At 42.0% G+C, this 72,089-nt stretch overlaps 2 protein-coding genes across 2 annotated transcripts; both read left to right on the forward strand.

Moving 5' to 3' along the window:
- The first annotated feature begins 6,699 nt into the window (after positions 1-6,699).
- On the forward strand, positions 6,700-7,818 carry LOC112638026. Its single transcript, XM_025408860.1, has one exon. It carries the CDS (start codon positions 6,700-6,702, stop codon positions 7,816-7,818), a length of 1,119 nt encoding a protein of 372 aa, XP_025264645.1.
- A 15,001-nt stretch (positions 7,819-22,819) lies between these two features.
- On the forward strand, positions 22,820-25,441 carry LOC112638027. Its single transcript, XM_025408861.1, has one exon. The coding sequence runs from the start codon at positions 22,820-22,822 to the stop codon at positions 25,439-25,441; it is 2,622 nt and encodes an 873-aa protein (XP_025264646.1).
- The last annotated feature ends 46,648 nt before the right edge of the window (positions 25,442-72,089 follow it).

Consider the following 72,089-nt stretch of genomic DNA (forward strand, 5'->3'; position numbering starts at 1 on the left):
GCACTTAAGGTGCAGCGAACTAAAAGTCACTTAAAATAAACGCTGATAACGTACGATAGCTAGGGTTATCTTCCCTAAGCCTCAGAAAATAAAATTAAACATTTTTTTAAGTGTACTTAAGTGAGTACACTTCGCGCACACAAAGTGCAACTGATCAAGAGTAACTAAAAGTTTGCGCTACGCGCGCGAAGCTTTGTGGTTATGCTTCTAGGAGCTTTCCCACTCGAAATAGACACTTTTTGATAAGTGCACTTTTTATGTGCACTTTCTGCACTTTCTGCACTTTTTGTCTAAATCGACTCTAAACATCGCGAAACGCGAAGATCCGGTGAGAATTCGTGTTTCCCGAGCCTCCGGAGCAAAATAAAAATTTCCGACCCTAAATAAAAAATAATCGAAAACTTGCGTGTTACGCATCCAAACTCATCAGGGGTCGGTCCCCGGTGGTCGGATGATTCAAATGATGAATTTACTAAAGTGCACTTTTTCAGGTGCACTTTGTGCACTTTCTTTATGCAATCATTATAATCGCATTCCGCACCTATAACTAGTCGTCGGCGACGCTTACAGACTAATTTCGGCGCAACTAAAACATTTGTCGCATCTTACAATGCGCGACATGTGCATCGCTTGCACTTCACCCAAAATAATGAATCGGAGCGTCTCTTTTCGACCTCCTACACCATCCGGTGTTAACGGAACGAAAAATAATAAGAAAATAAAATACCGGGCTTTGCACCCGACGCGTGCACCTTCTGCACTTTGTGCACGTGGAGCACTAAATAAATCAAAATATTAATAACTTGACTCGGAGCGCATTCTAAATGTGTCCCGAGCACATAGCTTCAAAATAAATCAATTAAGATAATCTATAACAGAGAATCTAAAATTGAGCCTCTTGCACTTGTCGGGTGCACTTTCTGCACTCCGTGCTTATCGGACTTTAGAATGACAGAAATGTCTAAACTTGTCTCCCACGTGTCCGTGACGCTAATAGAGAGCCAAATAAAATAATATAATATAAATAAATAACATAAAACGAATCATATTAAATGATCTCGTTCGAGCGCGGTAATTAATCCTACGCTTATCTTATCGGCTAAACTAATTACTAGTTCATCTATATACATTATCTTAATACTAAGAGTCTGTACATTTTCACAGACAAATAACGATCTGTCTCTCCAGGACGGGCCTGGCTGAGGTTCGACTGGCTTCCTCGCGGCACGACGAAGTCGGTATAACGGCGCCCTCTTCCCGTCCGCATTGATTTGATATGTCACGGCCTCCGTGACCATTCTCACCGGTGATTCCCTCAGGACTGGCGACGGTGAATACTCGATGGCGATGGTCGGCAAACCTGCCGGTCGCAAGATTAGGTTAGGTTAGGTTAGGTTAGGTTAGGTTAGGTTGTGACCGGATCCAGTTCCGACAGCTCGCTTTAGAAAAGTGGAAGGAGAGGCTGACCCATGTAAGGGTCGGCCTTAGAGCTGTCGGAGCCATTCGCCCGGTCCTGGAGGACTGGGTGGATAGGCGGCCGAAAGGACTCCCTTTTAGGACGGTGCAGGTACTCACCGGGCATGGTTGCTTCGGTGAGTACCTGTATGAGAAGGCAAGGCGCGAGCCAACGGCAAAGTGCCACCATTGCGCGGAGGTAAGGGACACGGCGCAGCACACCCTTCAGGATTGTCCTGCTTGGGATGTGCAGCGCCGTGTCCTCCGCGCCGCGGTCGGAGACGACCTCTCGCTTCCGGCCATCGTCGAAAAGATGGTCGGGAGCGAGGACGCCTGGGACGCCATGGTCTCCTTTTGCGAGGAAGTTATATCGCAGAAGGAGGCCGCGGAGAGGGTGAGGGAAAATGATCCGGATGCTCACCCTATCCGCAGGAGGAAGGGGGGTGCACGGAGGAGGGCCTATGCCCTCCAGAATCCGTAGCGCTCCCAGCGGGGATTAATTACCCCGCACTTCCTCCAGTGGCGGGCCGAGGGAGACTTTTTCTCCTTCGGCTAGGGGCCGTGGGGGTCTTCTGCGCTTGGTGAACGCGGAAGTTCCCCCCGCGACAACACGCCCCTTCCCAGAAGGATGGTGAGATTGGGTAACCAGGTCTCACCATCATACCTGTATGGGGGTGGGGTGATTATCATCCCAGCCCCACTTTCTACAGAGGGACCCCTCCTCAACTGAAGAGGGGTCGTAGCACGACCAGGGAGGGTCGCGGTTGATTGCGCAAGCGTTCCCGCGGCCCTCCCGATTGCGTGCGAAGTGGTTACCATGGGGTTTTAGCGGGTAGTCGGGACAGATAGTTCCCGGAGTCCCGCATAACCCCCCCCCATTCACCTTGGGGGGGTATGCGTCAATGCATTTCCCCATGTAAAAAAAAAAAAAAAAAAAAGGTTGTGACCGGATCCTCTCTGTGGCGAGCCACCTTGACGTGGTGGAGAGGCTTAGGTCGCCCCCGGTCTCCGGGCCCATCGGGCCCTCCGCTTCGACACTTAGGTGTCGAGGGGGGTCCGGTGGGTCATTCGGGCCCCCACTTCGACACTTTCGTGTCGGGGGTCCCGGCGATCGGGGGCGGCTGACTAAGAGCTCGCATTGCACTTCCCTCCCCGAAAGGGGAGGAAGGGGGGTTACGCTCCCTCCGGGCACTCTGGCCTGATGCGCATAGAGGTAGGTGGCCCTGACTACAATCGCCCGGGTTGAGGATCCCGTTAAGGGTGGAAAAACACCCCAATTCTCTTGTATCCCCAGCTCATGTTCCTCATCCCCAGACATCCTTCTCTGCCTCTCTCACCCATCCCTACCCTTACCTCCTTTTCCTTTCCATGACCCTTGGAATCCCAACTCCTGGTGTGTGAATGTGTGAGTGCATGTATGCTTTTGTGGGGATGGTGATCCCTCCAAAACCATCCCAGAGAGGCGTACTCTGGTCAAAAAAACGCACCATAGATCGACCATGGATATGAACTCGGATAAAGAAAACGAACTTACGGTGTTAGAAGGTGTTCGGAGCCTTCAGTGCCGGCGTAGCGGGGATATTGTCCCGGTCACTGCTGCGTCGTTATCGGACTACGGGCCACCCGAAATGTGCTCCGCAGGCATAACGGGGGAAATGACGTCTGCGAGGATGACAGCGGATTCCTTGGGAAGTACTGCTGCTGATGAGGATGATCCCGAACCTGGAAAAGAAAAGAAGGATAAAATATCTGGTGATGAGGGGGCATCTGCGGGATCAATTATAGACTCATCGGAAGATATCGATGCCGGGGAAAGTACTGTACCTGGTGAACAAGATGAAGCGACTGGTGATGATAATGTAATTGAAATATCGTCTGCTGGCCCGCCGAATAATACTGCCGTGGAGGTTGTTTTTGTACCTGAAAAGAAAGGAGACAATATGTTAAACAGTGAGGACGAAGCTGATGGAGATGCCTATGTGTCATCCTTAGAAGACCCGCCAACTCCTATTACAGTGGTGAGGCCTGGCCCGTTGAGTCAGCGTGGGATCGTTTCGTGTCGGGTAAATCTCGAACGGTGGGGTCCTGATGCTGCCACGCCTTGTTCGAGCGGTGAGAAAAAGAAGATGCATTCTGGTCGATCAAATGTAGAAGTGGCTAAAGTATGCGATATGAGACCGAAGGATAGTGTTGCGAGTGCGCACTTACGAGAAAGTAAGCCAAGTACATCCAGAACTAAAAGAAAGGCGGCCGAATCGAGCTCCGAAGCGGAGCCTATGAGTGAGTCTGCGAGGAGTCCTAAGATATTAAGGCCTCGTGGTGTAAGGACATTTAGTAAGTGTTCTCGGCCCTTGAAGAAAAAGATGAAATCGTCCACGAGAAAAAATTCTGATACGGCGGATGAACAGCCATCAGATGGTCATCAGGGGCGGTCTCCACAGACAAGTCCGCCGGCTGATTCTGGCCCTCTGAGTGAAAAGAAAGGCAAGAAGATGGTCGGTAGAAAGCCTTTCCTAAATAAGGAAAAGGTCTCGAACCGGCTAGTCATAGAATTCGAAGAGGTATCTCAAGATTTTGAGGAATTAAGAGATCGGTCTACCCCTAGTCTTAGTGCAATGGCACAGAGATGGATAGATGAAATTGATTTTATTAAAAAGAAATGTAAAACGATGCAGGGTCCCTTAATGCGACGCATGGCCGAGAGAACCGATCGCACTCACAAACCTAGTACAATTGATGGCTGAGCGAGTACAGGATAACGGAGATATCAGTTATCTGAAAAAGCAAAATATTGAAATGTCATCTAAGGCTGATATTTATGAGAAGGAAGTAACTAGTCTAAAAGGCGAGGTAAAGGAACTTACTGAGCTTATAGGTGAGTTGCAACAGAGAGCTTTAGTTGCTGTAGAGGAGAAAGAGAAAGCTGAGGCCAGTCGGCGTTATCTGTTAAGAACGAAGCAAGATAGGGCAACCTCCCCAATGCCACAGATTAGGGAGTCCCCTCTTCGCAGGACGTATAACATCTGTAATAGGTGTAGAGAACACACTTATCGGGATAGGGATAGTCTAATCAAAGGTAGGAAAGATAAAGGAAGTACTTACCTGCATAGTGAAGAATCCATATTGCCTGGTCCGTCGATGCTGCCTGATGAGTGTGGAGACGTCTGAGGAGTTTGCTCTGCCGGAGTCCATCGATGAGCCTAGAAAAAGAAAAGAAGAATTAGAGAAAAATAGAAAGGGTACTTACCTGAGAAGAGAGGAGTTTCTGCAGCTGAGCCGGTCGTCGCGTGATGTCCGTCCTGGAACGCCGAGAGAGATGGTCTGCTGAAGTCCCGCGTTGAACCTGGAAAAGAAAAAGAAGAGTTAGTAAAAAAGATAACGGAAGAGGTAATGAGACAACTGCAATTTGCTGAAAATAAGAAGTTGCCGCCTCAAATAACGAAGATGGAAGACCAAATGAGCCCTCCTCTCCCTCAGCGTACGCCGAGGGTTAGAGTGAGGAGCAACATACAATTGGTTCCCCCTCGCGACAATGCTCCTATTTTACGGCCCCTGCAGACTCCAGATGCCCCTGGGAGCATCGGTATGTCTGGCGGGGAGGCCGGAGACACAAATGACGAATGGAGCGCTATGAAAGGTAGAGATAGGTAGAAATAGGTGGAGGGAGAGGCGAGAAAGAAAAGCTATTCCTCCACCGCCGCTATCCATCGACTCTCCGCTTGTTACTGACACTCCTGAATCCAGGGAGCGCGGTCCAACGCCTAAGGTTTCGGAGAAAGGTCGGCCCGCTGTAAATAAAAGAAATAAAGATGTAAATAGTAGAGATAAGAATGTAAATAGTGTAAATAATACTAATAGACACAATACAGGAAAACGAGAAGAAAAGAATACGCGTCGAAGAGTCCCTCGTAGTGCAGCTGTGGCAATTAGAGGTGTCGCTGAGGGATTCTCATACGCTGATGCTATACGCATAGCGAAAGAGAATATCTCGTTAAAGGACATGGGAATCAAGAACATAAGGATTAAGAAGGCGCAAGGAGGTGCACTACTTATTGAAGTCTCGGATCCTGATGGTGGTGAACAAGCCGAGAAGCTAAAGAGTGAATTGGTCAAAGTATTAGGAGAAACGGCATTCGTAACACGTCCAGTCCGGCAAGGTGATCTCAGAATAATTGGGATTGACGAGTCGGTGACACCTGAAGAGGTAGCTGCCACAATAGCCAGTGTAGGAGATTGTAAAATGGATGAAGTGGTAACTAGTCCCATAAGACCCATGAGCAATGAGTTGTATATGACCTGGGTCAGACTCCCTCTGGCGGTTGCTGTCAGGGTGGTCGGTCGAAGGAAGATCATGATTGGATGGGCCACTGCCAGGGTAGAACTCTTAGATGCAAAGCCAATGCAGTGCTGGAAATGCTGGGAGTTTGGGCATGTGCAGGCAAACTGCAGCTCCAATGCCGATCGACGCGGATCGTGTTTCCGTTGTGGGCAAGCGGGGCAGGTTGCAAGGAATTGCCATGCACAGCTGAAATGTGTGTTGTGTGCGACTGCGGGAAGGGATGCGCGACACCGTCTTGGAGCGGTGGGTTGTGGATCCCTTCCTAGTAAAGAGAGCCTGAGTCGGAGACAGGGTACGAGGGTTGGCTTGGACAAATAAATGCGCATTCTTCAATGCAATTTAAATCGAAGTCGGCCTGCGTACGACTTGCTTATGCAGCACATAAAGGAATGGAATGTCCAAGTGTGCCTAATTAGGCACTATAATAGTGTGCCTATTGCTGAGCCGCCATATAGTCTACAAGATGGCCCCGCGCTGTCCCAGTGTAAAAAGGGATTGGCTGCTGTCTGGTGGGATTGTCGCGCGAATATCGGGTCAATAAAGGTCAGGAAGAAGGGTGATGGCTTTGTTGTTGTGGGAGTTAAATCCATGGACATAATAAGCTGTTACCTATCTCCGAGTGACTCCGTACAGCGAATGATCCGGAGACTCGATGAAATGGCGGAGTTTCTTCGATCTACGGCTTCGGAAGCTATCATAGGCGGAGACTTCAATGCTGCTTCTACTTTATGGGGAGCTCGGGTTGCGAACACGAGAGGCGACCATGTCGAGATATGGGCGGCTGGCTTAGACCTAAGGATTTTAAATGTTGGTGATGTGTCCACATGTGTACGTCCGCAAGGGTCATCGATTGTAGATTTGACTTGGTGTACGTCGAGGCTCGCTGGTAGAGTAGCAGAGTGGTAATGGATACTGAGACCTTGTCGGATCACAATTATATTATGTTCGAATATGGTGAATCTCCAGTACTCCCTAGTCGAACACCACTAGGGTGGAATTCGAGAAAGATGGATTTGGACAGGTTTCAGGCCTCTTTGTCTTGGAGATGTGCAACATGTCACTTGTCGTTGGAAGACAACACAGCTGAGGAATTCGCGGATTGGATTGCCACAACAATGCGCGATGCGGCAGATTGCAGTACACCTAGATTGGTAAGACAACTGGTTAAAAGATCTGCATACTGGTGGTGTGACGACATCAAGAACTTACGATCGGAGGCTATTGCTAATAGACGCAGATGGCGTCGAGCTATTGGTAAGCTTGCGCGTGGCACTATAGATCAACTGGAAGTAGATAGATGTCAGCGTTCTTATCGGCTAGCAAAGAAGAAACTGCGGATAGCAATTGTTGCCGCAAAAGCCCGTGCATGGGGAGAGCTGCTTGGTCTTATTGATGAGGATCCTTGGGGCCTCCCGTACAAGTTGGTCTTGGGCCGACTGAGATTAGCAACTCCTGCGCTAACGGAAACTTTGGACCCACCAGTAGTACAGGCGTTAATCGATGGCCTTTTTCCAAATGGAATGGAAACTGATCCGCGTGCAATCTGGTCTGTCCCCTTCTGGGACGATCAATGTATAGTTGATGCTGCGGAGGTACATCGGGCTATCAAGGATAGTGCTCATAACTCGGCGCCGGGAGTGGATGGTATTCCCTTAAGTGTACTAAAATTGGCTCCCTTGGAGATGATAGAGAAAGTCGCGGAATGCTTTAGATCCGGCACTTTTCTGAGAAGATGGAAACGAGCTAGACTCGTGTTGATCCCAAAGGGGGTTGCTCCTGAGGGAGAATTACCCAAGGTAAGGCCAATTTGCCTACTTATGGATATTGCCAAATTGTTGGAGCGGATCATCGCTTATAGAATAAACGCCTGGATGGCGGAATCCGAGGACGCTGCCCTATCCGGAGATCAGTACGGCTTTGTAGCTGGCAAATCTACATGCGACGCCTTAATGAGGTTAAAAAGCACTGCGGAAATGGCTTTTCGAGAGGATGGTGTTGTTTTGGCCATCAGTCTCGATATTTAAAATGCCTTCAATTCGATTCCGTGGCCAATCATCAGAGAAGCGATGATAAGGAAGGAGTTTCCCGATTATTTGAAACGGATTATTGACGGATACCTGTATGAGAGATCCGTAGAATACACTACATCTGGTGGTATCCAGGTTAGGCCGGTGATGGCAGAGGTGCCCCAGGGCTCTGTCCTGGGCCCCCTGCTATGGAACATAGATTACGATCAGGTTCTCCGTAGCGAAGTTGAGTACGGTTGTGAAATTGTATGCTATGCCGATGATACGCTGATCTTGGCGACGGCGGATACAATTGATACGGCAGTTAGACGCGCTAATTTGCAGGTTGCGAGAACCCTAGACAGAATTGGCATTATTGGGATCAGAGTGGCCACCCGAAAAACGGAACAACAGACAAGGTGTTCTTTTTCTCCTCAATTCTTCTGCTAATATCTCGCAGGGCGGCTTCTGAGAGATCGATCTCCTTAATCATCCTGGTATCCATAATGATATCCAACTCTGAGTCGTCCTCCCCAGATCGAACATCTTTCTGCGAGCTACATCTTTCAACTTTATCAGTTATTGTCTCATCTTCACAATTCGGTGTAATGTCCCTTAGTACACTAAGCTCCGCGTCCATATCCTGCTCACGTGCGTCAAAAACCCTAAGTCGGTGGATTAAGTATGTTCTAGCCAGACACATTTGTTGGCCATAATCGTATAATTTCAAACATGCAATCGTAGCGCGTATTTTATTCCTTGACGCATGATTCCCTCTTCTCGAAAAGTCATTTTCTATCATATAAAGGTTATGTACCGCACGGCCAAAAATTTCTTCTGGTGTTTTTTGGTTACTGGCCATTGTGTGCATATATGCCTGTATATCCAGGATTCTGGCCATTTTGTCCCTAACACTCAATTGATGAGACTATTTCCAGGTATAAAAACAGCAATCGGAATACAAGTTATTCTAACCGGTTGGCCTACCATATGCCTTAATCATATGGGGGTCACCATGCAGCATCCCGCGCTGTACATTTTACCCCAAGAGGATTTTTACAGGCTCCGGTAGAATATAAGGCATCGGATCAATCTGAAGCTATTGCCAGATCGCCGAGCCATCCTAGAAAGCCCAGTCGCCTCTACTAAGTCCAAGTATATGGCAGCGAACTAACTATACCAGCCGATTATACAGGACAGGACACCTCAAACTATTTGGGGAAAGTCACTAGGGTCTAGTTAGTTTTTTTCCGGGACAGTCGTAAACCACAGTCAGGAACTCAATCCTTACCACGCAGCCGTCAAAGTTCGCACTTCCGGTATGCGGATTCAAGTACTTCGAACAATGACTGACATGATGGAACGGTCTACCCGTCAGAGTTCGCCTTCTGTCCTTCTTTTCACCCTACTTCCGATTCTATTGGCTATCATTCTCCCGGAATCAATCTGGTCACGATCAGGAATATAATGTAATCCAAGGAAAATAGAAAACAGGTCATCACAATGTCCTGTGTACCAGTAATGGTCCTGGGTCACCCTAGCTACACTATTATAGGTCTCCAAGGAGGAAATTCCCCAGATTATAAGTCCTCTATGGGAACTCACTAGGCCCGAAGATCAGTACTCACCAGAATCCACTGCCCCTCTGTCGGTGATCCCACTTCCCACTCCCAGTTCCAGGCTGTATGGATGGGTATCACCTTCCGCTAACAACACAGGATCCACTGTACATCCGTTACTGATCCCATTTCTAGTAGGCTGTACAAAGGAGTATCGCCTTTCAGTAATTATTCGTCCAATGCGCGTCCTTTAGAATCTGCCCAGGTCCACCGTGCCTCCATCGCAGATCCCAACCGGCAGTGCCAATCGAGGGGGCACTGCCCCCTAACTCCTATCCACCTAATGCGCATCCACAAAAAGCCGCCCACTCTCACTGCGCAGCCACTCAAGATCGCACTTCCGGTGTGTGGATTCTGTTGATTCAGGGAATAGTCAACACTGTAACATAGTTTTTTCGTCAAAATTCATCTTCCTTCTCTCTATTTACCCCCACTTCCGGTTTACTAGTCTGTCGAAATCAAATTGATCATAACCGGTAGTACGTTAGAGTTCGAAGAAATGATCGCCCATACTATAGATCCTCACTGGGGAAACTCCCTAGCCCCAGCAAATATCAGCGTCTAGTGAAATTTACTTAAGTCACGTTTATAAGTCGTAATATCCGTAACTTAAGGTTAAAAATGACTCTACAAGACTTGTGTGCTGGGCATTGACTGTATTCACTCTCGCGAACACCTGCCACTTTCACTCTCGCGTACACCTGTCACTTTCACTTCCTCTTGTTTCTATGTAATTGTCAGGTAAGGTCAGGCGAATCCAGCCGAACAGCCTATGTTTTTAGTCTGGCAATCTAAATTTACGTTTATATACTCGTACGTCCTATGTAATGTATCGCTCTTATAACTTATTAATATATATATATACAGGATTACACAGTGTCCTATGTACAGGCCATAATTCTGTACTATACTATGGGCTTTGTTGCATATACTATAGGTCCAACTAAGGAAATTCCCCAGACCGCAGATAAGCAATAAACTCAACTATGTCTCAGTAAAATCACTAGAGTCTCTAAGATAGTTAATCAACCAACCACCTATTGCTTTTGAGTTAACAATAACAGTGAAGTTGGTGTACATCCATCCGAATCACTGATCGACTATTGGATTCTTCAAGATTCAAGATTCCAGACTCGATGCAACCACTAGGTAAACCTGTTCCTTCGAGCCATAGCCGCTGGGCTCTCTATGTTTATATTTCAAGATCTTCGTTTTAATTTCAAATGCCACGTGGCAGTATCACTGGAGAAATGTCACTAGGCCCATCAACTTGATCTACACAAACTGTAGCTTCCCTAGGGATATTTTTCCGAACCAAGGATGTCAATATTCATATACACTATCGTATGATTTTACAAGTGAGGTTAGGTGTACAGCTATCCAGACAATCAACTAACAATAAGCATAGTTGATTTATCACAATATAGCATTCAAGGTTTCAATTGTTCATTAACTTCTGCTGGTCGACACCTCGGTGCATCGATGAGTCGATTTACACTTCAGATGCCACGTGGCAGTGCCACAAGGCAGATGTCTCTAGGCATCAACTTAATCTACACAAACTATACACAAGCTATAAATCCCCATGGGGATTTTCCACACACTGTCACTTTCTGTCTAAAAATGAGGTTATGTGAGCCCTCATTCAGGCAGAGAACTAACTATAGATTTTGTTGTTTTCCAGAGTTTCACCACCACTAGAAAATCTAAAAATAATCCACAAAATAATCTTGTCCCCTCGAATTACGCTCCCAAAGCTCCTAATTATTTTAAATATAATTAATATGCAAGGTTTCTACAGATTAGTAACTTTACAGGAACGATACATCGATACCTTGATGAGACAAGTCATACATCAAATGCCACGTGGCAGAGTCACAGGCAAATGTCACTAGGCACTTCTTTAAGAATATTTAATAAAATACAGCTAATAGGCATTAATTATATATCTTTATTATCAATAATCAATCACCGACTACTAAACAAGAGCAAGTTCACCACTTGGATCTCACATATCACAGATATTCGGAAGTATGAAATACCACGTCATCACCATGGGACGATGAAGCCGGGCTGCAATTATCCATCAATTCTTCACATCAGCAGCATCCTCCGGCACAGCCCACATAATATACACGTCACAAAGCTTCACTCTTTTAAGACATAGCCTCAAAAAAGCTCCCCGTGTCGCGAATAATCGAAAAACTCAGTTTTAAAAATTCCCGAACGCGCACCACCGACCGCGCACCAACCAATCTCAACCTAACCTAACCTAACCTAACCTTGAGACCGGCGGTATCTCCGGCCCCCGAGGGAGGCGATTCAACCAGGTCGTCGGTTTCAGGATCGCCGGTGCGAATGGTGACCGAGGTGGTCGCCTATCACACGGACCCGGAAGGGAACAAGGTCCCGGTGCTGCGACTTAAGAGGGCGACGCGCGAAGACGACGGCGCTCGACCGGGCTGCTCCAGCTGGAAGTAGCATCTGCAACAGAGAAAGACTTTGTAAATAAAAGTGTGTATATCTGTATATAGACTATAGTTCCTAGTTTATTTCCCGAATGTACGACGCTGTTGCGATCGCACAGCGGTGCGAGATACTTTATGTCACGTTATCCGCGAGAACTTAGTTTCTCGATTCTCGAGTCGCGGACTGCGATCCCGACTATAGCAACGTCGATCGTTTATTTTCTTTTTCGCCCCGGGAGAACCGCGGAGCGTGTAGACGCCAGACCGGCGTTCGTTTTGTTTTATTTCTATTTAGTTATTCCGTCCGTATATCGAGACCGGACTTGGCGGGAAATCCGTTACGGGTCGCGTAGAGGACTTTCTCGCGTTATTATTTTTAATTTCGATTTTCGTTTCCCGAGCGAATAACGCGCTCGGACTCGGCGGGAAATTCATTTCGGCGTGTACGAGGATGATTTCCGCGATAATATTTTTGATTTTGATTTTTTCGTTGCCGACGGAATATCGGTTCCGGACCCGGCGGGAAATCCATTTCGGGGTAAATGGAGACGGCTCCCGCGATATTCTTTCTTATTTTCGTTTTTCACTTTCCGAGCTCGTATCCGACTCGGACTTGGCGCAAAATCCGTCTCGACGCGTGCTGAGGCCGATTTTGAGAAAAAATTCTCACTTCCGGTTTTGAGATCCCGTGGGAATTTCGACCCCGGACCAGGCAGGAAATCTGTTTCGGGACCCCGAGAGTCGAAATACGTCACTTTTGAAAAAAGTGCAAAAGTGCTCCGAAAAAGTGCACTTCCGTAAAATCGAACGGGGAACGCGCGGGGAGGCTTCCCGTCAAAGTGCGACGCGCGCGAGCGCATTTTGCGATCTACACCCGAAAGTGCAGATAGCGCGAACTTCGGGTGATGTACATATATACCTTATTTTTAGTTCCGCAGCGAGCGGATATTTATTATCTAGTATTAGAAAGCGCTCACGCGTACGGAGACTGGCCGTAGCGTGATTATCATAGGTGGTTAGCGAAACGAGCCAGCTGCACCGAGAGTGCGAGCGACGGTGCAGCGTCGTTATAATTATAAGTTTATTTTATTTTTATCACTCGCCGAGACGAGGGACGCGTTTAGGTAACGTTCTCCGGCGAAATTTTATTTTGTTTAGAGCGCGAGTGCGCAAAGTGCACGAAGTGCAGTCCGAGAGTGCAAAAATTCGCCCTTATTTTTTATTTTGTTTTTCGGCGCGTTTCGGCGTGAAATGTCGGCGCGCAAAGTTTTAGTTCGAAATTTGAAAATTTTCCAAAAATTTTTCGTAAAATTTTTATCGGCTCATTCGATCGCGAATACCGCGAAACGCGTAGATCCAAAAGGATTTTTTGATATTCGAAAATTTTTGCACCGGCGGAACTTAGAATTTTTCAGCGCCCGGTGCGATGGGCGGAGCCAGCGCCCGGTGGGGCGAAGCACCGCGCGAGAGTGGGGAGGCTATATCAGCCGACGCGGACAGAGCTCCAGGCTCTTTCCCCGGATAGCTTTCAGAGTGTAAACTTCGTGGCTCTAACCAACCAAACAAAGGAAAGTCTAGTCCGTCGTGTTTTGTGCAAATTTCCGCATAATTAACTAGTTCGGATCGCGTATTCGCTAATTAAGTGGTAATCGATAGTATCGCGCGAGTATTAAGCGTTAACCCGCGTGAGTAATTCAACGACGTAAAACCCCGTCGAACGACGTATCGCGTATTGTGCCAGCGTCGTTTCTAAATTATCACACGCGAGTGCGATATAAAAAAATTATAATATTTATTTTTAATAAATATTTTAATACTCTCGAAATAATCACACGAATGCGATTTATTTCATCCCCGTTCCTGCGATCCCGTGGGACGGACACATCCAGAGGTTCCCGAGCTGAAAATCATTAATCCGCCGACTCATTTTTTCGCGGTTCCTCGCAGCAGGGCATCCGACATCCTGGTGGTCGTCAGCGGCTTCGCGGGTTGTTCCGGCGTAGTCCCAGGGAGAACCTGAAACGGAAGAGGCAAAGGTGATTAAGATCGCGCGTAGCATACGTGCGCGACAGGAAAAATCGCGCGCGAGCGAAGTGCATAGCGTACGGAATCGACGGATCACGCGTCGAGCGCGAGCACCGACGTGTAACCCGACACCGCGTAGTGTTACGCCGCGGTCGTAAACAAAGGCCGTACGCGTCAGTGCGCAGTGTGAGGCAGCTGGGTTTTTCCCACTGTCGAACAAAGAGTGAGTGCGCAGTTTCGGTGGCCGTGACCCGCAGTGGTTATCAACCCGAGGATCCGGCGTATCCAGGCACCGCTCTAGGAAGATTCTGGACATGGTATCCGGCATCATCCGAGCATCCTTGTTCGTTGGAGGATATAAACGAACTGGCGACCGTGCAGATTGTACTCAAGGTAGGATCCGAATCTTGTTTACAGATCAAATCTCTCCGTCGTCCGGTCACAACCTTTTTTTTTTGTTTCGCTGGCCGGGAGGTGGAAATCCTTTACGGAGACCCCTGGGTTGGCCCAGGGGTACTGCGGGACTGAGTGCAATGGGAAGTGGGCGTAATAACCCCAACTCCCCGTACGTTACCCGCTAAAACCACCCCCCTGAGCGACTCAAGTGTCGCCCCCCACCACCACCGTAGAACCATCCTTCTCTATATGCCCTCCCGGGAGGAAACGTTTAACACATTACTTCTCCCGGAAGGGCAGAGTCTGCGCTTATGGCGCCCTACAGTAGTAGGTCATCCACATTGGAAGTTGTCTAGGTCCTACTCTCCGTTGTCATCGTCGTCGCCGTTTGCATCGTCGGCTTCTTCGTCATCCTCTGCTATTCTCGGGGGTCTTCCCCTCCGGGTTCTCCTGATCGGAGGTATGGGATCCGGGGGAGGTCCTCTCCGAGAAGAAGGCATCTCTAGGAGCTGAGCCTGGGCCTGCCGCTCCCTTTCCTCTGCTTCCTTTGCAGCCATCACCGCCTCTGCGAACCCAACCACTGCCAGCCACGCTTCCCTAGAGACGAGCATCGCCGCAATCATGTGCTCTAGTGTCACAGCTTCATCCCGCCGCACTGGATCAGCCATGTCAAGATCCATTCCCTCAACGTCACCTCGAACTATCATGGGAGCAAGAGCGAGTACCGGATTGTTTCCAGCTGCCGCAGCACCGTCACCCGTTTCCAGCTCTGGAGTGGCACTTTGCGAGAGGGGCGGAGCCCCACCTATCTCACCTATGAGCTGTCTTCTCTCCGCCTGCCACCTACTACAATGGGATAGCGTGTGTTCTGGCGTATCCACCTCATCCAAGTCGCTCGCCGCACATATTGGCTCAGGAGCCCGCCGGATCCTATACAGGACCCAAAGCACCCGTGTCCACTTAATATTTGGGTAAGCCGAAATGTGAGACCTCCACATCTCCATTCTCTAAGATATGGACAGATTGCTGAAATTGTCCTCAAACCAGCCAGACCAGGATTAGCCAGATAGTTGGCTCACATTTCCAGGGTCCTGTCACCCTCCTGATCACGTATCCTATCCAAACACCTTTGGTCATAGATCCCTTCAGATCTAAGAGCCACCATCCGCTCATATGTTCTTCGCCGTTCATCCGCTTTCAGGACAATTGGAGGAATCCTTGCCAGCACCAAAGCAGCATCCAGGGATATCGTCCTGTACGCCGCAATGACCCTGGCCGCTACACAGTGAAGTACCCTATTTAGAGTCCTTTGAGACTTGGTAGATGTCCTCAGTGCCTCGCTCCACACCGGGGCCGCATATAGGATTACCGATAGGACGACATTGACATACAATCGCCTCTTGGCCTCTCCTGGGCCCCTGAGATTGGGCATTATTCTACAAAGGGCTCCAGTAACCCTGCCTGCTTTTGCTGACACTTGAGTAAAGTGTTCAGTAAAGTTGAGTCGTTCGTCTATGATGACACCCAGGTATCTCATATGCATTCCCGTCTGTATAACATCTCTGTCAACACTAATATAGGGATAAGATCTTTCTCCCCTCCGTCTTGACAAAAGAACCGCTTCCGTTCCGGAACAACAAATGAATGATGTGTCTAACCTGCTTACATCATCGGGAGATAATTTGGAACCGTCTCAGCAAGGAAAAGAACCAAGTGAAACTTTTGGTTCTCTTGGGTTGGAGTGGACCCAGGGTCTTGTATCACCCAACCACCCTAGAGGCGGGGACACTCGAATTTTGTCCCCAAACGTAAACAATATGGCAATGGATAAGGACTTGAAAAGAAACTTACAGCCGCAGAAGTCTCGGAGTCTCAGTGGCAGGCGTACCAGCCCTATGGTCCCTGGGGCGGGTATGTCTTCATCATACGTAGAGCCTGCTCTCTCTCTGCCGACGGGGGAGGAGCGTAAATTGGCTACCGTCGACGTTATGACAGAGGATAATGTCTCCAACGACTCGAATGAACTATTTATGTGTTCTCTTACTACAATGCACAAAGAACCTGAAACAGGGAACCAATCTCTCCGTGAGGAAGAACTTAAAACCCCTGGTAACAAGAGAAAGGCCCGAAACTCACCTGGTGCACCTTCACTAAGTGACAAAGAGGTAGGAAAAATTTCACCGGTCGTGGGAGAAACTGAAAAAATTATAATTAGAAAAAGGAAGGTAAGGACAAAAAAAATCTGTCGAAGTACTGAGCAGACTATGAACCCTTTATTGGACTCATCTTTTGCTGAGTCATTTGATGAAATGGAAGGAAGTAGAAGTGAAGATAAAAACGAAGAAAACCCGAGGGGAAAAATGATAATATGGTAACTACAAGAAAATTAAGAAGAATAACCAGATCATCTTGGAATAAAAAGGAAGAAAGGATACATGTAATTTCTAGTGACGACGAGGACAGCACGGCATTTATATCATCCGCTAATTCTGCCAAAGAGAATCGAAGCAGGCGAAGTAAGAAACAAAATAAAAATGCTATTATAAGGAAGGATAGCCTAGGGAAAGAGGGCTCCTTAGACCTAACCAAAGACGATAAGGATAATGAAATAGGAAGTATGGATAAACCACACGAAAGAGGGAAAGGATTAACATATAAATTACCAAATAAAATCTCCCAAAATAATAGGCAAAATAAGGTAGACTATGGATTTTGGACAACATACGAGGTAAAAGCCTTCGCACTTAAATTAATAGAAGACATTGATACAGCCAGGATGAAATGCAGTAAACTCCAAGGTATAATAGATGGAGTCCTGAAGGACAGAATAATGGGTCTAAAGGACGTTCTTGAATGCTTGGTCGACAAAATTGAAGCGCAAGGGGATATTAAATTGCTACAAAAAGAAAGATTAGAAGCAATTACTGAAAATAAGCGATTAAAAAAGGATATCAACAAGTTTGAACAGATTATTAACCGAAAGGATAAAGAAACAGAAGGAATAAAATTAATGTATGAAGAAATGAAGGAGAAATACATCCAGATGGAAAAAAAATAAGAGAAAGGAAATGAAGCTACAAGACAGGGATACCCTAGCTATGAAAGATAGTACGAAAACTAAAGGATTACTACAGGACACCTATACGTTGATTAAAGAGGACGAACCAATTTTTCGACCTCCAATAAGAGGTGTTAGTAAGCAGCTCCTCATAGATGGTCCAAAATTTAAACAAGCAGAAACACCCTTGATAACTCCATCTAGGAAAATAAGGATAGAAGACATCGCTAGGATTGACGACATAGCTTCCCCGACAGTCAGGAATACGAATACCCTAACTCTGTCTAGAGAATATGCGTCTGGACAGGAAGGAGAATTGGGAACTATAAATACGGATAAAGAAAAGGTTAGTGAAATCAACAGGCAGATTAGAATACTAAATAAAGAACGGAAACTCCTGACTAAAAAAAGGAAGGAGAAAACTGAAGGAAATAAGGATAAACCAAGAATCACAGGAAATATACAACTTATTCCACCCAGGGACACTTACCAACAAGAAATTACCAGAAATAATCCAGACAAACAGGAATTACTGGAGAAATATGACCCTCATGTCAAGGAACAGACTAGGGAATATATAAATAACTGGGAAACAGTTAGAAATGGAAGACCGAGTGATAGATCAACCAGACGGAACTCTAACAGAGGGACTGGCCCTAGGACTGGCACAAGGACAAGGAAACCACCTAGGAATGCGGTAGTTGCCATTCGAATACGAGACGAGACAACCAGTTACGCAGCTATACTTAAAAAAGCTAGGCAAGAGGTATCGCTAAGGGAACTTGGAATCGAGACAACCATGATCAAGAAGGGGATTAATGGTAACCTATTAATAGAAATCCCAGGTAACGAAGGAAAAGAAAAGGGCAAGATTCTTGCGGACAAACTGCGAGAAAAACTTGGCGACGAGAAAGTTACCATTACTAGATCCACAGCCATGGGGGAAATTAGAATTACTGGATTAGACGAATCAGTCACAGTAGAGGAGGTGAGGTATTTAATTACCGAAACAGGAGATTACAATGCTGATGAAGTAAAGATCAGTCCAATTAGATGGAGGTACAACTGTATGGGCTCCGTCTGGATCCAATGTCTGCTGGTTTCTGCCAACGCGTTGGCTGACATAGGGAAAATTAGGATCGGATGGACAGTAGCAAAAATAGAACTCTCGCCAAAAGGCCGCTACAATGTTTCAGATGTTGGGAATTCGGGCATGCAAAGTTCTTATGTCGTGCTTCGACTGACCGAAGTGGGCATTGCTACAACTGTGGTATACCTGGACATACGGCCAAGGCATGTAATAGGAAAGAACCAAAGTGCGTGATCTGTGCCGAAAAAAATTACCAGGCAAACCATAGGATTGGATCTCGTTTCTGTAGGATGACAATCCCGACAGAGCTAAGGAAACTCCCAAGGAAGACAGAAATAAATACAAGGAGAGCAGAAAAACCCAAAACCATGGGGGAAACTGTGACACAAGAGAAAACAATGGAATATGATGCAGGAAATTAACATTGTTCAGATAAACCTGAATTATTGTTGGGGTGCACATAATCTCCTCCAGCAATTCATGAAGGAAAGGGAGGTTGAAATTGCACTCATAACGGAACCTATATATACATATATCAGACAAAAACTGGGTTAGTAGTAAGAATAAAAGCGCAGCTATTTTCTGGACGTCGACTTCAAGCTTTCGAATTACTGAATCAATAAAGGAAGAGGAATTAGTGGCAATAGAACTGGAAGACATAATTATGGTATCATGCTATATTTCGCCTAATTGTAGTCTGAAGGAGTTCTCTGCTGTTCTAAACCGAATAGAGAATAGAATCAAGGGTTTAGATAAAAGAAAACAGATAATTCTAGGAGGAGACTTCAATGCGCACTCTATGGCATGGGGCTTCAGATACATATCTAGTAAAGGAAAGAAATTACTAAAACTTATGGAGGAAATAAATTTGTTACTAGTAAATAGTGGAAACATCCCAACTTGTACTAGACAACAAGGAAACTCAATTGTAGACTTGACCTGGGCAACAACCAAATTATAGGTAGAATTGAGAAATGGACAGTCGAAGACACGCTGTCCCTCTCAGACCATAACTACATTACCTATAGTATAAATATGGGGAAATGTACAAGCATCCCAGTTGTCTCTACTAGTACATCCCGACGATGGAAAACCGATAACATAGACGAAGAATTATTTGAAGAAGCAATAGAATGGAGTTGTCACTCTTATAGCTCACAAGACACCACGATGGTAAATGATGTCAAATGGATTGATAAAACTATAGCTCAGGCTGCTGACTTATCTATGAATAGAGTTAAAAAACTAAGAAAGAAAAAACAAGCTTACTGGTGGAACAACAATATAGCGGAATTAAGACGGAAGTGCAATGACCAAAGAAGGAAGTGGACTAGAGCAAAATCCAACTGGAAGAAAGATAAAGATAAGGATAAAAATAAGACCCGTATATATAAATATGGACCGGAGGAACTTTCCGAGCTTGCAAAACTGTATAAAGAGGCTAAAAAAGAACTCAGCCAGGCAATATATCATGCAAAAGAAAACTCTTGGAAGGAACTAATCCGGGAGATTGACAAGGACGCATGGGGAATTCCCTACAAACTTGTCATGAATAAATTAAAAATTAGTGGTTCCGGCATAAGTGAAATACTTGAAGAGCATATACTTAAGGAAGTAATCCATAAGTTATTCCCTAGAGATGACAACAAGGATAACAACATGGAGCTTAGAGTTAGAGAATGGAAGGATGAATGGGATGTGAGTTTCGCGGAAACTAATAGAGCTTTACGTAGAAAAGGAGCTAGGAACACGGTACCTGGAATAGATGGCATCAATAATAAAATGTGGAAAAAGACCCCAGACAACATGATTAACAAGGTTGCGGAAATATTTATCAAATGTATGCGGCATGGGGAATTTCCCACTCAATGGAAACGAGCGAGGATAGTATTAATCCCCAAAGGCAAAATCGAGGAACAAAGGATTCCCAAGGCTCGTCCCATATGTTTAATAGATGACATTGGCAAAGGTTTAGAACGAATTATAGTGGAACGTATTGAAAACTGGACGCAAGAAATGGCAAACAGAGGATAACATAATCCTTCAATTTGCAAAGACCAATATGGCTTTAGAAGAAACAAGTCAACAATTGACGCCCTATCTAGAGTAATAGAACGAGCCAAGGAAACAAGACACACAGGAAGAGTAACAATGTTATTGAGCCTTGACATCGAAAATGCGTTTAACAGCATCCCATGGAAAGAAATCGGTAATACACTAAAAAAGCAGAAATTCCTTAAATATCTTAGAAAAATACTGCATAGTTATTTTCATAATAGATGCGTGGAATATACAAATAAATCTGGCGAAATAGGCAAGACTAGTGTAGAAAGAGGTGTTCCGCAAGGGTCGGTGTTCGGACCATTAATTTGGAACTTAGTTTATGACCAAGTACTTAGGATCAAAAAAGAAGACTGTGAAATAATTGGCTATGCAGACGATACCCTGGTTATGGCTACTGCCGACACGTATAAAGAAGCTAAATTTACGGCATATATACAAGCCGAAAGACTTATACGTACCATTCGAAACATGGGACTCAAGGTAGCAGTGGAAAAAACCGAAGCTATGATTTTCTTTGGTAAAAAGGGTAAAAGGCCACCTAAAGAGGATTCTCTTAAAATAGATAACACAGAGATCCCAATAAAAAGACACTTGAAATACTTAGGAATGATCTTGGACAGCAAATTGAGCTTTGCGGAACACTTCCGACATATCAGTGAAAAAGTCGAAAAAGTCAAAAGAGCCTTATGTAGACTCATGCCTAACCTTCGAGGACCTCATGAAAGTAAAAGAAGACTATACGGTTACATCATACAGTCTATAGTTATGTACGGTGCACCAGTGTGGTACGACCAGTTTATTAAGAGTTCCACTATACAAAGACCATTGCAAAAGACACATAGACACATAGCAATCAGGATAATTTCAGGTTACAGGATCATCGCATATGAAGCTGCAATTTTATTGGCCAGGACCCCTCCCTGGACCCTAGTAGCTCGTAAATATAAAAATATATATGAAAGAACTAGAGAACTAAAAAATAGAAATGCATGGGACAAACGCGCGGAGAAAACATTAAAACAGGAAGAAGAAGATAAAATGTATACAAGATGGCGGAATCGACTTGGAAATAAAGACTTACCTGGTCGTAAACTAATAGAGGCCATTCTCCCTGACTTCAGGGGCTGGATTACTAGGGAATTTGGAGGAATGAATTTTTCACTAACCCAGATCCTGACGGGTCACGGCTGTTTTAACGATTATTTACAGCGAATTAAAAAAACCAAGTCAGCAATGTGTTCCTACTGTGAATGAGGCATTGACGATGCGGAACATACGCTTTGCCAATGTGACGAGTGGACTAGGGAAAGAGAAGAAATGAAAGGAAAGATGAATAATAACATCAACTTGAGAACGTTTATTGAAGCAATATGCACCAGCAAGGAAACATTTTTGGCGGCTAACACCTTCGCTCATAAAGTTATGGGCAGGAAGGAGGAAGACGAGAGAATAAGACAACGAAGAGAACAAGAAGGCGCGGCTGAACCCTTACTTACTCCCTGACGCGATATGTCTGTGTCTCATTTATTCATACATTCATCACTTATCATCATTATTATCATCTACTCTTTTTGACACGAGGAGGGACTATGGAAGTCTCCACAAATCTCTAAGAATCAACAAGAATATCCAATTAAGGCAAGACCATATAGGACTATAATGCGGAATAGGATGGACTAATGATAACTGGGTCGACATCGGGGAAGAATTCAGAGCGATTCCTCTGATGCCGGTGGTCAGAATGGCAGTAACACCGTCGATATATAGGGAGAGTTTTAGTCGGTACACGGAGCACCCCGGAGCCCGACAGTACCTGGGGAAAATCTGCGCCCAGGTCTGCGTAACGCATTTCTCTTCCTTCCGTATCGGACGGTAAAAAAAAAAAAAAAAAAAAAAAAAAAGAAAGGTTAGATTAGGTTAGGTTAGATTCTCCTCCGTGGTGTGCCACCTTGTCGTGGTGGAGGAGCTCCCCTCTTCCCACTGGGTTGAGGGGTCTAAGAGCACACCATTGCACTTCCTCATCTTCCGTTCGGCATTGAGCCGGCGGGGGATGGGAAGGGGGGTTGCGCTCCCTCCGGGCACCTTGGCCTGATGCGCATAGGGGTAGACGGCCCTGACTTCAATCGCCCGGTCGGCCACGACCGTTAGGGATGCCCCTGCACTGTCAGGGTCTACCATCCCGGTGGCTAGAGGAAGGAAAACCTCGAATTAAAAACCCGGTCTGGACAGCCCGTGAGCCTCTGGACGGCGTGTCCTAAGGGAAGGAAAACCCCGACAGAAAACCAATTTCTTTAGCAACATGATGGACGAAACTAAAGAAAAAGAACGTACCGGCCCAGGGGTTTCGGACCCCCAGGGCCCGGCGAGTGCGGGGGGTATTGTCCCGGCCCCCTCCTCGTCGTCATCCGACGTCGGGCCACCCCTGGTGTCTCAGGAGAGCACCAGGGGCGAAGATACGATCTCCTCTCTTCTAGGAAGAGGATTGCGGAGACACCTCTCCGCCAACGAGCGACAGGACGTCGGGCGTTCCAGCCCACCAGCGGATCCTGAGAGGGGTCCAGACCCAGATCAACCGGGTCCGTCGGGTGTGAGGGCAGCGGCCCGGGATTTCGAATTTAGGAAACCCGGACCCTTGTCCTCAAAGAAGAAGAAGAAGGCCTGCATCGCGGAGTCTTCCGAGGAGGAATCGTCCGATGGCATGTCGGTTGACGGCGGCGGTGATATGACGCCGTTATCCGACGTGTCATCGGACACGAATTACGCCCTGACTCATGAGGGGCATACGAAGAGATCACGGGGTCGTCCACCTACCACGGGGGAGCACGTGGGGTCGAAAGCCCTCAAGGATAAAATTAAGTTCCTTGAGAAGGAGCTCACAGAGGTGCAGGCGGAGCGGGATGTCCTTGCGGGACGCTTTGAAGTCAGCTTCGGGGCTACTGCGGGGGGGGCCTCCTCTGCTGCTGATGTTGAGGAGCAGCTCGCCGGTGAAACGGTGAACTCCCTCGTCAGCATTATTGTAGACAACATGGAGGCGGTTGAGCGTGTCGCGGATCGGTCGGGCTCCTTGAAGGGCACTTTCAAGTATATGCTTCGACACGCTTCGCGGAACGCAGTGGCCGCCTCCAGATTGCTTTTTTCCCGCGCGTTCACCCACGCGGAGAGTAATCGCGAGGCTGGGGCCCTCGACAAAGCTCGATGTGAGCTTTTAGCTGCGCGTCAGCTGGTCGAGGAGTCCCAGAACCGTATCAGGAAGTTAGAGGGGGCGATCGAGATCCTTAAGGCCAGGGAGACCATCCGGGCCTCCCGAGCAGAGCGATCCCCGACTCCGCCCCGCCGAATTTCGGCTGTGTTGTCGGATTCGTGCGGGGAGCATATGGAAGTGGAGGATTTACCCGGGGAACCGCCTCCCCGGGTGGACCCTCCAACACAGGGACCTCCGACTATCGAGGCCTCCTCGGTTGACCCCTCCACTCCGCTCGAGAATATCGAGCGGATGGTGGAGCGGGTCTTGGGTAGGATGTTGCCCACCGTATTGGAGGCTATCGCCAGGCCCCCCGCCCCCTCGCGACTGTACAGCGAGGTGGTGGGGAGCAAGGCGAAAAAGGATGCGGCTCCCGCTGCGCCCACGAAGGACGCTTCCTCCTCCTCTTTCCCCCCTGTTCAGGGGGAGAAGGGGAGGAAGAAGAAGAAGAGTAAGAAGAAGAAGGGTCCCACGGTCAACCCGGACCCACCTGGGGGACAGCCTCCCCCGCCGAAGGGGGATGCGGTCAAGCGCAAGCCTCAGGCAAAGAAGAGGAAGTCTCCTGTTGGGGTGGTCCGGGAGCCTCGGACAGCGGCCGTCTTGGTGACGATCGCGCCGGACTCCGGGATCACCTCAGGGGAGATGCTGAGGAAGTCTAGGGCCCTGATAAGTGTGTACCCCGAAATGGAAACGGCCCGATTGAAGAAGACGCAGGCCGGTGGCACTCTCCTCCAGTTTGCTGGAGCGGAGGGCCACCGGGTTGCCGACCGGGTGGCCTCAGCTATGAGGCAGATCGCGGAAGAGGCTCGGGGTGTCCGGGTCACCCGGCCCATGAAGCGCGCTGAATTGCGCCTTCGTGGGCTGGATGACTCGGTCACCAAAGAGGAGATGGTCGACGCCGTCGCGGGGATGGCTGGCTGCCGCGCCGGGGACCTCTCTGTCGGGGAGATCTCACGACTCCCCAACAGATTGGGCTCGGTGTGGCTTCGCTGTCCCGTGGCGGTGTCGAATAAAATCCTTGAGGAGGGGATGCCCCGCGTCGGGCTGGTCAGGCCTGTGGCAGTGCCACTGCCGGCCCGCCCGATGCGATGCTTCCGGTGTCTCGAGGTGGGACACGGTGTCGCCCTTTGTAAGGGCATGGACAGGAGTGGCCGCTGCCATCGTTGCGGCGACCGCTCCCACGAGGCTCGAGCCTGCTCGGCGGCGAGGCCGAAGTGTCCGCTTTGTGCGGACTTTGGCCTCCCTGCCGAGCATTCCCTCGGGGCGACTGCTTGCGTGGCTAGCGAGCGTGTCGCCCGGCGGAGGAAGGCCAAGATCAAGGCCAAAGCCCGGGAGACTCTGTCCTCCAAGGAGGACAGGCCCCCGGCGGAGTCCGGCGATGGGAGTAGGAGGGGCCCCCATGGGGCGAAACCCTCCAAAACCATTGCCCCAGCAGGGCCTGCGGAGGGGGGGGGAGACACCCAGGAGGGTCCTCCCCTTGCCCCACCGGAAAAAGGCTCCACCGAAGTCGTGGGGGGTCGTACGACTAGGTCCTCGGTGAAGAGGACCGTGTCGGAGCGTTCCCCCCCCGCCCAGCGTGGCCAGGAGTTGGCCGAGGGGCCTCAAGCGGAGTCCCCATCCGCGCCCCCGGCACCGCCGAAGAAGAGGCGGGACCGGAGGGAACGATTCAAAACACGTTGAATCGTTTCCTCCGCTCCCCCCCCCCAGGGAGTAGATCGGGTGACGGCCACTCGATGAGTTGGGGCCCTTAATTGGGCCGGGCTGCCCTGCCTCCAGAAGTTATGGTTTCCGTTTCCTGGAGGCGGGGCGTTAGCAGCACGTGAGTCTGCTCGACGGGGTTTTTAGTTGGTATACCCGGCATTGCACACCTGGGAGAGGGGCTAGCTTTCTCCTAAGGGCCGGGGAGTCCAACACTACCCCCCCTTGGTGCGTCGTACGCACCTCGGGGAGGTGTGCGTAATGCATTTTCCCCGTCGTTAAACAAAAAAAAAAAAAAGGTTAGGTTAGATTAGTTGTTGGTTGTTGATGGTTACGGGCTTGTTTCCCGACCTAGTTATTTGGAGTATTACATATCATTAATGAGTGGATAAAATTAAGAGAAACTATCTTCCATTGGAAGTTAGCTTGGTGGTGCATCATGTGTTGTGTGGGCATCATCGGGGGATGTGGTCATTAATTATTAACGTTTTACTGTGGTCAACCTCTCTCATCTCTGGTGACATCCATGTGGCACTTCAGTGCTTTCAATATATCAATGAATGTTGAAGAACGTTATCTGGACTTTTGTCTTATCCTGTGTGGTGATTAATTAAGCATACATTCATGAAAGTTTTTGTTAATTAACACTTGATAGTATTTTAATTAGACAGTTAACATTGTGTAGTTCTGTCTCTCTTCCTCGTGTTGATAGCGTAGGATTGCCTGACTTTGCTTTTCTTTAGACTATTTTCACAGTTCTGAATACTGTGATGTGTGTGATACATTATAAACTGTTAGACAATAATCGAATATAGTGTAGTTTAAGCCGTTATTAATAATTTTTAATGCGGTTAATTATAAAGTACAATAAAGTGCAGATTTAATGTGGATTGCGCAGTTTGTATTTTCTTCAGTTGTGCGCAACGCGCGCGTGTTCAGTTCTGTGGTGGTACGACTAGCTGCCTAACACGTCATCAACAAGCAGATGCGCTGTGGATGGATTGTTGTATGTGCGCAGTACGCGCGTGCTCAACTTTAGGTTGGTAGTGTGCCGTCTGTGCCGTACACTTGAGTTACATTTGTGTTACACTTTAATCTTGTTAATGCAGTCTGTCAAATACTATTGATAATTAAATTAGTCAGACGGTTAAGATCATACAGTGCATTTAGAACATTGATTACTGTTTGATAATTAGTATATCAATATCACTAATTTTGAATATGATGCATGAATGAGTTTGGATTGCGTTTCGAGGCTCCCTGAAGTGACATATGAATTGTTGGCGTGCTATATTATTATTAATAAAGGAACGACATCCCATGCGTTTTTGTTAACGTTTTATGGTTGATGTTGTGTTCTGCGCCGTATTGTATGTAAGTCTCATGACGGAGATATTTGTGTTTTCAATCAAATATTAATGTGCATAAGCGTGCGAGTTTTGATAGTGGATAGTGTATAGAAATATTCATCTTATACCACTGACTAATAACTTATAATTAATTGATAATCGATAATTATTAATTAATAACAATAGCAATATTTCTCGCGTATACGCCCCCTTTATGTGTATACAGGGTGACCCATTTTAATTTCCCGAGCCAAATATTTCGGAAAATAATGAAAAATCGAAAATATGTTTCAGACAAAAGTTGTATAGTTTCTAGAGTGACATAAGATGGCACCATTGGTTTGACCTTGAAGAGTTATTTGAAGGTCACATGAAGGTCACCTTCAATTTCTTAAATGGAACCTACACTTTCTCATTACATATTCTTGTAGCTTATCTCGAGAGCTTTCCAAAACACTATAATAAAATATTTTTCATTGAGTACTTGTCGAGTTATGAGGCTTGAAATCATGTTTTAATTTAACATAAACCGTAATATATCTAGTAAAATATTCATTTTTCGATTATCTTGCCTTAATACTTTTATGTACAAAATAATGAGAGAAATCAATTGGTGTAAAAAAACACATAGTTATTTTTAAGAAAAAATATGTAATTTGCAATTAACAATTACATATTTTTTCTTTGAAACAACTATGTGTTTTTTTTACACCAATTGATTTCTCTCATTATTTTGTACGTAAAAGTAAGTAGGTATACTATGTCAGTTCTAACCCAGGACCTCTCAGGGGGGGTGAGGCGCGAGGGGAACCGCGGTGCGGGGGGAGTGACGTCACCCGCGGGGAAAGGGGATCCGCGGCGCGAGCGATGGACGAGGGGATCCGCGCGGTGAAGGGGGAACCGCGGCGCGAGCGATGGACGAGGGGGTCCGCGAGATGAAGGGGGATCCGCGGCGCGAGCGATGGACGAGAGGGTCCGCGCAGTGAAGGGGGATCCGCGGTGCGAGCGATGGACGAGGGGGCCCACGAGGTGAAGGGGGATCCGCGGCGCGAGCGATGGGCGAGGGGTCCGCGCGGTGAAGGGGGATCCGCAGCGCGAGCGATGGACGAGAGGGTCCGCGAGGTGAAGGGGGATCCGCGGTGCAACCGATGGACGGTGGTGTGAGAAGGACAGCGCTATGTATGGGAAAAGGACAGTGCAAAATGTGTGAAGAGGACAGTGCTACGAGTGCGACAAGGATGGCGTTAACGTGGGACAAGGACGACGTATAGGTGGGAGAAGGACGACGCAAAGGTAAGTGAACAACGAGTATATTTTAAGCGAAAGAGAGAGGGAGAGAGCGATAATATCGAGAATAACAACGCGTGCGAGAGAGAACAACGCGAGTGAGAGAGAACGCATATGAAAGAGAGAACGATAGCGCTAAGACGACGTGTACAAGAGAGAGAACGATAATATCGCGAGACTTACAATTAGTGCGCGTGCGAGAGAGAACGATAATATCGCGAAGACTTGCAACTAGCGCGTGCGAGAGAGAACGATAGCGCGAAGACGACGCGTGCAAGAGAGAACGATAATATCGCGAGACTTACAACTAACGAGTATGATAGAGATAGCGATACTTAAAACTAGCGCGAAAGAGACGCAAGAGAGATGCAAGGATGGGAACGCATGAAGAGGTGCATAAATAATTAGATTTTTTTTACATCAAAATATAAAATATAAATTTATTAAAAATGTGTGTATTTTATACAATTGTGTGTGTGTGTGTGTATGTACTTAAAATTAAGACTATAATAAAATAAAATATAATAATAAAATAATAATAAAAATAATTTGGTGGTGCGGGGGGGGGGGGGAAGCCGCTCCTGGAAGACTAGGGGCGATGTGTCGGGCTGAGGGACTTCCGCTCCTGGTCCTCTCGTCGACTATTCATGTACTCTCGTAAACTCTGAAATTAAACATAATAATTGTAAATGTTTTAAATTTATTACACATTAGCAAAAATATTTTTACCTTCAACGTTTCCAAGTCATGTCGTAGCATATTCTCATGCACATCTTCTTCGAATTTGTCTATGCCTTTACATAATTCAAGATGTTCACAAAGTCTATTTCCGAAACATTTTGCTTTAGTGTGATTAGGATCTTCCGCATATATACATTCAAAACAAAAACTTGCATTACATTTTTTAACTGAGTTCGCCCAAAATTTTCGAGTTTTGAGAAATCTGTTCAACGAAATTGTGCGGGGGTTTTTCAAGCCGAGCTCACGATTTCTTATAAATTGAACGACTGAAATTTCCCGATTCTTCTTCGAAAGTTGTTCCCGCTCATACTGAAGTAATTCTTCAACATCACTAGTTCGAAAATCGAAATCAGGTTCCTTATCAGATGATTCTTCTTTCGCATATAATTTCTTCCATTTCGCTCTTCTCTCTCTCTCAATCTCAATTTTTTCCACCACAACGGGATCCATCCAGGCATCATATTCATCCATATCTTCATTGCCGATGATTACGTTTTCTTCAACATCATTATCATCCATATCTTCATTACCGATGATTACGTTTTCTTCAGCCATTGCACTAACGTAACACACAAGACTAATGAAACGCAAAGAACAACGAAAGAAATGATACTCTAGTGCAGCAGACTCCTCTTCATTATATATCTTTTTAATATCTCGCGTCTCATTCCAACTAGAGCATCGTGTCTCATCTACCTCAGCATTTCTCTACATCTTTGGCGGAGCGTGTTGAGAAAAATTGTCGACTATTCTTATTCGTATGGAAGGAAAGAAATAAAATCATAGATGGAATAAAAATAATTATTTATTGCACGCATCGTAAAGAATATCATTTACAGCACATGTTAATAATTCGCAATCGATCAATGATTCGCTGTCAAAGACATCACTCTCACGTATCGTTTTTCAGCATCGCATACAGTAGTAATATTATTACGTTGTAATACAGTTTCAAATTGTTTAAATTTTTCATTTACAAGATACGTATTCTCGCATAACCAATTGTGCATATGATCGATACAATTTTCAAAATTAAATAAATGTAATAACGATTCTGGTTTCATGTACAAAGAATTTTCGCATAATGCAAGTTTTACAATTTTCGATTGATACATTTCAATCGTTAAATCTCCAATTCTTAATGGGGGAGCAGTCGATTGTAGAAATTGTTCAACGTCTGCTTGCTTCCGCATCAACAAATTCCACATTGAAAAGGGTAACACTATTTGATTGCCTCGATTATCGCCGAGAATCAGCTCCACGTACGATACAGCTCCAACGCTTATTCCAATATCCAAATAATTGTACGACGTCGGGGTTAGAGCGTACCTTCTTCCAAGTATGCGAGCTGCACGACGAGGCTGGATACTATAAAATATAAATAATTATACAACAATATTAAAAATCAATAAGTAACAAATTTTTTAAACGATTTAAACTTACGTGTCGCATTTTTGCTTCTTACACGGTGGAGTTTCACCATTTCGAATCGGAATGTAGAAATTCATATTTCTTCAGCGATGAATCTTTCACACGCGCGATTGATGCAATACTGCAATCGTATTAGAATCAATATCAATTCAAATAGTATCCCAAATTATGATGTAGAGGGGATTATTGCTGACACAATATTTTAATTTCCTCCAAAATTTTGTCGCGCCGATGTACGGCTGCGATGACATCATCATCTTCGGAACAAAGATTTAGTTGAATTTGCAAAAATCGAGCGCCGATGTACGGCTGCGCCTGATGCAATCACGTTAAAATTTTCAAATGTATGTGACAAATAATGAAAAAATAACCGCCAAGGTTAAAACATGCATCATCCCCAGACAAAGATTTAGCTGAAAGCGCTAAAATCAAGGGCCGATGTATTCGGTCTGATAAAGGATGAAAATAACGGTGCGATAATGACCGAATTCATCGGATCCGGCACTTTTTTATTTACAAGCGGTATATCGTACGTATTGTCCATCGCATAATCGCTCGTGTCAAATCTGGTGATATCGCGCTTCATGTTCTCATAGACATCCGCGCACTCAATGTGATATATGAGACTGTCTGTGTTGGTGTACATGATCTTACATTTGTCGTAATACAGAGGAAATATGTACTCGTGATGAAATTCGTACAGACACGTCTTGGATATGGATGCTAGGATGGGCATTGTCGCGAATACTTAATTTAACGACAATGAAATCTTGTCAATTATTGAAGAACTTCGCGAGGCCGACCTTATTATAAATTAAACTATGCGTCGACGCTACGTGTCATTCGGTTAATGTTCTCGGTACCGAAATGTCGATTAATAAATTTGGATTATCGCTCGGAACATCGATCGACTATTAAACGGTTATCGAACGGAAATGAACGTCCGTCGAACAGCTATTGAACGGTAATTGAACGGTCATCGAATGGAACGAACGCTCGTCGAACGGTCATTGAACGGAAACGAACGGTCATCGAACGATAATTGAACGATCGCCGAACGGAAACGGACGCTCGTTGAACGGTCATCGAACGGTAATGAATGACCGTTGAACGGAAATTACAAATGGATCGATGAGCTATCTCGACTCGATGCAGAGTACAATACGCGAAAACATCGCACCATCGGTATGAGACCTGTCGACGTCACTCCGGCGATCGCCGAAAAACTTTTAAATACTGTGTACAGCAACGTAAAAATTGCGGCTCCGGCAAAATTTAATGTAGGCGATTCGGTACTCGTGAGCAAATACAAGACCATCTTTGAAAAAGGTTTCACACCTAATTGGACGACCGAAGTGTTTAAGATTATCGAGGTGCAGAAAACTAATCCCGCGACATTCATACTCGAAGATTCGCGGGGAAATCCCGTCGCTGGAGGATTCTACGAATACGAGTTACAACGCGTCGCCAATCCCGACGTATATCTCGTGGAAAAAATTTTGCGGGAAAAGGGTGACGAGGTTTACGTGAAATGGTCGGGAATGGATAAATCATACAACTCTTGGATTCATAAAAATAATGTGTTGTAAACATTTATTGAAACATAAAATATGCGTATAAAATATATATAAATATAAAAATATATAATATAAAATGTACAAAATATATACATGGTTATGTACAAAATATACAAAATAAACAAAATATAGATTTATTTACAACGGTATCTGATAATGTCCCCACGGTAGCGTATCGGTGGTATCGGGTACGATATATCGCTTATCATCGTACGGACTCAGAGCAATTTTCGTCTCGCGGATCGTGTATACTTGGTGTAATTTAGATCGTACACACGACTGCTGACGCGTCATTTCAATCTCTTTGTTCAAGCACCGCGTGTAATCGTCAAACGTTATCGTTCTCGCGACAACATTGCTCTTGACGCCTTTGACTTTCTTCGTATCCTTTTTCCCATTCACTCGTAACGCGTACATCTTTGCTCTGAGCCCGACGAATTCGGTCATTATGGCACCGTTGTTTTCATCCTTCATCAGACCCGGTACCTTTTTATTTACAAGCGGTATACCGTACACATTATCCACCGCATAATCGCTCGTGTCGAATCTAGCGATGTCGCGCTTCATATTCTTATACACATCCGTGCACTCGATGTGATATATGAGACTGTCCGTATCGGTATACATTACTCGACATTTGTCGCGATACATTGGCGCCATATACTCGTGATGAAATTCATACAAACATGTCTTGGATATGTCAAGGATGCACATACCCACGTAAATCGGTTTGTAGAATTTCACCTCGAGTTTACGCAATTCCACAGCGATTAAGTTTTCCGAAAAAACGCTTCTGCTGTGGAAATTTGGTTTCGCAATCATCGCCTCTGCACTGTATCGTCCGTCCCACTTTGTTAATAATTTTACATCGACACGATTGCGCACATTTTCCATCGTTTTACCAAACACCGCATTATTCATTAATTTGTATAAATTTTTTTCGAAATCATTTTTAGCCAATGTTCTGAAATGTGTATTTAATTCTATGTAATTTTGAAGCCAGGGAGATTGTGAAAACTGTAAAATTCGATGTATTTTTGTTACACGAAGGCCGTGACGTGTACACTGCTGCAGGTTGCGGTAGTGTATCACGTAACGTTTCTTATCGTATAACGTTGCAAGCAGCTTGAATTCCCGCTTGCCAGGTGGTTTGTCGCGTGTCGGGCAAAACGGTAGGTCAGTGTGTGCATCGTGAAGATGTTGCGGGTATTCGAGGTCCACTTCGAGGATATAGCCCGTAAAAGAATCTAGCGCGATGGATGATACGTCAAAATTTGACACATCGTCGACCCATCGAAAATCAGCATAGGGCAGCGGTTGACACATTGCCCATCCGTACAAATTATTTACATCAAAGTACATCAAGTACGATGATGATTTCGATGGATCGTACGACTCAATGTACATGTTATTAGCGCGAGCGTATCTACCCGAACATTGGCTCAGACCACCGCGTATATCACGTTCGATAAACATAACCATGTCGATGTCTGTAAGCAACTCGAACGTGATCTTTGTATGCTTCAACATGGCATCCCACGTGTATCCGGGGAGAGTATAATAATACGCGGGGTCGAGTCCGTAACTTTCGATACATTTATGTCGAAAGTTTTCGAAAATGTCGGCTAATAACAAGACATCAATTTTGAGGTACAAGTCGCTATATTCGCCTAGCGTCCGAATGGAGAATCGTGTCCAGACGTTCTCGGCGTGCGCGTAATCGCTCTCGGATACAGTTTCACCGGTCAAGGAACTGTAAAACGATTTGCGCGGTGGTAAACACGTATCATGCAACTTGTCGACGGAATCGATGTATTCGTATGGAAATACACCTTTTCGCGTTAACAAATTGAAATTTTCGGCAGATAAATTTTGAAACTCCGATTTTAAAATTTTAAGCTTATTGTTCGCGAGCGAGTCCGACAGTGAGCCGCGGAAAAGTGATAATAGTGCAGTGAAAAAGTCAAATAGAAATAACAGAACTTTATTGCAGTCAGAACTTTTACGGTAACAATTATTGAGTGCAGCGGCAACGCGTAACAGCGAAGAAGCGAGCAGTGCAGCGGGATAGTGCGATTTTCGTGCGAGATATCGCGAGCGGTGTAACGTTCAAGAAAAATCAGTGTCCAAGAAAACTAGCGGTCGTCGTGCGAATATGTCTGCGATATTGACAGAGAGAAAAGCGGTGGTCCGAAAAGAGCAAGCGGTCGTTATAAGCGGTTTGACAAAGCGGCGTAACTAAGCGGTGTGAGCGTAAAGTAAAGACTTCGAAAAGCAAGTCTTCGGTCGGTCCGCGTGCGGTGCCCCTTTTATTGCGAGCGGATTTTGGGCCCGTTGCGACGTGGACCAATTAATTTCGTATTTAGCGGTGACCTCAGGGCGCCGCGCATTATTCGCCGCCGATGAGGTCAGGAATTAGCGTTATTGCGTTTGCCATGCGCACGACCTTTTTCGATCAGCTGATTGGCCATCAGCTGATCGTGACGTATGGGCGCGCATGCCCGACAGTTGCGTGGATTTTGACGGCGGTGGACAATGTTGTTGTCAATTGTATATGTTGAGCGTTTTTATGGCACGAAAAAGGCGAGAGATAACTCGAACGGTCGAGTTTGTTGAAAAAATGGATTTTTCGAGAAGTTTCTCGACGCCGGTTAAGTTCGAATTTTTAAACTGCGATTGTGAATCTCAAACATCCCACCCGCCTCGTCAGCGCGTGACGAAACTCGCGAGTGCGTGCGGGGACGGGCAGGTGTCGCGAGCGGTTCGATTGATGAAGCGTGGATCGCGATCAATGAGTGGAATGTGTGACGTAACACGCCGACACGTGTTCCTCAGTTTGTCGGATTATTTCGAGGTGGAAAGTGACGTGATATGAAGTGAAATATTTACAATGATTAGATGATGTATAGTACAATTGAGGTGGATGATTACTTAATGTCGCTCGGCGGTATGCGGTGAACGATAAGCGGCTGATCGCGAAGTTAAGTGGTGAAAAATGAAGCGGGGACGAACAGCTGATAGAGGTGATGGAGAGGAAAAAAAATATACAATATGAACGAGTGAAGTAGAGTGCGGTTACTATAATACATATACCGGGTGTTTCAGACCACCCGTACACCCCATTTTAAAGCAAAGGAAGTGGTTATTTTGAAAAATGTTTCAGACAAAAGTTGTTGAAGATAAAGTAATGCATTACATGGGTAAATTTGATTGACTTTGGGTGGCGTCGTGAAGGTCATGTCAAGGTCGACTTGAATTTTTTAAATGGGAACCCCTATTTTTCATTGCATATTCTTGTAGCTTATCTCGAGAACTTTCCAAAACACTATAATTAAGTACCTTTTTATTAAGTACTTTTTGAGTTATAAGGCTTGAAATAATTTCTTAATTTTATATAAACCATAAAATATCTAGTAAACCATTCATTTTTCGATTATCTTACCTTCATACTTTTATGTATAAAATAATGAGAGGAATCAATTGGTGTAAAGAAAACACATAGTTGTTTCTAAGAAAAAATATGGAATTGTTAATTGCAAATTACATATTTTTTCTTAGAAACAACTATGTGTTTTCTTTACACCAATTGATTCCTCTCATTATTTTGTACATAAAAGTATGAAGGTAAGATAATCGAAAAATGAATGGTTTACTAGATATTTTATGGTTTATATAAAATTAAGAAATTATTTCAAGCCTTATAACTCAAAAAGTACTTAATAAAAAGGTACTTAATTATAGTGTTTTGGAAAGCTCTCGAGATAAGCTACAAGAATATGCAATGAAAAATAGGGGTTCCCATTTAAAAAATTCAAGTCGACCTTGACATGACCTTCACGACGCCACCCAAAGTCAATCAAATTTACCCATGTAATGCATTACTTTATCTTCAACAACTTTTGTCTGAAACATTTTTCAAAATAACCACTTCCTTTACTTTAAAATGGGGTGTACGGGTGGTCTGAAACACCCGGTATATACAGCGTCGCGAAAGTGACACGCGGAGAGAATAGTTCGGGCGCTATTCGTTCGCGGACGCGTGAGCCTCCTTGACCCCCGGCAGGAGGACAAGTTTCACCACCGGCTGGACGAGTTCCGAGGTGGAGGTTCGGACGGTCACGACGCGGACCGTGCCGTCGCTTCCGGGGTGTAACCGGGTAATTCTCGCGGGGGGCCAATGGGTGGGCGAGGTGGACTCCGAGCGGATGAGGCACAGTGCTCCGACTTCTGGTGCTGGCTCGGCCTTGAGCCATTTCGACCGAGGTGCCAAGGCGTGGATGTACTCCTGTGACCATCGCTGCCAGAAGTGGTCACGCATTTGCTGGAGTAGCTGCCATCGCGACAGCGTGTTCGGTGACTGGTCTGCCAGCGAAGGCTCCGGAACTGCCAACAGCGGAGCGCCTATGAGGAGGTGTCCTGGAGTCAAGGCCGACAGGTCATCCGGATCATCCGACAAGGCCTGCAACGGACGAGAATTTAAGCAAGCCTCGATTTGTGCTAGGAGGGTGCTCATCTCCTCAAAGGTGAGAGTAGACTCTCCGATCACTCGTCGCAGGTGATGCTTGGTTGATTTCACCGCGGCCTCCCATAGCCCTCCAAAGTGCGGTGCGGCAGGAGGGTTGAAACGCCAGGATACGCCCTCCTTGGTGACTCCCTACTCGATGCGACGGCCATCGGGGGAAGACGCACGGAAGAACTCTCGCAGCTGCCTGTCCGCGCCGACGAAGTTGGTGCCGCAGTCGGAGTATATTTCCTCGCACAGACCTCGACGGGAGATGAACCTGCGGAATGCGGCGAGGAATGCGTCCGTGGAGTAGTCGGACACTACTTCCAGGTGAATTGCTCTGGAACAAAGGCAGACAAATAAGGCCTTGTGTGCTCGCTGTCCTCGCCCCTTGGATGGGCGGAGGAATATCGGACCGGCGTAATCGACCCCTGTCCTCAGGAAGGGGTGCGCTGGAGTAACCCGACCTGGCGGGAGATCGCCCATCAGAGGCCGCGGAGTGTTGGCTCGCCAGCGAACGCACGTCACGCATCGTTGTAGGATCCGCTTGACCACGGCTCGACCTCGCGGCACCCAGAAGCGGAGGCGGAGAAGTCCCAGTGTGAGCTGCGTGCCTCCATGCAGCGTCCGTCGGTGGCAAGACTCTACGATGAGCTTGGTAAGCCATGAAGCTGGTGGCGCTATCATGGGGTGGCGCTCATCGTAGGTCAGTATCGCGTGTTTCAGGCGACCCCCAACGCGGAGGATTCCTTGGCTGTCGATGAAGAGGTGCAGCTTAGCCAGGTGGCCGCCCTTGGGCATCGAGCGAGATTCTCGAGCGGCGGCGATCTCAGCGGCGTAATGAATCCCTTGGACGACTCTGAGCCAGCGGAAGAGAGAGACGTCGAGTTCGCTCGGCAGCAGAACGGCGCTGAGAGGATGACGACCGGATGGCCGCCAGCGGAGACACCATGCAGACACACGTAAGAGCCGGTGTAGAGAGGAAAACTGGAGAAGAATTTCCGGCTCCGGTTTGTCCCTGCATGTGGCGACTAATACAGTTCTTTTAATTTCAGGGACCTCGCCCATCATTGTCTGGTTGTCCTGGTCTGGCCATAGCGACGAGTCCCTGGGAAGCCAGTCGGGGGCCTGGGGGGCCACTCCACCAGAGGGGGTGGTCCAGCAAATCCCTCGGGGCGATTCCTCTGGATGCGCAGTCGGCTGGATTATCCTGGCCAGGGACGTGCCTCCACTGTGCTTCGGGTAGCCGCTGTTGAATCAGCGACACCCGATTGGCCACGTAGGTCTTCCACCGCGAGGCGTGACCCTTGATCCAGTGGAGGGCGACCCTGGAGTCGGACCAGAGGTACACCGGTGCTGACGGTATATCTAGTGAAGACCGGAGATGGCACGTGAGATTCGCAAGCAAGGAGGCAGCGCAAAGTTCCAGCCGCGGGAGAGTCACGGGCTTTATGGGAGCGACCTTGGTTTTGGCGGCGAGAAGATGAGTGGCCGTCCCGTCGGCAGTGGTCACGCGGAGGTAGACGACGGCAGCAAAGCCACGTTCGGACGCGTCGGCGAATCCGTGGATCTCAATCTGCGAAGCCTGGTGAGTCGTCCCTAGCCAGCGCTCCACCCTGAGGCGCCCCAGCACATGGAGCTCGGAGAGGAGACGCTGCCAGGACTGGGCGTCCTCGGTTGGGAGCGGAGTGTCCCAATCCAGTCCCTTTAGCCATGCAGACTGTATTAGTATCTTGGCGCGGATGATGACAAGAGCTAGCCATCCTAGAGGGTCGAACAACCGCGCCGTCTCTGACAGGACTCGCCTCTTGGTGTATTCGCCTGTGACTGGAGCCTGGATCGTGAAGGAGAAGTCGTCGCTGGCGGGATGCCAGCGCAGGCCCAAGGTGGAATGCACCTCGTTCTCCCAGGAGTGATGCGCTAGCTGCAGCCGGTGATCACCCCTTCAAGGATGGCTTCGCTGTTGGCGGCCCACTTCCGCAGCGGAAACCCGCCCGCCGTGCAAAGCTCTCGGAGCTCTGTTTGCAGAGCGACGGCATGGTGCAAGGAGTCGGCTCCCGTTATGACGTCGTCCATGTAACAATCATGGCGTAGAGCGAGGGCCCCTCTTGAACCTCGTGCTTCCTCGTCAGTAGCCAGTTGGCGGAGTGTGCGGACGGCGAGGAACGGCGCACAGGCGAGCCCGTAGGTGACGGTGTTGAGCTCATATTCTTGCGTCTTTTCAGAGACTCTCGGGCGCCAGAGAATCCGTTGGAAGCGGCGATCTTTGGGGTGAACGAGGATTTGCCGGAACATCTTCTCGATGTCCGTGACAAATACAAAGCGGTGCCGACGCCAGCGGAAAAGAATGTCAGCCAAGGCCGGAAGTAGGTTGGCGCCGACCATCAGGTGGCTGTTCAAAGAGTCCTCCGAGGTGATTCGTTGCGACCCATTGAATACCACCCGGAGCTTGGAGCCGAAGTTGGACTGGCGGAAGACTCCGTGGTGAGGTAGGTAGCATGCTGCTGTACTAGTCGTGCTCACAGGACTCATGTGTTCCAGGTCCTCGTACTCCTGCATGAATTCCCGATACTTGGCACCGAACTCAGGATCTCTCTTGGACCGGAGGTCCATGGCGTTCAGGAGGCGTTCGGCGGATTTTCGAGTCTCACCAAGCGACGTTGGCGAGGAAGAGAACGGAAGACGTACGACGTACCGACCGGATGCAGTCCGCTGGTAAGTGCGTGTGAAGAGGGTCTCACACTGTTCCTCCTCCGGCGTGAGTGCGACGGGGGGAGGAAATTCCTTCTCCTGCTCCCAGAAGCTGTGCACGAGTTTGCTCAATTCTGGGTCCACCGTGCATTGCAGGGAGCTCCGGGGACCCTGGAAGGACGCCGAGCTAGATCCTCCCGACAGGATCCATCCTAGGGCCGCCTTCTGTGCGACTGGCTCACGAGGGCCACCCTTGCGGAGCCCGGCCTCCAAGATGGTCGAGCAGACTTCCGCACCCAGCAATATCTCGACTGGATCGTGCTCCTGGTATCGGGGATCGGCGAGCTCGAGGCCACGGACGTGAGGCCAGAAGGAGAAGTTGGCTGCCGATGACCCTTGATATGCCGACAGTCGCGGCAGTACGAAGGCGACCGCTCTCAGCTTGGCTCCCGTGGTCGTGGAGGAGAGGTTGAGCGCCACTCTGCCGCGGGTTGACCCGGATCGAGCCCCGCCGATGCCGATGATAGACACCGAAGAGCTTGTGCGGGGGAGCTTCAGGCGTTGGACCAGCGCCTCCGAGACGATCGACACCTCGGAGCCTTGATCGAGCATCGCCCGAACTGGGTGAAGATGCCCGGCGCGGTTGGCGATGAGCAGGCGAGCTGTCGCGAGAAGGATCGCCTTGCGCTCGGACGAGGAGTGCATCGCAGCTAGCGCGCTAACCTCGTTGGAAGAGGACGAACTATACGCGTCGTGCAGTGTAGAGTGGTGCTTGCCTTTGCACGTGAAACAGGTTTTGACGGACTGGCATTTGGAGACCAAGTGATTCCCGAGACAGTTATAGCACAGTCGGTTTCGTTCTACGAAGGACTTTCGATCGCTCGCGGACTTCGCCTTGAAGTCGCCACACACCATGAGCGTGTGCTTTCCTTGGCACAGTGCGCACTTTGAGTAGTCGGAGCCGGTCTTCGAGTGGTGAGCCTTCGCAGTTCGCGGCGCACTTTCAGCGGTCCTTGACGATACTCTCGGTTTCGCGGCGTTCAGAGTGAGAATGCGCTTCGCGATAAAATTGACGAGAGTGTCGTGGTCTGGCGGATCAGTGGAGTCGCTGATCGAGGACTCCCATTCCATCCGTGTGCGCGAATCGAAGAGCTCGATAGTGAGGAAGTTGAGGAGGTCCATACCATGGGAGTCGACGGGCCTCCCGATACTCTCCTGCGCGTTTACGGCGGTCGTAACGGCGTTATGTATGCGACCGAGCTCTTCCGCGGACTCGCACTTCATCTTCGGGACCGAAGTAAACGCGGCGAAATTAGAGCGAATGAGCTCTCTTTTGTTTTCGAAATGTCTGCACAGAATCACCCACGCGCGCTGATAATTGTCACCGGTCACAGTCAAAGATTTGATCAACCTTTCAGCGGGTCCCTGGACGCAAGACCGGAGATAGTGGAAGCGCTCGATGTCGGAGACTGACGCATTCTCCCCGATGACTGACAGGAAGAGATCGCGGAACGAGGGCCATTCTTCGTAGGACCCAGAGAACGTCGGGAGTTTGATGCGCGGCAACGACGTCTTAGGAGCCTGCTCCTGAGAAGACTCGCTTTTGAGCGTGGCGGGCTTCTCGCTCTTGAGCTTGTTAGCGTAATCGATTAACATGCTCCGTTGTGTCACGTAAGTGGTTTCCGCAGTATCGATAAAATCTGCTTTTGCGTACTCACTTTCGAGATATTTGTCTTTTAGAGCCGCCACGATGAGGTCGTGATGGGCCTCGAATCTCGTCCATAACGTCTCGAGGATGCGGAGGCGAGCCTGGATTGCTTCGGCGGTGATGCTCGAGACGCCCATCTTACGCAGATTGTCCACGGAGCGGGACATTCGTCTATGGATGTCGTTTTGCGCTTCGAACAACGCCTTCAAACAACGCCTTCAAATCAGCATTCATTGTTCTTTCCTATTTTCAGAGATCACCACACACCACAGAACTGCACTGCACTGAGAGGACCACTCCGAAACAGCGGACGCGGATGGTGGCTCCGGCTCGAAGGACCAGAAATGTTCGCGAGCGAGTCCGACAGTGAGCCGCGGAAAAGTGATAATAGTGCAGTGTGAAAGTCAAATAGAAATAACAGAACTTTATTGCAGTCAGAACTTTTACGGTAACAATTATTGAGTGCAGCGGCAACGCGTAACAGCGAAGAAGCGAGCAGTGCAGCGGGATAGTGCGATTTTCGTGCGAGATATCGCGAGCGGTGTAACGTTCAAGAAAAATCAGTGTCCAAGAAAACTAGCGGTCGTCGTGCGAATATGTCTGCGATATTGACAGAGAGAGACATGGTCCGAAAAGAGCAAGCGGTCGTTATAAGCGGTTTGACAAAGCGGCGTAACTAAGCGGTGTGAGCGTAAAGTAAAGACTTCGAAAAGCGCAAGACTTCGGTCGGTCCGCGTGCGGTGCCCCTTTTATTGCGAGCGGATTTTGGGCCCGTTGCGACGTGGACCAATTAATTTCGTATTTAGCGGTGACCTCAGGGCGCCGCGCATTATTCGCCGCCGATGAGGTCAGGAATTAGCGTTATTGCGTTTGCCATGCGCACGACCTTTTTCGATCAGCTGATTGGCCATCAGCTGATCGTGACGTATGGGCGCGCATGCCCGACAGTTGCGTGGATTTTGACGGCGGTGGACAATGTTGTTGTCAATTGTATATGTTGAGCGTTTTTATGGCACGAAAAAGGCGAGAGATAACTCGAACGGTCGAGTTTGTTGAAAAAATGGATTTTTCGAGAAGTTTCTCGACGCCGGTTAAGTTCGAATTTTTAAACTGCGATTGTGAATCTCGAATACTTATCTTTATCTAAAAATGATGCCAATTTATCGAGACTCGATGCGAGAAATTTGTATGAATCGATGAAACGTAATTTTATTTGATTTTTTGATTCTTCTTCTTCTTTAAGATCAACACTTTTGGTAAACGAAATATATTTTTCCTTGGTTATCGGTAATAACTCGATTTTCTCTTCCAACGCTGTGGCTATTTCTTCGATAATAAAATGAGAATCGTAACCGGATAAATTGTGAAAAACTATCGGAATACAAAAGGAATCTTTATAATTTAGATTACAATTTGAGTGTGCAGGTCCTCTGTATCGCCCGGTCAGATGGCAATGATCGCGAACGCGTGTATCGTCTTGCGCGAACGGTTTTTCGCATATATGACAACGAGTGGCGTTATGGAATTTCTCCCACTCTTCGGACGTTAAATTTACCATGGGGACATTTGTTTTTAAAATATTTTTTACACGTAACGCCAAATTTTTAAGGTCTTCGGCGAACCATGCTATATAATCAACGCTACGACGCGAATGATACGCTGATAATGAGTCATCGTACGAACAATGTACATAATAAGCTAAACTAAATACCCGATGGCGTTGATATAATTTTTCTTCTTTCGTCTTGGCCAGGACACATTCCAAGTCGGCGTAGACCACAAATGGAAGCCGCTCCTTCCGATTGGGGTTGCTGAACTCGAGCCACTTGTCCTTGTCGCTCGGCAATCGGACAGCGCAGTCGTTTAGCTTTCCGCAGTCGACCGTATGGGACTGCAACTTGGCGTCCGAAAGAAAATAATGTAGACATCTGTAAAAGAAATAAAAAATTTTTTTATCATAAGATTTTTTATATAAATTATAATTTTTCAAATAATATAAAATAAACTTACCGATCGTAGATATATTTCTTGTGATAATTTTTGGTTAGTTGTGAGTTCACGAGCCGGGATAAATTCTTGATCCAAGCGAAATGTCCCACGCTGTTGCCGTCTTCAGTGTACAGCAGATTTACATGCTTGTTCCGCTTCTGGTCCGAAAGACGTATCGGGACAATGTTTTTGTCTTCGATGCCGTACACATTGATTGAAATGTCATTTGCATGTTCAAATTTTTTAATCTGATTCACAGTCACTGGAAACTCAATGTCCCGGAGATTCAGCACTGTCGCGTAATGCGGGTACGATGATTCCCGTTCCGCATGACTTTCGGCGAGATACAGAGCGGCGACCACTGCCCACGCGAAACATGCATTGTCCTTTGATTGCACGTTAATCACCGCTCTCTTCATCATAATCTCCCGCGGTAACTTGATGTGACATCACGCGCGCATGGGATTGTACTTGTTTATATTTACAGTCAAGTTCAGTATTCGCGACAATGCCCACCCGCTATCGCGTTCCTGAAACTCTTCCAGAGACGCTAGGGTGGACTCGATAACGCGCTGTTCGTACCACTCGCGTAAATCGGATGTGCGAAAGAGTTCATAGTTTCTCGTATTCACACTTTTATTCGCGTGTTTATCACCCGACACAAATTCGCCGTTGAATATAGTGTTCACTTTTACACAATTGTGTTTTTTTAGAGCGTCCTTCACATGTTCCAACACAATGTCTTTAGCGTCATCGAGAAATTGGCGCGGTTCGATGTGATTATAATTTATCACCGCACCAGTCGATACGCGACTCTCGAACGCCGTATCAATTTCGCGCCACACAAGTCCATTTTGACGCGCACTACATCCGGCACCCGCGTGTACGAAACGTCCACGTACCGAATTTTTCAAATCTTCGAGGCGCGCGATCCGAGCAATCAGTGATTGTCGATTTCCGATCGATAATCGTGGCCGTTTGATTCGACTTTGCTCTTCCAACGACTCGATGTACTCGTCGCATCGTTGCTCCCACACAATGTAGTTTTCCAGCGAATCAAGCAAAGCGGATTGTTCTCGCAAAATTTGCTCCTCCATATTGCTAACGTACACTTGCAAAATTTAGCGTTTCCAGTGATAGGTCTGATGCACTTTAGCTACTGGTGGGGTGCGTCTCTCTATCATGATTTATATATCGTCTCATGCATTGTTTTATCATCGAACATTCTAGAACGATTTCATCTTACAAAAAATTCCCCGTAGTACCGTGTACAATTTGATCTTGATAATTTCACGTTTTGTCACGTACATATGAAAAATCTAACGTGATTGCATCAGGGGCAACCGTACATCGGCCCTTGATTTTAGCGCTTTCAGCTAAATCTTTGTCTGGGGATGATGCATGTTTTAACCTTGGCGGTTATTTTTTCACTATTTGTCACATACATTTGAATAATTTTGGTGCGATTGCATCAGTGGCAGTCGTACATCGGCGCTCGATTTTATCAAATTCAGCTAAATCTTTGTCTAGGGATGATACACATTTTAACCTTGGCGGTTATTTTTTCACTATTTGTCACGTACATTTGAAAATTTTAACGTGATTGCATCAGGCGCAGCCGTACATCGGCGCTCGATTTTTGCAAATTCAGCTAAATCTTAGTTTCGATGCAGATCTTAACCTTGAAAATTTCCCGTTTTGTCACGTACATTTGAATAATTTTGACGTGATTGTATCAGGAGCAGCCGTACATCGGCGCTCGATTTTAGCAAATTCAACTAAATCTTTGTTCCGAAGATGATGATGTCATCGCAGCCGTACATCGACGCGACAAAATTTTGGAGGAAATTAAAATGTTGTGTCAGCAATAATCCCCTCTACATCATAATTTGGGATACTATTTGAATTGATATTGATTCTAATACGATTGCAGTATTGCATCAATCGCGCGTGTGAAAGATTCATTGCTGAAGAAATATAAATTTCTACGTTCCGATTCGAAATGGTGAAACTCCACCGTGTAAGAAGCAAAAATGCGACACGTAAGTTTAAATCGTTAAAAAATTTGTTACTTATTGATTTTTAATATTGTTGTATAATTATTTATATTTTATAGTATCCAGCCTCGTCGTGCAGCTCGCATACTTGGAAGAAGGTACGCTCTAACCCCGACGTCGTACAAGTATTTGGACATTGGAATAAGCGTTGGAGCTGTATCGTACGTGGAGCTGATTCTCGGCGATAATCGAGGCAATCAAATAGTGTTACCCTTTTCAATGTGGAATTTGTTGATGCGGAAGCAAGCAGACGTTGAACAATTTCTACAATCGACTGCTCCCCCATTAAGAATTGGAGATTTAACGATTGAAATGTATCAATCGAAAATTGTAAAACTTGCATTATGCGAAAATTCTTTGTACATGAAACCAGAATCGTTATTACATTTATTTAATTTTGAAAATTGTATCGATCATATGCACAATTGGTTATGCGAGAATACGTATCTTGTAAATGAAAAATTTAAACAATTTGAAACTGTATTACAACGTAATAATATTACTACTGTATGCGATGCTGTAAAAACGATACGTGAGAGTGATGTCTTTGACAGCGAATCATTGATCGATTGCGAATTATTAACATGTGCTGTAAATGATATTCATTACGATGCGTGCAATAAATAATTATTTTTATTCCATCTATGATTTTATTTCTTTCCTTCCATACGAATAAGAATAGTCGACAATTTTTCTCAACACGCTCCGCCAAAGATGTAGAGAAATGCTGAGGTAGATGAGACACGATGCTCTAGTTGGAATGAGACGCGAGATATTAAAAAGATATATAATGAAGAGGAGTCTGCTGCACTAGAGTATCATTTCTTTCGTTGTTCTTTGCGTTTCATTAGTCTTGTGTGTTACGTTAGTGCAATGGCTGAAGAAAACGTAATCATCGGTAATGAAGATATGGATGATAATGATGTTGAAGAAAACGTAATCATCGGCAATGAAGATATGGATGAATATGATGCCTGGATGGATCCCGTTGTGGTGGAAAAAATTGAGATTGAGAGAGAGAGAAGAGCGAAATGGAAGAAATTATATGCGAAAGAAGAATCATCTGATAAGGAACCTGATTTCGATTTTCGAACTAGTGATGTTGAAGAATTACTTCAGTATGAGCGGGAACAACTTTCGAAGAAGAATCGGGAAATTTCAGTCGTTCAATTTATAAGAAATCGTGAGCTCGGCTTGAAAAAACCCCGCACAATTTCGTTGAACAGATTTCTCAAAACTCGAAAATTTTGGGCGAACTCAGTTAAAAAATGTAATGCAAGTTTTTGTTTTGAATGTATATATGCGGAAGATCCTAATCACACTAAAGTAAAATGTTTCGGAAATAGACTTTGTGAACATCTTGAATTATGTAAAGGCATAGACAAATTCGAAGAAGATGTGCATGAGAATATGCTACGACATGACTTGGAAACGTTGAAGGTAAAAATATTTTTGCTAATGTGTAATAAATTTAAAACATTTACAATTATTATGTTTAATTTCAGAGTTTACGAGAGTACATGAATAGTCGACGAGAGGACCAGGAGCGGAAGTCCCTCAGCCCGACACATCGCCCCTAGTCTTCCAGGAGCGGCTTCACCCCCCCCCCGCACCACCAAATTATTTTTATTATTATTTTATTATTATATTTTATTTTATTATAGTCTTAATTTTAAGTACATACACACACACACACACAATTGTATAAAATACACACATTTTTAATAAATTTATATTTTATATTTTGATGTAAAAAAAATCTAATTATTTATGCACCTCTTCATGCGTTCCCATCCTTGCATCTCTCTTGCGTCTCTTTCGCGCTAGTTTTAAGTATCGCTATCTCTATCATACTCGTTAGTTGTAAGTCTCGCGATATTATCGTTCTCTCTTGCACGCGTCGTCTTCGCGCTATCGTTCTCTCTCGCACGCGCTAGTTGCAAGTCTTCGCGATATTATCGTTCTCTCTCGCACGCGCACTAATTGTAAGTCTCGCGATATTATCGTTCTCTCTCTTGTACACGTCGTCTTAGCGCTATCGTTCTCTCTTTCATATGCGTTCTCTCTCACTCGCGTTGTTCTCTCTCGCACGCGTTGTTATTCTCGATATTATCGCTCTCTCCCTCTCTCTTTCGCTTAAAATATACTCGTTGTTCACTTACCTTTGCGTCGTCCTTCTCCCACCTATACGTCGTCCTTGTCCCACGTTAACGCCATCCTTGTCGCACTCGTAGCACTGTCCTCTTCACACACTTTGCACTGTCCTTTTCCCATACATAGCGCTGTCCTTCTCACACCACCGTCCATCGGTTGCACCGCGGACCCCCTCGTCCATCGCTCGCGCTGCGGATCCCCCTTCACCGCGCGGACCCCTCGCCCATCGCTCGCGCTGCGGATCCCCCTTCACCTCGCGGGCCCCCTCGTCCATCGCTCGCACCGCGGATCCCCCTTCACTGCGCGGACCCTCTCGTCCATCGCTCGCGCCGTGGATCCCCCTTCCCCGCGGGTGACGTCACTCCCCCCGCACCGCGGTTCTCCTCGCGCCTCACCCCCCCTGAGGTCCTGGGTTAGAACTGACATAGTATACCTACTAAAGTATTAAGGCAAGATAATCGAAAAATGAATATTTTACTAGATATATTACGGTTTATGTTAAATTAAGAAATGATTTCAAGCCTCATAACTCGAAAAGTACTCAATAAAAAAATATTTTATTATAGTGTTTTGGAAAGCTCTCGAGATAAGCTACAAGAATATGTAATGAGAAAGTGTAGGTTCTATTAAGAAATTGAAGGTGATTTTCATGTGACCTTCAAATAACTCTTCAAGGTCAAACCAATGTTGCCATCTTATGTTTCCCTAGAAACCATACAACTTTTGTCTGAAACATTTTTTCGATTTTTCTTTATTTTCCGAAATATTTGGCTGGGGAAATTAAAATGGGTTACCCTGTATGTACGCAGGAAAGAGTTGTACGTAGTCGTTGAATCTAGGATGTATACTATCCTTACATATATAAGACTCGTAATTAAATGAAATTAATACATTTTTGAAGTTATATATGAATAGTTGTATTACCACGTAGTAGGTAGTTACTGCTATATAAATAAAGTTATTGATAAATAGTTTTATAATCAAAATAACGATAGGGAATTATTTAGTCAAGTTATCCTAAATATCCTAATAAAATTAGTTTAATCGAATAACAGTTTCTGTTCTATTGTACTATACGCTAGAAGTAAATATGATCTAGGAATAAATAGATTCTAATTATTAGATTCTAATTATTATAAAATACGATAATTATAATAGCTTATAGAATAAATCTAAGGAAATTGATATTCGACTTGTCATCTCCTTAATTTAGAGGAATTCAAGTACGCAATACACATTAAGTACAAATAGTATATTAATTAAATTAGTACAGTGTTATCTTAAAATTAATGAATTATAGCACTATAGAGGTAATTGTAGATTGACATAATCTATAATAACATTTGTGGTCACAGGAGGAACGTAAGTTCTTCCTTTTATGGTTTACATACTTTTGTGTTCACTTGTGTTATAGTACGTATGCCCTCTCTAGTATAGTTGACCTATAACGGATGATAAACTGTTAATTAACTAATAATAATAATTTAATTTTTGGTTGAAAATATAATTGCTAATGAGCATGAAATTTTATATTTTATATTATATTTCATTAAATGAAATGATAGATCCTTGTAATAAGGAAATACGTATTATTGATCTGTCGTAGGATTGTTTGTTAGCAGTAACGAGGTGTATACATTGCCTCAAATGCTGAATATATAAATTTACTGGAATAATAGTATAAAGAAACTGTAACACTACTAAATAAATAAATAAATATCAACGAATCTATTCGTGAATAAAAGAGTTGTTTAGATATAAACTTTCGTAATATAATATTACTAAATTAATATTGCTTACCCGGATTACAACGGTTTGCAAACAGCATTTGTAGAATATAACTTTTGCAATATAAACATAATATTACTAAATATAATATTAAATATAATATTACTAAATATAATATTACTAAATTAATATACGATTGGTTTGCAAATAGCATTAATTAGACGTTACTTTTGAATATCGTGTTAAAGTAGATTGTTGCTTTTCTCTCCTGTTATAACTATAATTCATGAAACGGATGTACATCTATGCTGAACAGTTATATGTATTGCCTCACCGGTATAATAATATCTAAATTAGAACCGGTATAATAATATCTAAATTAGAACTTTGTATAAATATACATTGATACGAATATATACTGATAGCAACTGAGTGTATAGATTGAATTTATAAGGATATAAAATTATAGATGGATACATTATATAATGTATCATGTAAATAATATTTGGTTGTTGTCGCTCCATTAAATGATTGCTATGATATGTAAATTACTGTGACATCTATTTCGTCACGGTTGATGAGTTGCGCGCAGGTGCACTGTACTGTCGAGTGTATAATCTTGTAACGGGCGTTCTCCGTCAGAGTCGCGGATAACTGCAGTCGTGTTTCCAAGGATCGGGTAGGCAAGCGAAATAAAAAAAATACGCGTGGTATTTTAAATAATATATATATTTGCGTGTGACGAGATACAATCGTGTCGGTTTGTGTGTATGTGTAGATGTGTGTGTTTAAATGGTGCAACGCGTGGTTCGGCTGTGCGCGTGGGTGTGTGTGTGTGTGTGTGTGTGTGTGTGTGTGTGTGTAACGGTGTGCGTACGTGAAGTTCCTCGTGTGCGAAACGCGACCGCCGCCGGGTTTCTTTTGCTTGATCGCTGTATCGCCGGATTAAATGCCGTTGGAAAACAGCAGCGTTTATTGCGTTCGGGGGCACCGCGGAACGATGCGCTTCCGGGGGGGTGTTACAGTTTTAAAACGCGGTTCGGATGCTGTAAGTCCGGTTTGGAACGGTCGTGTGGTTTCGGCGCAATCCGTGATTTTTGGTAACCGGAGAATTAGAATATGATTTCGCTCGCGGTGCGGTCGATGACCGCGTGACGTAAGCGGCGCGTGTTTATGGTTTTTGTCGTCGCGCTTTTTCGCTCCCCGATGTTCGTAGAATCGGGCCGTATTTTCCCCGTATGGTGTGGTCGGGATTTCCGGGATAGTCGGTTCTTAGCGGGAACAACCGCTGGGGGCAGCTCTCTTCTCTACCTCCGTATGAACCGACGGGCCGAGGATGGATGCTGTGCGTGTACCGAGATCTCCCGGTTAAATCGGGGTGCGCCCCAATTTAGTTTGCACGCAAAGAGAGAGGAAAAAAAATGGATTCGTCTATTTGGTCGGACCCCTGAGATCTCCCAGGCGTGGTGGAGAGCACCCCACCGCTTGGTCTTGAAACTTTGTAGACTGGTATCGGATAGCTATCTTTTGCGACTGTTCGCTCGAGAAGCTCGGAATAAAAAGGTGCCTATGGTTGATATGTCGCCCTTTTTATACTGGGCTAATTAGCCCGCGCCGGCGTACATTAGACTCACCCCCACCGAGCGGTCGGGAAAACGGAACGGCGTGAGTCCCGCTCGTAGGAGCGCGGCGGAGCCGGGCGCGAGGAGATCTAACTCCTTCGCTCGGTACTTGTCGGCCGTTTTCGACGTACTTTGCCAATTCGGCCCGGCTTGATTTTAAGCCGTTGTGGTGGTTAAAAATGTGGCGCTATGCGCCCTGCCCTTTGCCCGGCGGTGTTCTGCCGGGCGGCAGCTTCCAGCTCGCATGCTGAGCATTAATTAGGGGGGTGCAAGGGTGCATCGTTATAATCTTATGGGCATAATACCTGAAAATGGAAAGCAATGTTACTTAGGAAACATTTACGAACACGTATTCATATATTAAATTAGCCTAGTGATTGAATTTGTATAACGACACGGATGTCATAAGTAAATGAATCTAATTGCATTGTTAACTTTGTATGGATACATTCTGCTTTACTTTACTTATTGATAATTGCACACGCAGACTAGCTGATTTTGATCTTACCTATGGATGAGCGAGTTATACAGTACATGTTGCAGTAGTAATTACTTAATAATTAATAGAAAATAGTGTAATATAAATTTAATATAAATTTAACATAAATAATCTAATGGGATAATTATCCAGAATAGATTCACTCGCACTGATTGGTACTTATCATTGGTTAGCCTGAGATATTCACTTGTGTGAAGCACTGGAGCGTATATACATATCTAACCTTATACTAAATATAATTTTAATAATAATAAATCGTTATGGAAGAATATACTTTTTATAACATTACACTGTTGTAGTGCATAGATAATATAATAAGTAAAATTACGTGCAATATGGTTGGGGTGATGCGGGGGTCGGCTGTAGTATGTCTATGGTAGATATGCACGCCGCTCTTCTGTATTACATTGCAGTACGCAGTGAAATCCTTCTTATAATGCACCTGTAAATAGGAAACGATGGTTTGATAAACTGTATTGCATAATTCTTGCTCATTTACTGAATAATGGTGCTAACATGTATTCCGTCTGGCACAAGTATAGGTTATTGAATGTACTGGCAATTACCCGTTGCATTATTCGATACATTACAATCTGTTTTGCGATCCAAGAATGTTAATATATTCCCCGTTGTGAATAATGCGTTGATATGCTCACAATAATTAATGTGAAGATGTTGGATCGATCAATCTCAATATGCGTGCTGAATGGTGCTGCTACTATTGTTACTTGGTATGTTTGTTGAAAGCTGCATCTGCAAACGAGTGAAAAAATTATTAGCTTCTTTCTGGATTGCTGTCTTCAGAATATAAGTGACAGTATAAGCAGCTCTTAAACACGCGGTGCGTATATTATGACAGCTGGTCATATACTATGTAGTGTATAGATGAGTGGCCTAGCGAAAATCACTAGACGAAAAATTTAGGCTCCTACATACATGAAAGGTGTTCAAAATCAATCGGCAATGCTGAATAAGAATGGAATGGCCTGCTTAATCATTGTCTGAATTAATTAACAATGGATAATAATTGGTTATTAATATAATTTTCACTAGTATTAAATGTATAATCTTATTTTTCTTATTTTCCTTCCTTTTCTTATACATTATAATATATTTACAGCCATATATCAAGTGGCTTTTACTAATGTTTATGCATTGTTAAGAGTATTAACTGTTGTCACAATTTTTTATAGTACATGTATTTTGACAATTTCCGTTAGAAATAAGTGTAACTCGCGTGCGTGCGTCACTCTGTAGTGATCACCAATCGCTATAGAGTTGAAAATTGAAGACCAGAAATGCGATTTTTAATCGCTGCGCAGTCGATACATGCTTATGTAAGGGGATGCGCGTCAAGTGAGACGGTAACTACTTGACCTCCCCCTTGGGATAGTGAGACAAATTTTTAGTTTTGGCTGCGCAGTAATTCATGTGCGGATATTGTATGCGCATTGGGAGGACTGGTTCATTCTTGACCCAAACTACTCTCCCACTGAGAAATAAACTTACTTTGCCGCAGTCTATAATAGCAAGTTATAAGTAAACTAGGTTTTGTACACACTTATTATTGATTCCTTACATTGATATATAGCTAATATAAGATAGTTTAAGTTTTATGTATATTATCAAATTATGTATATTATCAAATATTATTAGAAAATAGTTACGCTAGTTTATTAAGCATTAGTAGATTGAATAATTAGATATTTACAGATTATTCCTGCGTTGATTTGTTAATTGTGTTAGATATAGTACAACTGAATAATGGAGGAGATAATAAATATCCAAGACCTCATGAATAGGCTTGTTAAGGATAATATTTCTTCTGAAGACCTCGTTGCCTGTGCCATCAGGAATTTGTACTCTGCAGAGAAACATGCTGTGTCTGGAAATAATGTTTGTCTGCGCAATAACATTCGTGCAACAATTGCATATGTTAAGTTGCTGTAAGACTATGGCCAGCAGATGGATTTGGCACGGTTATATTTGTTGCATCGTATTAAGTTGTTGGAAGTGCGAGATCATGATCAAAGCCTAGAATTAAGTTTACTTCGTGGTTTGTCTCCACTTGCAGAAAAATCCGCACCCACCAACGATGATAGGATTATTCAAAACTGGAGTGGCAGCTGTTTACAATTTCTGAATAAAGAAAGTGACCAGGAGCTGGAAATCATTCTGGACACACGCATGATAAAGGAAATTGATTTTTCCAAATCTGCACTTCATGATATTAGCAACAGATTAGAAGTCAAAAAGAATACGCTCCTTGAGATTGAGCAAAAGATAGAGGACGCATCCAATATAATATTGTCTTCATTTGAGCATGGTGCGTCGTTAGAATCGGAGCTTCATACATCCGGTAACTCCTGTAGGGTTGAGCGAACCCCGGCTCAGGTATCACCCAATCGCCCTAGAGACGGGGGCGCTCGAACTACGCCCCCAAAATTTATACGCAACATGGATTTGATAAAGGACAATGAAAACTTACCGGCTCAAGGGGTGCTCGGATCCCCCAGAGACCGGCACAGTGGTGAGCCCGACACCGCTGGGTCGACCGTCCCAGGACGGGAATCCTGCGAGGGCACTGTTGGAGTGGTCTCGGCCAGCGCCCCAGCAGAACAAGTAGCGACTGCTGAGATCAATCCGTTGGAGATTGTCACATGCACTTACAAAACATCGGATGTGAACCAGTCTGATGATGTCGTGGTGCAAAATATTAGAGAGAAAAGAAAGGCCTCTACATCCCCAGTCAGCGATGTGGAGGATTCAATAGAAAGAATTGTTCGTCGGCCCAATAAAACTCGGGTAATGGAGTCTGCGGAGGCGCCTATAACTCTTAGCTCTGATAGCAGAATACAAGAAGACGATGAAGCGGTCTATAAAACATCGGGTTCTAAAACGGACACAGAATCAGAAGATGAAGAAGAGTTTCCCTCAAATGTTTGCGTCACGAGAGGAAACAAGAAGAAGAATGAAAGATTGGCTGATTTCTCTCAGCTTAAGGCCTCTAAGCTCAGGAAATCTAGGAAGCTCGGTATAGCTAAGGATTACAAAGTTGATGAGCTGCTGGATGAAGAAGATGCTAATAATTCAAAAAGTTCCTCCGCTTTTAGGGAAGAATTTATTGAGTCTGTTGTGGAGAGGCAGAGAAGACTCTCCGGATGCTCAGATGGACATAATACTTCATCTTCACGTAGGTCTGAGGAGATTCCACATGAAGCATCTGTATACAGCTCTGATAGCTACACTGTTAGTAGCGGTTATTCGGCTAATAAAAGCGCCAAGAACAAAGGTGGTAAAAAGAGCTGTTGAACGATCTTATAAAGACCAGGGGCAAAAGTCCAGAAGGAAAATAGCTATACCGACTGCAGTAACTAAGGAGGAAGCAGAGAGAGAGCTGCAATTTTCAAGGCAAAATTGATTAGAGATGGATCCTGCAGCCTTAGGCGCTAGATGTCTCGACCATTTGAATGAAATCGAAAATCAGAGAAGCCGATGTAGCAACATCTCAGGACGTGTTGCTGGTCGCATGAAGGATAGCAAGCGAATAGCTGCTGAAATTACGAAGGCTATGATAGAAAGACTCACACTTGCGGGCGATGCCTTCTCTCTTAAAAATGAAAATTTTGCATTGAAAGAAGAGCTTGAAGAAATTAAACGTAAAGAGCAGGCTCAAAGCAAGGAGATAAATAGCCTGCGTAAAATAATCACTGATTTGCAACGTGAAATTAGGTCGCTCAAGGAAGGCTTTGGACCATTTCCGGCGATGGTATCTGGTACCTCCTCCCCGTACAGGGGTATTAAGTCTGTGAAGGCGTTGCCTCTGGGGGAGAAGAGACCAGAAAGAAAGGAGAAGAGGACTTCTGCCTCTCCTGTAAGACTGGAGGTGGCTGAGTCTAACATGGAAGTTGAGCCCCTTGTAAGTGACATTCCTGGTTGCTCTAAGGATAGAGATTATATGGACCACAACACAGAATGGCCGGGTGGAGCCGCGTCGATCCCGTGGACAAAAGAAGATAAGCATAGGAAAGTAGAAATATCTAACGCTAAAATTAAGAATAGAAGTAACCTAAATTCTAATATGTACAGCGATCCTAATATGTACGATGATAATGTTAATTTTAGTACTAAGCCTAATTTTAAGAATTATGCTAAAAAAGTAGACAAGATTAATCCTGCAGCACAATCTACACCGCGCAGTAAGGGCATCAGGTTAGTCGATAATATACAGATAGTGCCCCCGGCATTCACTAAATCGGCCGTTGTCACTATAACCAGTAAGCCTGATGGCCTTACTTATGCGCAAATCTTGGCTAAGGCCCGCGAAAAGGTATGCCTCAGGGAGTTGGGTATACAAACTACAATCATCCGTCGAGCGATTAGTGATGCTATCGTCATCGAAGTCCCTGGCCCGCAGGGGAAACAATTGGCTAGCGTTCTTAGGTCTAATCTTGCAGAAGTTTTGGGACAAGATGCAAAGGTTCAAAATCCTGTCACGATGGGAGAAGGATCTATGCCTACGTGGCATAGATCCTTCGATTACCGAGGAGGAGATCTATTTGGAAATGGAGTCCCTTAGTGGTGCACACCGCAGCGAGTTCAAGGTTAGTACCATATCCAATATGAGAGATGGAATGAGGGTTGCCTGGGTAACCTGCCCGCTACAAACTGCGGTGAAAATCGCCGAAAACGGAGTGGTGACGCTTGGTTGGACTCGGGGGAAAGTAGAGCTCCTTAAAAAGCGCTCCGTACAGTGCCACAAATGTTGGCGCTTTGGGCACGTTGCGTCACGGTGTACCGCAGAAATTGATAGGAAGGGCACTTGCTTTCGTTGTGGTCAGGTGGGACACTTAGCTGGCGCGTGTAACACTGGAATGCTGAAGTGTCTTATCTGTGCAGAGGATGGTAAGGAATATAGACATAGGATCGGTGCACAACGTTGCCTTGAAAATCATGGATACCCTAGTGGTATTGTATCTTTAAAAAAGAGAATGCCTAATAAGGCAAGAATAGGGTCGCAATCGTCTAATCCATATGATGCAAGGTGTTAGAATTATACAGGTTAATCTCAACCGCAGCTGGGGAGCCCTGGATCTTCTTAGGCAATATATGATCGAAGCTGACATTGGCCTTGCCATTGTTGCGGAATCCCCCAGCAGGATTGAAGAGAGTAGTACGTATTTTAAGAGCTTGGACGAACTTGCTGCTATTCTTTGGAGGCCTGAAGGTCTAAGGCATTTAAGCTGTAGAGTTCTTGAACGCGGTCATGGTTTCGTTCTTGCACGAATGGGGGAAGTTTGTGTGACTTCTTGTTACATATCTCCCAATGTAAATAATGCTTTCTGTCGTATATTAGATCTCACAAAAAATAGCTATCACAAAAAATAGTTGTCTTTATGTAAAAAATATTTTTACAAAAAGTACTGATACTCACAAAAAATAGCTATCACAAAAAGTAGCTACCTTTATGTAAAAAATTATCTCACAAAAAATAGCTATTACAAAAAATAGTTATCTTTATGTAAAAAATATATCACAAAGAATAGTTATCTTTATGTAAAAAATATTTTTACAAAAAGTACTGATATTAATTATAAAAAATTGCGTCAAGTGCAATTTCACTTTAACTTTGTTAGTGTTATAAAATTTTATACATATGTGTTTTTATATAATCCGCTGCTGACAAATAGATAGAAGTTCCGTTTAAAATCTATTACATTTTTGTCATAAAGAAGAACATTTTTGTTAGAGTTGAATCAATTTTTTAAAATAAAAGATTACGTCAAATGATTTTTAAATTTTCTAGAAAATTAAAATAAGATTAAAAAACTTATTTAAAAATTAAAAATAAAAAAAAATGAAAGATTACGTCAATAATTTTTAAATCTTCTACAAAAATAAAATAAAAGAACAAATTTTTTTAAAAATTAAAAATTAAAAAGAATATAAATTAAAAAAATTTTAAATAAAAAAACTCGGCGCGCTACCAATTTGATTGACAATAATAATAAATGAGCAATTACATACTAGCATTATTTCAATAATTACTAGGCAGCGCCGAGTTTTTTTTATTTAAAATTTTTTTAATTTATATTCTTTTTAATTTTTAATTTTTAAAAAAATTTGTTCTTTTATTTTATTTTTGTAGAAGATTTAAAAATTATTGACGTAATCTTTCATTTTTTTTTATTTTTAATTTTTAAATAAGTTTTTTAATCTTATTTTAATTTTCTAGAAAATTTAAAAATCATTTGACGTAATCTTTTATTTTAAAAAATTGATTCAACTCTAACAAAAATGTTCTTCTTTATGACAAAAATGTAATAGATTTTAAACGGAACTTCTATCTATTTGTCAGCAGCGGATTATATAAAAACACATATGTATAAAATTTTATAACACTAACAAAGTTAAAGTGAAATTGCACTTGACGCAATTTTTTATAATTAATATCAGTACTTTTTGTAAAAATATTTTTTACATAAAGATAACTATTTTTTGTGATATATTTTTTACATAAAGGTAGCTACTTTTTGTGATAGCTATTTTTTGTGAGTATCAGTACTTTTTGTAAAAATATTTTTTATATAAAGACAACTATTTTTTGTGATAGCTATTTTTTGTGAGACGATTTTTAGATGATATTTTTTACATAAAGACAACTATTTTTTGTGAGACGATTTTTAGATGAACTCGACGCTTTTTCTTTACCTTTTTTTAAAAGGTATTTTTTTAGGGATATCATTTCTTTTTGTATAAAAAAATTATGTATTTTAAACTTAATTTTTCATAATATTTATTAAACATTTTTAAATAAACCCACCACAACCCCCGTCATACTATATCAAAATGTGACGGTCTCGCTTGCTTACCATAGATATTTAAGTATTATATGATCGTTTTTTACAGATATTTAAGTTTAACTTTTCTTTAAAAGGTTTTTAAGAATACCACTTTTTATGTATTAAACATTACATATTTTATAAATTTTTTATGAATATTATTTTTTTATTGTACATATTTATTATACGTTTTTAAATAAACACCCCCGTTATACTTTTTCAAAGTGTGACAGTCTTTCTTGCCTACTACAGATATTTAAATTATTAATTTTATAATATTGGATATATTTATATATTACTTATTAGACATTCTTCGTAGAAAAAGTAAACAAACATTTTTACCACCTCTAGGCCACTGTTTTTTTTTAACTTGAGCATCATTAGCTTCGATCCAAATATTAGATGTTCCTTCTCTGCACATACTTATATAATGGCCTTCATCAATATTAGGATTTTGAAAAAATATGGCATTTGTCACTTTGTACGTGTGTCCATCTATTAATATCTTAGTCGTCGGAATAGCACATAAATTAAAATCATGTGTCGCTTTCATTGATTTATCATTTTGTGATGGAGAAGATATTAAGTGAATTACGATTATCTCTTTTGCCAATATTATTTCTCTTTTTAATAACATATTATTTTTTTCAGCACAATATTCACACGATTCGTTATGCAATTGAAACCAATGTGAAAAAGTAACATTTAACAAATCATTAAGATCATATTTTTTTTTTTTCAAATTATTAATAGGAATAGAAATAATAATATTATTATCAACAATAGTTTTTGTATTATCACAGGTCTTACACTGTCTTGTAGAAACTATTTGATGTCTCATGAGACTTTTTATGCAATCATATTTTTCGCAAAGAGCCATAAGAAAATCAGATGCATTTTGTTTTACGGAATTTGAAAAATATTCTCCTAAATATTGTCGTATTGACCTTGTACTTAGATTACGCGCACCATTTTCATATCGACATACTAATGTACGTAAAACATCTGATTTTTCGTAATGAAATAATTGCTGTCTAATAACATTGAAATTTAATAAACATTGCAATACTGCATTTGCATAGCATGAAACTTTATCTGTATTTTCGAAACCACGTATAATCCAAGCAGTATTTCGCTCTATTTTTTCATCCGACTGTTGAATGGAAGTAATTATTTTTGGTAACGCCCATAGAACATCTTTTACTTTCGGATAATGTCCTTTTGGAGGTATTATTATTTCTGTTGTTGGTTTATGTATACGTCTTAGCCGGTTATATTCAACAATAGCTTCTTCACTAGCCATTATTGACGAAGGATCAAAGTTAATTAAATGTAAACCATCTAAAGATGTTACTCGTGACAACGCAACGTAAACTTGACCACAATTAAATATAAAATTACCAATATCCATAATAGCACATTTCAAACTTAATCCTTGGCTTTTATGAATAGTTATACCATAACTCAGAGATAATGGAAACTGTTTTCTGGTAACATATGCTCTATCCATTACCTCAAATTTAACGTTTACTCTTTCAATTAAATATTCTGCACCTGATGGTAAAAGAAGTTTAATCTTTTCTACGTCATTAGTACATGGATCTTGTACAATTGAAATCACTTCAGTAATTGTACCGTTTACGAGACCCAAACTAGCATCAATATTACGTCGTATCATAACTTTAGCTCCAATTTTAATCGTAATTTGTTTGGAAAGCCCAGCTGTTCTAGAATTATCATCATCATTATTTGATAATACTTTTAATACTTTTTTTTTTACATATGGAATACATTCAATTGTATCTTCAGCGATTAATAATATTTCTTCAGAAGCAATACGACTTAACATTGCATTATTAAGAACATCACACATATGACAAGTGGGCAATAAACAAACGGTATCTAATGGCAGAGTGTTAATAAAATCACATAATTCGTTTAATTTAGATTCAAAAGAATTACCTTTAAAAGATACTTTTTTATTTTCAAGAATCTTACAATCAGATTTTGTGACTAAACCGAAACGAATTCTCGATAGTAATTCACGATAAGAGCCATCTCCCTGCTGACGCATATTAATTGTTAATTCATCGTAATCGAATAATGTAGTCCACAAATTAACAGCATTTAAAGAGCCAAGATATTTAGCAATTTTTTCATCTGATAAGTGCATGAAAATAGGATTTTCGAGTACTGGAGGCAGTTGAAGCAAGTCTCCAAATAAAAGAATGTGCTTTCGGCCAAACCAACCATCATCGCAATCATTAGTGTCAAATATTTCGGACAATCGAAGATGTATATACATTAACATTAAATTAGATATCATTGATACTTCATCAATTACAAGAAGAATAACATCTTTAAGATCCGCTCGTAAAACTTTCAATACATGATCAGATAGTTGTTTATATTTAGGAGTCTGACCATGTTGAACGGGTAATTGAAGCAACCTATGAATTGTCAAACCATCTATATTAAATGCTGCTATTCCAGTAGGTGCTGCTACAGCAGTATCTTTATTAAGATTTTGTTTTATCCAACATTTAATTGTCTTAATTAAGAAACTTTTTCCAGTACCACCTTCTCCGGTAACGTATAATCGTAATATTGATTTATCTGATTGTACAGTATCAATAACTCTATCAAATACTCGTTTTTGATCCATATTTAATTTTGCTATCATTTCAATCACATCAATCTCTGGAATTATTTTCTCACCAAGATCTTTAAAATTTTGCATTGCTCCATCAACCTCTACATTTTGAACACCTATTGGATTTTCAGGATCATCTTGAGATTGTTGTTTTTGTAAATCATCATGTAGACATTGTCTAACTAATTCTTCTGCAGTTTCAAATGCTCTTTGCATTTCTTCTAATTTTTCATGATATTGCAGTGCTTCTGTAAGATGTAGTTTTACTTTATAAAACGATTCGGCATAAGTATCGCATCCATTTTTAAGATCCTCTAATTTCCTCCATGGGTTGAACATAAATAATAACGAAAAGAAGTACTTTTCTGGTTGGTTATTAACATTAAATCTATTGGGTTGTCCGGAAAGTCCGTGCGGATTTTTAAGCAAAATTCGAATGAAAAAATTTTGTTGTTAAAAGTTATTTCATTCTGTGATATATGCACCATTATTTTGCACAATACTTTTCCATCTTTCGGGTAATTTCATAATTCCTCTCTCATAGAAGTCTTGGGTTTTTTCGGCGAAGAAGCTGTCCAAGTAGTTTTTGAGGAGTTGCAAAGAAGCAAAGTTCAAACCATTAATTGAGTTTTGTAGCGACCGAAATAAATGAAAATCCGAGGGTGCAATGTCGGGGGAATACGGTGGATGAGGCAAAACATCCCAGCCAAACGCCAATAATTTTTGGCGAGTCTGCAAACTTGCATGAGGTCTGGCGTTATCATGATGAAAAACGACGCCTTTCCTATTGATCAATTCCGGACACTTTTTGGCGATTTCTATCTTCAATTTATCCAACTGTGAACAGTACTTGTCCGAATCGATGGTTTCGTTGTCCGGTAGTAGCTCATAATATACTATCCCCTTCCAATTCCACCAAATGCAGAGCATTACCTTTTTCGGATGTAAGCCTGCCTTCGAAGTGGTTAATGGCGGTTCACCTCGCTTGCTCCACGACCTTTTACGCTCGACATTATTATAAATTATCCACTTTTCGTCGCCTGTTATGATGCGTTTTAAAAATGAATCGTATTCATTGCGTTTGTATAGCAAATCGCTGATGGAAATGCGGTCAATACGATTTTTCTCAGTTAAGTCGTGCGGCACCCAAACATCAAGCTTTTTTACCATCTGGAGCTTGTTTAAATGTTCGGAAACAGTTGATTTGCCAATGTTTAACCTCGCTGCGATTTCCCGAACTGTGATCTGCCGCTCGGAATCGATTAAAGCTGTTATTTGGTCGACATCAGTGGTGACTGGCCGACCAGAGCGAGGAGCATCTTCAATATTCATTTCTCCTGAACGAAATTTAGCAAACCACTTCTGACACATGCGATCACTTACGGCATCTTCCCCGTATACGGCACATATTTTTTTTCGAGTTTGTGTCGCGTTCTTTCCTTTACGGAAATAAAAAAGCATTATGCATCGAAAAAACACGTTATTTCCTTCCATCTCTAAACTAATGTCAAGTAAAAAGTTTTTAATTTATTGGGATAATTAATATCACTAAGTATGCGTTGAAATGTCACTAATCAAAACACGAAAGCATTTGACATATCACATCGACATAAACTTGTAAAATTCGCCTTTGAACGACATCTATTGAGAAATCCGCACGAACTTTCCGGACAACCCAATATAATGATTAATAAGATGTCCACGCCGTCGTCGTTTAACATATTGATTATTACTTATTTTATAATATTCAATCTTTTTACTACTTGGTTTAGTCTTCGTGATATCGTACCATTGTGCAAATTCATAAAGAGATTTTTCTTCTAATTCATTTGGTCTTTGTGGATAATAATTATCTATCAAAGATGGATAAAATATACCTGTAGATTCAGCATTAAGGGCTTCAATTTCTTTACGGTTTTTTAATCTTCTGTGTCGTATCTGATTAACATCTAACCATCTAATAGTCGTATTTCGATCAGTTCCATTTAAAGGAATATTTAGCAATGTATCAGCAGCTTCAAGAATTCCACATTCTCTGTTATTCGTAAATCGCAAAGCAATATTCCACAGACGACTTGCTAATGATTTGTTTTTACTATCTTTACTTTGGTTGAGAATAGAATCAGACAATTCACTTTTTCCCGCTTTATTCATATATTTTAGTAATGTAATAAGTAAGCAATGATGATTTTTCACCAATAAATTGTATATCCATATTGCCTTCCCATGCAGTAAGCACAACAGGATTATAATCATTTATAAGTACTTCATTGTCTGTTCGAGGAAGATCATAAAGTCTACTTTTATGTTTCAATTGTTTCCTTCCTGCTATTGAAGTTGCCACATCCCTCATTTTCAAAGTTTCAGTAACGGGACGAGGAAATCCAAAGCGACACACACGAAGAACCTTATTACTTTTTGTTTTTTTAGAACGAAGACAATAATCGTTATGTATGTGTCATTGATGTGTATTAACACGTCTATATAATAACGGTGAAATATCTTTATTCGGCAATTTACAACTTACGTGTTCTAAAATAAATTTAGAAACTTCTTCAACAGTAGACTCACCGAAAATTGGCGCATCCTTAATCCAAATTAATAAATGAAAGTGTTGTATACCTCTACCTTGATATTCTCGACGCCAGAAATAGTGAGTTACTTCTCCAATAGGATTATCTTTTGAATTAATAAAATCAAGCATTGCCTGGAATTTATTATCAAGGAATCTTGATGTTGACACGGGATCTTTAGCAATTAATACGCTAACAAATAATGAAGTATCATTCCAGCCATTTACTCTACGAATATATGCACCTAAATCTTCCCATAACCATTCACTCGGACTTAATGTCAAAAACCATGTTGCAGGTCCATAATGTTGCGCCATACACTTTAAATCACTTCTCGGTCTACGCCAATATTGTTCTGTATTTCGGAGCGTAGAAAATATTGTACTCAAATTAGAGTCCAACAGATCTCTTGACATTGCATCTAAATATTCTGCAGCTGTATAACGAGCTCGTTGATCAGTTATATTTAATTTATGAAAAATTCCTCGACTTAATTGACACATGTTTGCGTCGTTCAATAAATAAAATAAATATTGTGGATTTAATCTATACTGTGGATGTTTGGATATCAAACGACATTTTATAAATTCATAATCATGAAGTTTGACTTGTCTAATATCATGTTGACCATACATGCCAAAGGGGTATAAATCTGGAAAACACATTAAATCTAAATTTTTTTCACGGTTATCCAAGGGCATATTTTGAACTTTTAACATTTGATATAAATCTGTTGAAGTTCTATTTGCTTTCTTTTCATATAAAGGGTATATAGTATATTGCTCATAAAAACCATCGTTTCCATCAGTAACCTGAGTTATCATTGCTTTCCGTTGACCATCTAATGTAATTTCCACATCGTGTTTCATGTCTTTTATTGAATTATTCAATAACTCATTATCTGATGTCATTTCTACATCATGTCCTGTTTCTTTTATCAAATCATTCAATCCATCATTTAATGCTGCTTCTTCTGTTTCTTCCATTTGAAATTCTGAATCTTTTAATTTTGGCAAACATAATTCATTATGATTATTTGGCAATATAATATGAGAATATAAAGGATTATTACTTTTTAACCATGTTAAGGCATCAAATACCTTTTTAACATCAACTACCTCTTCCCAAATAATTTTTGATTTTGTTGGAACACCTCTAACAAGAATAAACAGTTCGTGATTCATATTTATAGGATCAGTTTTATCACATAATTTGTCAAATGTTTCTTGCAATGGAAGTGGTAGATGAAACGTTCTACCTTTAACTTTTTGCATCATTTGTCTTTGAGGTAACTTTTTATTCATAACAGTTCCCATCTTAAGGACAGTTTGAAACGCTTTAGCTCTTTGTATAAGAATTTTTTCAAATGTGTTAAGAGATGATATTACTTCGGGTATATGATTTGTGAGGAGGTTATTCCAAATACAATATGCAGGCATTAAACCTTTACAAAATTTGCCTTTACAATAATTACATATATATCGTGTATCTTTTTGTGTTGTATTTTGTTGTATTCGTAGCATTAAATCTCTCCACATTGGATTGTCTATTTTCATTCGACTAGTGAGTTTAGTAACATATCTTCTATAACACAACCTCTCACATGATACACAAACATATTCTGGTGTATCTAACGAACGTTTAGTTAAAACCTTAAATGCTTCACTATATCTAGATATAATATCATCATCGCTCAGAATAGTTTCTGTTTGTTGATGTTTGTACATATCTGCTTTTTCTTGTGCAAAAGTTGCTATTTCCTCCAATGTTTTCACATCAGCAGAAGCTAATGCTTTATCTAGTTTTTCCATCTCTCGATAGGAAGCTGTCAATTGATAAGTTAAACTTTTCATATTTCTTACTCTTGGAAAATGAGGTGATAATAATTGAACAGGAAGAAACATTCCCTTGCAAAGCGTTAAATCAATATGACAGCTACGCGTATGGCCTAATTTCTCATCTGAAGTTTTCATAGTACATTCATGAATTTTTGGTATTAATTTTGGCACGTTTTTTAAAGTACATGTACTTATAGTTTCAAGAAACTTTTGATAACGATTAATTAAAAGTGGATTATTAATTTTACATGAAGTACTGCACGACCATGATTTTTTCGCTCCTGTTTCTTCTAGCGGTAATATGTTAACAATTTTTCCTTCTGTATTTATTATCAAAGGCTCTAATGAAGTTTTTATCAATGGCATTTTATCTACTTTTCCTTCTACATTCAAAGATTCTTTTGCAGTTACATGATGATACGTAGAATCAATGAAATAATTTTCCGATGAGGCTGTGTGTGCAGATATACCACATAACGCTGCTAATTTATCCTCATTAGTAGAATTTTTTGCAAAAATCAGATTTAGTTCGGTCAAATTTACTTCTGCTGTTTGTCTAATCAAAGCTAAAATTTTATATACATTACGAATATAAGACTTTCTTACATACATACATCACCGTACGATTTTTTCAGCTTTTAATCGTTTTTTGATATGATCTGTAATACTAAGTTTCTTTGCAATATTTTGTATATATACTTCTGAAGAATGAAGTTTTATAATGTTTTGGAACCGAAATTTTCTATACTTTTTCAAAATTTTTTTTCGAACATCATAATTTTTTACTGTAGGTATGGATTCTTTACTTTTCTGATAATAACGTTTGTTGTAAAGCCATTTACGAGTAGGATTAAGTCTTTTTTGTCTATCTCGTTCACGTTGACAGTTCTTAGAATAATTTACGCACTTTTTTGCGCATCTATTTTTTAAATTACATTTATATCGATATCGATCTTTAACGCGTTCCTCTTTTAAATTCCGTTGATATCGATTACGTTTTTTAACGCGTTCCTCTTTTAAGTTCTGCTGATATCGATTACGTTTTTTAACGCGTTCCTCTTTTAAGTTCTGCTGATACCAATTACGCTTTTTAACGCGTCTATCTTCTAAGTTTTGTCTATATCGTTCGCGTTGTTTAGCGCGCCTATCTTCTAAGTTTTGTCTATACCAATCACGTTGTTTAGCACGTTTATCTTCTAAGTTCCGTTTATATCGATTACACAGTTTAAAGAAATTGTTTTCTAAATTTTAATCATATTGATTGAATTGTGCAGCAAGATTGTTTTCTGAATCTTGTTGTTCAACTTGATCATGATTATCTAAATCTTGTATGTAACATACACGTTTATTAACGCTTTCATTTTCCAAATACTGACATTTATTTTCATTAGTATTATTTAACGGAATATTATTTTCACATTGAAAATGTTTTTTACCGCATTTTTGTTCAAAGTTTTCGTTTGTATTTTGTTCACAAATGATAATATCATAAATAATCACATTTGATTCATTGCTATTAAATGAATTATTATTGGTGTCAATTTTGCAGTTATTACTTCCAATATAAAGTTTATTTTGAAGACATTTTTTATTACTTTCTTCAAAAATCTCAATATCTGTTTTTATAAGATTTTCTAGATTGTTTTTCGTTATTAATTGTAATTCGTTATTACTTAATTCTTTTTTTAATTCATAATTAAGACGCTTTCTTTTTAAACAATTTAATTTTTGTTGTTTTGTTTCACATTGTCGTATAGTACGTATACGAATTGCTTCAGCTTCTTTTGCTTTTATAACAGCTAATGGAAGCACTTTTTGTGGTACATATTGTGGATCTTGAGGAAAATGTTCAATAATATTAGATTCAAAAATCTTTATCAAATGCGAACGCATTAAATTATGATTATATTTTACTTTTTCTGGTTTAACATTAAATAACAAAGAAACTGCAAAAGCTATTGCAAAAACACCACAATCGTTACCGTTCGGTTGATATTGCACAGTTGAAAACTTGACAGGATATTTTTCAAAATCATATGTCGGAAATAAACGTCTCAAAAATTTTTCATGATGCTTATGTAATTTTTTAGTATTTAACGAATCATAAATAAATATATTCTTTCTGTCATAATAACTGCATACCCAATGTCCATCATATGAACCTGACGAACTATGCAATATTTGTATATGTTTTTTGTCTTCTGGCACACGCTGAATCGTATCAAGACATTGTATTCGCCATGTTTCGACAGGTCTATATTCTGAACAGTTTTCTAAAAGACAATTAAAATGTTCCATATGCATGTCAGTTAACCATTCACCTCGAAAAATTATATTTTTCTCTCTAGGTAATAGGTCAATATTCTTATTTTTCTTTACAGACATACTGTATATATATATATATATATATATATATATATATATATTCTGTTTAGAAAAATCGCTTTAAAGAATTTAAACTTAACACAAGATACTATCGTATCTCTTACTGTAATACTATGACAGCTATAATAGCTATAATTTTTGTTTAATATACACAAAATTAATTTTTTTAATAAGGCGTCTAAGGCAAGCCAAAATTCAGCGCTATTGCAACTGACAATTTAATTCAGCGCTTACGGCAGCTTTTATACAGCGCCAGAGCAGCCGATAAATTTTTATATTTTTTATAATTTTCTGCACCTGTAAAAATACAAAAATAATATAAAATATATTAAAATATTGATAGGCCATAAGGAGCCAAACGCGGATGTAAGGCGTGTTCTTTTTAAATAATTATCCAAGAGAACGATCAAATTAAACGGTCATCTTTAATACCAAACGTTTCGGACTCAATTCGAGCCTTCTTCAGTGATTCTGAACAAAACAAAAAAGAACCACATGAGATATATACATTAAAACGCAGTCAATCATAATAAAATACGGAAAAAACATAGTCATCATACGTGCATGATCGTTGAGAGAAAACGAGCTCATCAAGGCAAGTCAACTCGAAGGAAGCCAGACATACATGGTTCTTTAAACGGTGCAAGGCGCAAAGAGCGATGCACTAAACAAATAAATATAATATGAAAACGTCGTAAAAAAAAAAAAATAGTCAAAAATATGCAACTATAGCTCACTCGGCATCGAGAAGACGTGACAAAGACGAACACGAACACTTTGCGCGCACATAGCCGATTAGACAACAGATTTAACTGCCAATGGTGAAAAGACAGTTACGCGTAATTAATAATAACAGTACCGCATGTACAGAGGACGAAAGCAATCAACGTACAACAATCGCAATCAAATCTTCGATATATTATCGATTATCGATAGACAAGAAGCATTCAGCTTTAAGGTGTCGTTCTGGAGATTTAATGCATTTCTTTGACGTTTAATATGGATCATCTCCGATATCAATCTCCTCCCCAGAAATGCCTCCTCATCCAAAATCTCAACGCCATCAAAATCGAGCGTGTGATCCAGAGCTCTGTGTTCGGCAATGACAGACGTGAGGATGAATGAATATAATGAATATAAAATATATAATTTTATAAAATATATAATTATATAAAATAACAGAAAATTTTTAACATAATTATTAATTTATTAAGTTAAAAACATACATATAAATATATACATTTTATAGATTTTATATTGCAAATTCATAGTACATTATAACAAGCTCATAGTTAAATATTACAATTAACAATATCCATGTTACTATGGTCTACCACTATGGCCAATATTCATAATAATTCGATCTTATATTGAAGATCGTCTTAAGATCCTTCCAGTCAACCAATGAAATTATCGTATAGTACCACATGATTGTTGAATGAAATCTTAAGATAATCTCAAATGTAGACAAAAATTGTATGGTTTCGAAGAGAGCCATAAAATTATACCATTGATTTGACCTTGGAGAGTTATTTGAAAGTCATATGAAGGTCATCTTTAATTTCTTAAATACAGCTTATTATTTTTTATTGCATATATTCTTATAGCTTATCTCGAAAGCTTTCCAAAATACTATAATAAAATATTTTTTTTATTAAGAATTTTTTAAGTTACAATAAAGCTTTAAAGTATTTTAATACAGTTCTAATATTTTGAACAAATTAATAGATATAAAGAAGACACATATTTAGCTTTTAAAAAAAAAATGTAATTTGTAATATGCAATTATATATTTTTTTTAAAACGACTATGTTTTCTTTACACCAATCTGTCTCATTATTCTGTGCATAAAAATATTAAGATAAAATTATCAATAAATGTATATTTTGTGAAATATTTTTACTCCCGACTGCTGCCAATAACATAATGCGAGAGTAAATAATCTTCTGCATAGCCATATAATTATGATTATATATTTCTACAATCATTCTTACATTGCGACATCTCGAAGTAGTGGCGGCAATAATAATTGACATAATCCTACATGTCAAATTATTATTGTTGACCATGCTGATTTAAACTTTTTTTATTTAATAATTTAATAACTTTACAAGTTACAAGTTTTTATTCAGCATGGATAATATGGATATGTTTGAAGCAAGTGTTCCTAAACAGGTAAGCTTTTCTCTCTTTCTATTATTAATAATAATTACTTTTATTTACAGTAAAGTCATAATTACAGTAAAGTCATAATAATAATATTTACAACAAAGTCATGATAATGAATAATATAACATAATGAGAGAAAATCTTCTGCGTAGCCATATATTTATGATTATATGATATTTCTACAATCATTCTTGGCTACACAGCAAATATATAAACTTCTATGACTGTAGAAATACTATATAATTATAATTATGTGGCTATCCAGAAGATTCTTTTTCTTGTTATGTTATATTATTGTTGTATTATTTATTATTATGACTACGTTGCAAATAAATAAATATTTTTACATAAATAACATAATGTGAGAGTAAATAATCTTCTACATAGCCATATAATTATAGTTATATACTATTTCTACAATGATTCTGAACTATGCGACAAATATATAAACTTCTATAATTGCAGAAATACTATATAATCATAATGTGGAAGATTTTTTCTCACATTATGTTATATTATTGTTGTATTATTTATTAATAATAATTATGTTTATTTGCAGCATAGTCATAATAATAAATGGAAAAGAATCTTTTGCGTAACTATATAATTATGATTATATAGTATTTCTGCAATCATAGAAGTTTACATATTTGTTGCGTAGCCAAGAATCATTGTAGAAATATCATATAATCATAATTATATGGCTACGCAACAAATTATTTGCTCTGGCATTATGTTATATTATTTATGTAAAAATTGATATATTTGTAGCGTAGTCATAATAATAAATATAAAATAAAAAGTAAATAAAAAAGTAAAAAATGTTTTTAAAAAATGTTAATGCTGCCAACAAAAAAGTACAACATTAATAATGCTAACAAAAAATACATCATTTTAATAATAATAAAAAATAAAAAGTAGGAAAATATAAGCTTAGAAAAATTTGAAATAATATCTACTTGTAAATATTAATATAATTAACTTCAAACTATTACTAAATACTACATTTAAAAAATTATGCATATATATGAGAAGTAATTATTATTAATACAATTTATTCTTATTTAAATTGACTCTTTTCATATATTAAGTGTAATATAATTTACAAAGACTTAAGACTTTAGAATTATTATTAGAAAACAGGATACATTGTTTAAATTTCATATCATTCTGTATCATATATATTTCAATGAATTGTTTAAAATGAGATATATAATTAATCCATTATTAATTATTAATCCATACGCAAACCAAACAGTTGATTAATTAAATTGTTTAACACTAATAACTAACCTCTTCTAAATTTTTTATTGCACGACGCCTTCCTAAATTTCTCTTTGCAAAACAGGTAATTCTGAAATAAATTTTACATTAATTTATGCATGAATTGATCAATGAAATTGATTAATAGAAATAACTAATTTTTTCTAATCTAAATTTTTTACTGCACGAGATCTCTTATAAATTTTTTGTTATTTCGAAATAAAATGATTATGAAATAAATTTTACCAAATTGTATACCATAATAAAATATACATTAATGGAATATTTTTAATAAATATATCTACTTTTTCATAATGTGAAATTGATACAAAACATTCTGTTTACTAATTAAAAAATATTAATTAAAATTCATAAATAACAATATACCTGTTATTCAGAATTCTTGTCAATTATTAAAATATTCACGTATATAAACTATACAAGACACTATCGTATCTCTTGATACGCAACTAATAATCGATCAAGAAACAAACATAGCTGTGATCGCGTAATATAATTGCTGCGTTCGACAAAACAAATCCGCAGCATCGAAGTGCTCTCTGTTACCGCATTCTATCTTTGTTCATTTTTCGTAAGTAACAAAGATGGAATGATAACAGAGCACTCTAACGTCTCCGATTGGTTTGGCAAACGCAGCATATGAAGAATACGAAAAAGTAATTGGCCAACTACAGCGCATGGGTTATTTTGATCGATATTTTCATCGTGTTGCGAACGCAGTCCATAAGCCAATATCAATCATGGCGGCGAAAAAGATTGGCCAATTACAGCGCACGGATTATTTTGATCGATAGTTTGATCGTCTAGCGAACGCAGCCCATAAACCAATATCAATCATGGCGGCGAACAAGAAACACGTGGCTGCAGAGGAAGAACACGATGTAAGTAATTCGTGATATTACAATAAGCTTTTTATATTTATGAAATAATTATATATATTAATATTTTTTTGTACAAAATTTCAGATTATTATGAAAGATTTTATCGACGAGTTTTCGATAGAGGTGGACAAACTATCGCCGGACGATCGTCCAGTAGGTGATCGTCCTGCGGCCGGTCATCTACCGGACAATCGTTCGGCGACTCATCAGTCCACCACACTCGATCGTCCGGTCGGAAGCGAAATCCAAAGATCTGTGGTTCGTCCCGGAATCGAAACGGTTCGTCCCGAAATCGAACCGGTTCGTCTCGGAACCGAAGCAGTTCTTCCTGAAGTGGAAGCAGTTCGCCCTGGAATCACTGATCAAGGAAATATCCAAAGTAAGACATAAAAATATTTTAAATAAATCTTTACACTGTGCAGTGCCCGTCATTAATCTGTTCCTAAACCCCTCCCGCGGGGCAAGGGAAATATTGAAGTATATCTATATATAATTTTACGTTTCCCTTACTCTGCGTGAAGGAAACATATATATACAGGATCATTTTAATCAACGCACACAATTATTTTGGAAACAAAGCATTTTAGAGAAAAATGTTTCAGATAAAAGTTTTATGATTTCGAGGGGGCCACAAGATGGTACTATTGTTTTGACCTTAGATAGTTATT

The sequence above is a fragment of the Camponotus floridanus genome, unplaced genomic scaffold, assembly GCF_003227725.1.
Source record: "Camponotus floridanus strain SB8 unplaced genomic scaffold, Cflo_v7.5 scaffold238, whole genome shotgun sequence".
NCBI lineage: Eukaryota > Metazoa > Arthropoda > Insecta > Hymenoptera > Formicidae > Camponotus > Camponotus floridanus.

What these genes read in the sequence shown, in the direction of transcription:
- LOC112638026 (XM_025408860.1), top strand. Translation starts at nt 6,700, where the DNA reads ATGGATACTGAGACCTTGTCGGATCACAATTATATTATGTTCGAATAT.
- LOC112638027 (XM_025408861.1), top strand. Translation starts at nt 22,820, where the DNA reads ATGATGGACGAAACTAAAGAAAAAGAACGTACCGGCCCAGGGGTTTCG.